Here is a 55,118-nt window from a genome sequence, read left to right on the forward strand (position 1 = left end):
TGTGTAGAGCTGCAGAAGACACTGTACAGCTGCTCCAACAGGCGCAGTAGTACTTCTCCACAGAATTCTACCAGGAGGATGCATCCATGTAACAAAATTACATAATGGGCTTTATTTTCGTGTTTATGTACTTAGTAATGTATACTGTGTGATCTCCATGGCATCATACGGGGAGGGCTGTAGGAGCAGGCAGTACTCAAACAACAGAAAATACAAAATACTGATATGCTTCACCGTATGACAGCATCCTTAGTAGTTATCATTTTCCAAAGATGCAACAGTTTCAATTGGTAGGTAGGAAAAGTACTTCAAAGAAAAAAAAAGAAAAAGAAAAGCAAACCATCTTTCGGTTGTTATAGTATTTATTCAATGCCATTATGGATGCATATGAATAGTTTTCGATGTCAGCACAATCCACAAACCCCCAAAAATATACGGCACAGCTTCGAAGTGTTATTTTTGGCACGCAACATTCAATCAACTCAAATGGCTAAAACGCTGGCGGACGCAGAAAGGAGCTGATGAGCTGGAATCTTGGAACACATTGTGCATTAAGGGCACGTCCGCATACAGTAAATGACATATTCTGAGTCCTAATTAAAGGTAGTGTGCAGTCAACCTTTTTGCTGCATCGAAAAGCTGCACACCAGATCAAAGGCTTTAGCTAATTAGCACTGACATTGCTAATATGGCCCGCCTTTCAGTTTCATTATGAACGTGTCTAAACAGCCTCCTGGATAACCACCCCGATACCACTTTTCATGCTGCTCAAAAATAGGCCTGTTAATCCTTTAAATGATCACAAGTCTGCATTCCACTCCAAACTTCTCTTTTTTTTTTTTTTTTACTGTAGAGTGAAGCTCGAGCAACAGAATATAATGACTGTTAAAATACAATGGAAAATCATTAAAGCAGCACCTGACAGCTGCCACTTCAAGGTCCGCTCAGCCGCAAAGCAGCAAAACACAGGAAATGCAGCAGCAGACAAAGTGAGCACAGAATGGAGGGTTTATTATAAAAAAAAAAAAAACCCTTGGCCAAATCCATGGCAACATTAAATACTCAAAAGCTAATATTACATCTCATGGTGTACTGTGTGACTTGCACGCGTGAGCTCGCGTTAAACCGTCCCTCCTTCTGCAACTGCTACCCCCGGGTTGTTACCCGGTTTGTATTGAACTGAAGTAATCGTTCAATTAAATGTTTCAAAAACATGGAAAAGGGTACATTAGTGTCTCGTGTACAAGTAAGTCGCGCACGAAGGCTTTAGTCTCTGTGCACGACTGCAGCCGTACACATTTTTTAGGAAGAAATTCAAAATGAAATGGCTCGCTTATCATGACGCACGTCTGCACACAGCCTTTACAGAACTCGGCTTGTATTCAGTCTGTGTTGGATGAAGTTTTCCGTGACTTTCGAAAGCCGCGATATTGTTCCAGCTGCTGCATTAATCATATTGATCTAAATGTTGCTTTGTCTCTTTTTACGCAGCTACTGTAAGCGTCAACATCATTAGGGGAGCTCTGTGTTTGACTACAGTCAACTAATCAGAAGTGAAACCCATAAGAAGCTCCACTGTACAGGTTCTCTCATTAGTCAAAAAAACACTTTGGTTTTCAGACTTTGATCTGCGGATGACGGGAACAAACTGCAAAACGTACATTGATTTCCAGGAGTCTGTCAATGTTGGTGAACTTTAATTCACCATGCATTAGTTAACGTGCTTAGTTACAAGTTTTAGTTTTTCAACAAAGAGACAATTAACTTTATGGGGCTCCCTGTAAAAATTTGCTGTAGATGTCTGAGTGGGTTTAAAGCACACAATGCATTATGTACAAAAACTATTCCTGATTAGTGAAACACCATTCATTTAAACACCAATATATACACTATAAAGGATAAAAAATAAATTAAAAAAAAATGTTTTAAATGGCATTAAAGACATTATCTTCTGTAAGCAGGTTAGACATGACCATCAGATTATTGTTGACAGTTACACTTTTTATGTGCAATTATCTTCATAATTCTAAAATGAGATGGAGGCTAAAGATTATACTTCCAATGTATGTGTAGGTACAAACCTTCATATACCATATGCTCCACGAAGGATATTCTTGCATTTCCTAAAATGACAGCCTCCCTCACTAATGGGCGGCCACAAACATATATTCAACATAAAACCAATGACTCTCCAACTGATTCAAATTTTAAACAACTCTTTTCGTGCCACGAGAGCTCATGGAATTGGCTGTAGCCATGAGAACTCTGTTGTTTCTGTGCAATCTTTCTCTTTGAACGGTTATTATTTGAGTATCTGACAACCTGCACACGTTGTACATGTGCAAACAAGCATTGCGTGACCTCCGCCTTTCTTAAATTAGGGTTAAACATCACTGCTGTCACACAGTAACTGCACAAAATAAGGTAACTTCAGCGCTTTTAAATGTCACACCTGTGCGAGTGTTCGCTTCAGGATGAATGCTCTTCAGACGGAGGTGAACGTTGATCCGGCAGATCCAGCGCCGCGCATCATGCGGGTCACCAGCGATGACGATCCCTCCCCCTCCACAGCCTCGGCTCCAATCAGGCCCTGCCGGTGTAAGTTGAGGATGGAGTCGGCGATGACGCGGGCTGTTTTCTTCTGGTATCCTCCAGATGTCACCATGATTATGGGGATGCCCCGCCGCTTGGCAGCCCTGAACACGATCTCATCTCTCTTTACAATTCCCTGGCAGAGAAGAGGAGAGAAACGCTGTCTATCAGCTCAAGCTTTCACGCAGTAACTTCTCTGAATTCTGTAAAGCCGTCGGCTCACGTTTCTATCTGCACTCCCTTTCTCCCCTGAGGACAGACGGGGGAAAACTGGATGTGGCCCGACTGTTCTCATATCTTCCCGCTGCAATTTGCGGCAAGAAACACATATCCCTATTTGTCTGGAATTAGAGTGGGAACAGCTTGTGTTATAAATGTAATTTATTATGGCACATTTGTAACACAAGGAGTGCTTTTAAACATTATGAGTCGTGGCAGAGACACATGTTCAACGAGAAATTTAAACAACAACTATTAAAGCCGCACTGTACTTTTTTTTTCCCCCAGGCCATTTACCCCCTCAAATCACAAATTGGCTGTGCAGCACAAATCAGTGTGCCAACCCTTCTAAACACATTTTGCAGATTTACCTTATTTGCTCCAATTATTTTTTTTGGAATTTGCAGGATCACTGGCAGGAAATCTTTGCACACAGGAAGCAAATAAATCAAAATTTGGCTCATTTGGATGAGTTCTCAGTTTGACTTCAAATTTTCTGACAAGCGTGAAGCGCTCACATGACCACACCCAGCTGAGCCTGCTAGTCTACAGTTAGACATGTTTTCTGCCTTTACAGAAGAAAACATAACTATTCAAAATTAGCCTGAGATAGACTTGATTTAATTGGACTAAACTCTTCAACACAAAGTAACATACAGTTTGGTAGTGATTGATTTGGAACTTCATAAACCGATTCATATCCCTGTATGCAGAACTGAGTGTGTTATTTTGTATTAATTTTGTTTTCCCTTAACTCACAATCAGAGTTGGATTTATTGCCAAGTCATTTATTAGATTTAAGAATTTGCGCAACTAACAAACTGAATAAAGAATGTCAAAGAATAAATACAAAAAAATGTGTTCTAGTGCAAATGTACATTATATTTCACTCATTCCCATACCTTCATCATGCCCCTGTTAGAGGCACGAAACATTCAGTCATTTTTTTGTATCATTTGGTGTCAATATTGTTTACCAACCGGCACACCAGTAGGAGCTGGTGAAAAAATGTCCAAGTGGGACTGTGTACCTATCCCTGTATCATTAATTGCAAGGGATCAAATGAATAAATTTAGTGCATTTATCAAAAGAGCTTTTTGTCAAATTTGATAAATGAAAAAAATAAAAAAAGCAGACTATTTCTGCACTCGCACACAATGAACCCACAATACAAACACTCCATACTGGTATGCCAGGAAAACATGTAGAACCAGATAGATGTTTGAATAAACCGGCTTGACAACAGGTTGTTTGTTTTTGTCCTTCATGGAATTAGGAGGATTTCCGCAGCATTCTAAATGTATCTTGTTAAAAACAAATTATTTACAGCTATAAATGTCTCTGTACACATATAATTTAGACGAAGATATATTCTCACGAAAGTTTTCTCGGAAATGTAATATATTGTGTAAAAACTATCAAGTAGATGAATATCAAACTTTTGCCTGGCAAAATAACATACAGTAATACGTACTATTCACTTTCTTTTATATGTTTAAGTTAAAAAGAAGGAATGGAAAGTAAAATAAGGCATTTGCATGACGTTGCATGTGTATTTGATCTTTTTACTGTCTGATCAAGAAGTCAGGTTTTTCAAAAGCTGTACTCTACTAGAGTTCTCTTCTGAAATGGATATCAGAGTAGAGAGTTTATTGAATTAGGAATTTCTGAGTTTTGTATCTCTGTTTCTTATTCTTATTTCCCAATAACAATGAGCATAACTACTGTTGATGAATTCTCTTTAAAGAAAAAATAATCAATCTTGGCAAAATTTCAGTTGGACGTTGATTGGTTTATTTTCAGTCACCAACTGGCTACACTGCTGCACTGCCTTGGGGACGTTTCTGCCGCGTTCAGATGAGCTAAAGATACTAGTGCTGCCTCCTTAGTCGTATTGAATCAACAGTGGGAGGAACCCCGACTCACCCGTATCTCAGTCGACCACCCCTCATCCCACCCACGTGAACTGTCAGCCAATAAAAGTATTTGAGAAGCTATCTATTACTCCCAAAGATCATTGTAACAAAACAACAACAACAAAAAAATCATTGAGCTAAAAATTTTGTTGCATGAGCACGAAGCAAGAAAAAAGCTGAAAGGTCTGTCCCACACTTGTGGTCTGGAGCACATTCGAGTAGTCGGCACGTTTGTTCCCACGTTGGAAAAATACAACCACAGACCCACTTTTACTTTGACTTGCTGCGATCATTCTTCCTGTTCATACTATAGTCATAAAAATATTTTTCCTTAATGCATTTATCTAAAGCCTAAAAGCAGCTGAAGATTAGCTTTTGAATACAACCAATAATGTTTCCCCATCATTTACACATTAGAATACATTTGAAGGCAATCTTTTTAATGACCAGTGGGAACTATTAAACCAAGCAATGTGTCAGTGTTCATATGGGCACCTGACAATTGTTTTAAGACAGACTTAAAGCATTTGCATCTACTCTTAGATAAGCGTACAACATGTTTTATGAATGTCCAAACAAAGTAAGCAGTACCTTCTGTTCTTCCTGAGGGAACTGATAAGAATAATATATCAGATCTGACACTGTCAAGATAAATATCAAATAATCTTTAATCAAAAATTTGTAGAGATGTGTATCATCCTTGAAAAAGGCAGAAAACAATTGGTTATGCTTTGCAGAGCAGCTCTACGTGCTCTTAAAAAAAAAAACATAATTTAATTGCCTTATTCATTTTGTCCTTTCAGATCCTGTTATTGCAGTTTTACTTTCATGCGAATGCAACTGTAACACTGTATGGTTGGGCTTACTTATTTGTTAATTATGGAGAAATTAGGTAAAACCTTAAAGAAAAAAAACATCTGAGCTGGTCCAAGACATGTATTTGTGTGAGTGAGAGCCACATGATGTGCTCATTAAATAAGTGTGTCCATGGAGACAGTTTGCAACTGTGGCAGTTTCCAAGAAAAACATCACAGAAGGCACTTGACAACTTGTAAATACAGTAAGTGTGTGTGTTGGGACAGACTCAAAGATTACACTTTGTAGAAATATTATTTTCAGATTCTTAGTGAGTAATGGATTAGGCAACTGTGGTGAGGTGTTTTCTTCCCAACTGCAACAATGATATGCTCTACATTTGCTACAGCTACACAGATTTAGTGTCTGATGGAGTTCTCCATGGCAATGGCAGCTGTGCTGTTCTAAGTAACACTTAGAATCATTCACGCTCCTCTGGTGGGGATTATTTGAGTGGATATTATTCGAATGTATAGTATAGAGGTAAACAATAACAAGTCAGAAGAGAACAAACTGTCCCGACTCCACTCAGTGGCCAGTTTATTAGGTACTCCTGTAACAGTCTATTGCAATTCAGTATAACAGCTCTATTAAAGTTCAGATGAATATTATTCAGATTTTGGCAACACTTTCATATATGTTCAATTATTTTATTGATCTCACCATACTACACTGCGTTGTGTTAGAAGTGTTGCTATGTTTTTCTGTTACAGATGTGTCCAATAGGTAAGTGGCCACTGAGTGTACGACAGTATCGACTCCGTAGTAACTCCAAAATGCCAAATGTCACTCCAGCTCACCACTGATATTTTGAAGCGGAAAAGGTAGCTGATCTGACAGAGCTGCCACAGTACCTGTGGTGATATGGAGAGTCCTCCGAGGGGGTCCCCATCCAAGATGTCTGTCCCTGCATTGTAAACGATGATATCAGGTCGGACCTCATTCAGCGCTCCCTCGGAGTGGAGCTCCACCTTCTGAAGGTACTCTGAGTCCTCAGTGCCCCAGTCCAGCTCCACCTTCCTTTTTATGGCTCCTGGAGACACAGAAAAGTGAAGACAAGACAGATGCATTCACGCAGAGCACTGTGAAGCCACATAACCTATTTGCCATCGATGAACCAACTGATATAAAGTAGCAATTATGTGGAGCTGAACCCACACACCTAAAATATATGGAACCAGCAGTATTTAATGTAACAGGTTTTTCACAGGCAGAGTAAAGAATTTCAGATAAATTTGAAGTCAAATTCTTTAATAACATTCAGGTACGTAATTGTGTTTCTCTACCTATAATATACTATGAACTTCTGCTGCAGTGCCTTAATTACTTACTATGTACGTTTATAATAATTAATGCAAATGATGAAAAAGGTTAATTAGGAGACCTTTATGTTTCAAAGTTCAAACAAAATTAAGCCGCAAAAGCACGAAAGAACTGTGCAATAGCATGCAAAACATCTTCGTAGTTTTTCAAAAGACTTTCAAGAAGAAATTGGAAGCTTTGGTCTTTGAAGGTACTCGGAAATAAATGTGTCTTGGAGGAAAAATTTGAAGCAGAATGAAACTGTTATCTTAAACAAGCCAGAATATAAATGTATTTTACTTTCTTAGGGGGAAAAACGATTGTAAAATGTCTTATATTCAATTAATTGCAGAGCAGAAGATAAGTGAGGGATGGAGAGAATTTTTTTCCGGCAGGACTGTGACATTAGGTCTGCTGAGTGTCCTCTGGGTTAAATGGTAGCATGTGGTCCTGTCAGATCAGCTTTAATGTATTGACAGACTCGTTTGTGGAAAATCCGTAATGATGTTGTTGCAGGGGCTGTTGTGGAGTACATCTCCCGCTGACTGCTAAGTGTGAGTGAGTAGTAGTCCTGGGGAAAATCACAACACAATTAAAATGGCACTGAGTGACATCTAGGGGACAGAAGTGGAGGAGAGGCAGCACCCTCTACTCCAACCTTCGATCTGGAGGAGTGTTGGACTTCAGACCACAGTTGCATCATATTTAAGTGCATGAGAACAGCATGAACATATATAACCATATGAATTATTTACAAATTACTATGGATTTAAAAGGCTAAAAAGCAAGTTTAAGAGGACAATTGATGGTGCTTTCACTTACTTTTGGCATATACATCTCCAGGATAGATGTAGCGATTATACATATCCATAATGAACACTCGACTGTCATCCAAAAAGTCACGCTCGTGTCCATTTCCCTATAAAATAGCAGAACCACAACTTTCATTTGAAGAGCAAAGAATCACTTTGATGCTGCCACTGCTTTTTAAACATCATGCAAAACTGACCAAATCGAGTAACTGGTTTTTCCACTGTTGATGATGTTTTTGACAGTCTACTACATCATTTGACTCTGCCCAAGTCCACACAGGTGTCTTCAGACCCATTTGTTTACCCAGGGCATGCTGCGCTGACTGACAGCACCAGATGAGCAATAAATGAGTGTTGTCGTCTGAAGGCATTAAATGTTAAAAATACTCATAAAAAAGTCACGACTACTCCATCACTTTTCATTTCCTTCACTCCATTTGTCACTTAAAGTGTCTGGCTGCTGTCAGGGTGAGATTAGTCTTTGTGCCAAATCTAGTATTGCTGAATGAAACGGAGGATGTATGGGACGAGCAGGGCATTTAAGTGACAGCTGAATGTTATGCCCAAGTGAGTGTGAAATCCATTGTTGAATGTTGAATTAAAAAAAATTTTTAAATAAAAGGTCGCTCGATGTTTTTTCTAATGCATGCTCTAACACAACTCAACATTACTCTCATGTAAACATTAAGTGAAGTGATGATGCTGAAACCAGATATGACAGGAAAATCAAAACCCATCTTGTATTTAACAGGGGGGGACAAGGGGTGTGTGTGTGTGGGGGGGGGGGGGGGCATATTGCACGGCTTTTTTCTGTGCAGGTATCGACACCTAAAAAGCTTCATAAGTAACACAATGGCCCTGCATCTGTAATCATCGTGTAGAGCTAACTTACTCAACACTTACTGAACAACTCAAGTTTAACATCTTTGAACAGAACTTGTTTCTCCACAGGCCACAAGTCATGTTGGGGGCTGGGACATTGGATCAGATGCATTGCAGACATAATAAAAATAATAAAACATATACCAGTACATCTGTATTTTGTATATAGACCACTGGGACTTTTGCATTTGTACTGCATGGATAAACCAACAAACTCATTCTGCACTGAGGGTTCATACAGGCTTAATATAGACAATGACTAAATAAACACGTAAGTGAACGCTCTGTCGTCCTCCAGCTTCAACAGACAGCCTGAGACTATAAATCAGCTCATATGCTGCCTGAAGCCTTATTAGTCCTATCATCTCCCCCACATCCTACACTATACAATAAAATGCTGCTGTTTAACTGTCATTTGTTAGTTTCAGCAATGAAGCCTTCAAACAAGCCTTTTTCTTTTGCTCTTTACAACAGATATCTCTCCTTACCAAGCTCAATTATCCGTATTAAATATTAGAACTATCTATCAATGCTTCACAAAACACAAAGGGAAAGATATAGACAAATTTTGTATTTTTCATCTATGAGGATGAAATAGACTTTTTACTATACGACAGGATGTTATTAGAGAATGATGATCAACAGCTACATTATATATAGTAATTTATTTCCACTGTCCGTTTTATGTCTGTGGTGATAACACATTTCTAGATAGACACAATGGGTATATTGAATAAAGAAACAGATGATGAGTAGGCTTTACTAGGTTTGGCATCATCACTTAAGTATGGCTAGATCCTCCATATTTACTAATGCTGCCTACTGAACACCGATGATTCTCATTATCGGTCAACTGCTCAATTACTCTGTACTAACCACTGCTCTAATGCGGCTTAGGCGTTAAATACAGGATAGAGCTATTCTTAAACCAGATGTTGTTATGGCCTCCTCCACTGCTGTCCAGTGTGACTGGTTCTTGGGCTGACCGGGAAGCAAATTTGTACTTTTCTTACTATAGTTTTGTCAGAATAAATATATTCTCAAGTGTTTCTAATAGGTTATGTTTCTCCAGGCACAGATGGGTGTTAAATTAAAGGAAAAAACAAGGGACTCAGTTATAATGATCGTAAGTGCACCATCTAAAGCAAGTGGCGCAGGTGCATTTACAGTGTGTCCAAATCCACATTTGATACAGCAAACAATATGAGGGCAAAGTAAGGCCCATGGTTCAAAACAGTTCTATTTAGTGCCTGAATTAATAACACAGTAAGTGTGTTTTGGGTATAACAGGACATTAGTGTGCTGTCTCCCATTTTCATTAAAATCCAGGTGGGTTGCCCCTTGGCAGAAGTAGTAGGAGAAAACACTTTTCTGCCGAGGAAATGGATCTGCTGTTTGACCAAGAAGCAGATTGATGGAGTGCTGCATCAGATGACCTAACCTTCACAATCATTGACCTGAATCCAAATGAGATAGTTAAGGATGAACTCCTATAGTCCTACATATTCAATTTGTGTTTGGTCATAGTTGTGAGTTCTTCAGTTGTGGTGTACAATGCAGAACATAACAAAAAATGAAGAAAAAACACTGTAACATGCAATGGCGGATGGTCTTTAAAACCTATTAGGACTGAAAACAAAATCACCATCAATGTTCCTTCTCACACACACATACACAGCTTTTAATGGACAGGCTCCACTGTCTCCTTCTCTCTTCCCCCTACAAGTGTCTTGTGGGGCTTTCCAAGCTGTCATTATAAATACTAATTTGATCTCAATGTCTTAAAAGGTAAAATAAAGGTGAAATGGAAGTAAATAGAAATTAAAAAAAAAAAAGAAACTTTAAACTCTTAACTCTAAAATCATTACTGTCTTGTTGTTGACTGGGTGAATAAGCATCACAGCTGCCAATTCATGTTAGGATAAGAGGACTTTATGTGTCATGTTTCAGGGTTGTAATTAGGAGTTTACTGCACATCTCCAATGTTTTCTCTCGGCCTAATTATCTGCTGAGAGGGCTTCCATGCAGATACTCGCTTTTGTTCTTCTTCATGAATTATTCACTCAGCATCTGTATTGATCCCCCGCTTGTGTCAATAGGTAAAGGTGCATCATTACCAATAAACCATGTCTCAAAATTAATAAATCTCTATTCCTGGAACACAGCTATGGACCTCGGGAATCTTCAGACAATCAATGAACATTAATGTTAACACAGTTCTCAAGGCTAATTGGTGGTGGATGCAAATCATTATGCTGAAAACACAATGTAAGACAAAAAAAATGATAATCACACCCAAAAATGTTGAGTCATTGTTTCCTACAGGGGGGTGAGCTCAGTCCACTCGTGGTGACCTAATAAATAAGACGTGGTGCGGAGTAAGCACATACTGCCCAATGGAAACACAGAGATAATGTGGTAAATGCATTAATTCCTCTTATCATTATTCCTGTTAATCAAGTTATAAACCTCGGCTGAAAGTAACCCTTCCTTCTAGGCTGCAATACAAATGAAAACAATAGCCCATATAACTTTATTCAAGTCAGAGAAAGAAGGAAAACATTTTAAAATCCTCAAATGGGGGCAACGAGACTGAAACACTGAATACTTAATCAAACATAGCACAGATTTCTTTTCACTTAAATTGACATTTTTTTGAGAAACTGTCATTCATTTTAGGTTTTTGGCACTACCAAAAAAATGTGTTGGTGCATTTATTGTTGCTATTTTACAAAACATCTTTTGGTCTTCACAGTGATAAAAGGGATATACAAAGTCAGTGGGGGAAACATATACGCATGTAATCTAAATTAACTGACAGTTTTAGTTTTTTATTGGTCAGAATAGACCGACTATAATTCACTGTACACTAAGGATGTCCCGAGCCAATCTCAAAGATCGGTATGAAATACACTGAGCTATAGTTAGCCCCAATCCTTTTTGTTACATGGACTGTCGCGCGGGTCTCATAAACAGAGAGCACAATTTGTGGCAGGATACAGAAGTGCAATCTGAAATGTGGCATATGGGTGCCTAAATGTGTGGAAATATATTAAAATCAAAAGTAAAATCAGCACAGAAGCCACTTGTAATGTCCGCAATGCAGCATTTTGCAAGATGGTAGTAGCATAGCTCCTTTTAATACCACTACCTTGATATGGCACCTAAAATATAAACACTCAACAAATACACTGAGTTAACTCAGGTAAAAAGTGACAAAGCGTAAATGTAAATTGTATTTGTTGTGACAGAAGGTTTAGCTTACCAAAGATTTAGGAAAAAACAAAACAGTTTTAGAACGTTGCAGGAAAAAGTCCTGCCGTGTGAACTGGCCCATCTCAACTCGACTCAGGCTTCCTGCCCACTTGCGACTTGACAAGCTGAATCGCAGGCAACACCATCAAGCCAGATGAGACGGTCCAGTTCACACTGCCGCAACTTTTCCCTGGAACGTTCAAAAGCAGTTTTGTCTTCTTGAGAATCTTTGGCCTGAATTGGGCCTCAGATTCATCTTACCAAATCACAAGTGGACCATTTTAAAATGTCAGGCACCAGTGTCTTTTTTTTTTTTGCTTTTTGGAGGAAACACAATATCTGAACAATGGAACTGCTCCAGGAAAAGACAAGAGAAACCGACAGAGTATAAATATGAACAAACCCCCATCGGTATTTTGTTAAAGCACCAATGGGTGGCTTCAAATTCTCAATCCTGATTCAAGTTTTAAGCCAACACAAATAATATCCAGGTATGGAAAAGCCCAAAAAGGTGTCAGTTGAAACTACTGTAGAGAGAGTTGTTAGAAAGTAGTTGCTGTCTTAACTTGGTTGTTTTGGTTAAAAAAAAACAATAAAAAAAAAAAACAATATGAAAATCAAAGACCACGTCTCCCATCATCCACAGTGTTCTGATTAGCCAGAGGTGTGTATTCAGCCGGGGACTAAGAAATTACACATCAAAGAATATCCTTCCTTCCAGCATCCAGTTATACCATTTCTCCTCTTTCTCTTGAAATTGCATAATTTCCACAATCTTGAGCAACTGTTAAAAAGCACTTTCCCTGATTCTGATTTGTGTGTTTCCCCAAATTGTTACAACAGAGGTATGTGAATGCAAAGCATGACCCATAAGGACCACAACAGCCACAATAAATAAACTGGAATAAGAAAAAGTAATGAATCTACCAGCTTTATAAAAAAAATAATATCTTCCAAAAAAGTAAAGAGAGAGTAAAAAAAACAATAGCCCAAACCCACACTTCCCTGTGTCAACAAACCCAACAATGCAAGTAGCTGATATTACTCGAGGCTAGATAGTCCAATATTACACAAAGTATGTGTGCACCCAGCTGTTTGCAAGTGTAGATGCTTTCAGATACATGGCAAGGAATATGACAGTAAGGGCCAATTTTTTTCCCACAGTGAGCCTCATTGATTGGTGTGTGTTGGTAAAAAGAGGGTTATCTTCGCATCAGTGTCAGCTGCTAAGCAGTGTTGCACATTGACACAGAGACAGGTAATGGCATTGCCTCACCTGATGAGCATCGAGATCAATGATGGTAGCCCTGGAGATGCCTTCCACTCTTTCAAACAGAAACTGAAAGACGAAGGAGAAAATATATGCGTTCTCTCTGAAGGCACATTCACCGTTTACATTCTCACAGGGATTGCAATGAAAACCTTTTTACTTCTGAGATGGATTAACATTCAAATTGAAACAACAAAATGTCCACAATAACCAAGTAAAACCCATTATTCATCTGCTGGATGCCTTATGTACTCCAAAAATAAAACAGGTAGCAGCAGCATATGAACATTTTAGTCATTTGTCTTACGACACTGTCTATTGATGGAAACTAAAACCGGCAGAGGCACCTAATAATTCGGCACCAGCTGCGGGATACTAATGATTAATTCCAAAAGCTTTCATTTAAGATTGTGTAATTTCTGAGAAATTAGTTGATTTATATTAATTAGAGAAATTCAGGCCCATCAAACGGCATCAAATACAAAATACTTTCCAAGAAGAACATGGGAATACATGTTTCTGAGTGTCACAAAGATTGTAATGATGAAACAATAATTGATGAACCTCAATTCATAATTGAATTAATTTGAAATATTGACTAATAATGCTCAGCATGCTCGTACTCTGTGCGGACGCTGTAATATCACTATACAGCGGGGAGTTTTATGACTGGATTGCAACTGTAACACTTGAAATTGGGCTTCAAAGTAAAAAAAAGAGTCACGTTTGAGAATGTCTCACCTTGATCGCCAGAGTGATGTCAGCGTATGCACAAAAGCCCCCTCCTCTGTCGCCGGAGCAGTGGTGGAAGCCTCCTCCTGGGAAACAGAAAACCCACTGGCTGAGTGTCAGGGCCATTAGACAAACAGAGCAGGTCACTGCACATTTCAGAAGTCTATTATTCAAAACGTCTGTAACAGGCGATTTAAAACAAGGCTGTTATTGAGTTTATTGCCGCTTATAAAAATGGCTGCTTCCCCCCCCCCCCCCCCCCGAGGTACAACACTGGGTGTATTGACTCCAGAATGGGACTGTTCAGTTGCTACTAAAATAAAGAGCAGCAGTGTACAGGGAGGGAGACTGAAGAGATGTTTTTGTTTAAACAATTGGAAAGATATGAACAATTTATTTAGGGTAGCAGATATCTCCTTTGCCCTGCCCTACTATTCTCATGTTCAATAAACTAAAGTGAACAGAAGAGAATTCATAAATTCCAGTCAGTCAACAGAGGAAGTATGATTAGCATTTATTATCTGGTTTCCCCACCAAAAATAAGCCTCTATATCTTCATAGTGTTGAGACATGCAATATGCTGATGTGAGACACATCTGAATTGTCTTTATATATCTTTATTAAAATCATGTTTATTGATGCAGCACAATCTTTCCCCCGATTCATCGACAGAAGGTGAGAAGTAGCTGAGTAAGCAGGAGGTTCAAAGTAAAAGTCTGATGTGGCTTTTTTTTTTTTTTTTTGCTCCCTGCTTGGCACAAAAATAAACGATGACCCTGGCTTTTCAGCCAAAAGACCTCCTACTCAATCAGCCCGGCCACTGATAGCAGAATCACAAAGGAAATGCTAGCAACACCCCCACACCCAAGCAAAGATGGTATCAACATGTATTATACATATTAGTATTCTCTTCCAAACCTTCGAAAGGAAAAGTTGAAACCACAAAAGATCTATAAGTCCAAGGACACTGTTCTGGTGGAAACTGACACTTTATCTGCTGTGTATTGAACCTGGTAAAGCTCAATGATAATCAGCTCTCTGGAAATGCACAATGGGAGATTTAGGTGGCGACAGTGACATCAGCAGGGAGGATTTTTCTAAAGATAAAGACATGTTTCTGATTGAGAGGAGCTAATAATATCAAGGCAGTTTAGTTTAAAGGAGATGCAGGCTGTATCAGCATGACCTCACAGATTACAGCCTCAGATCTTTTGAGAAAGCGCGTTTTATGGCGACACCTGACTACTGTCAAATTTCTTCGGCGACTTAAGTGTGAAACGGTGTGTCATACTTGGATCTGATTGAAAAGCCCGCCCTACATCAGACTTCAAAGTTCAAGCAAAACAGTTTTAGCATTAAAGGATTGGCACGCCATGTATTATAGCCATGTTTCCTCAACCAGCATTCATACACGCATCTGAGAAAAACATTATGATGACTCATAAATTAAGTGAACAGCATTAACTAGCTTGTAAAAATGGCACATGTCAAGGTCTGCAATATATTAAGCAGTAAATGACATTCAGGACTGACAGCATAGGTGGGGAGGGGGATGGGAGGGGGTCAAGGGCGTTTGAGCGTTGAAAAGTTGTGGGGACATAAGGGCTCAGATGAAAAAAAAAAAAAAAAAAATCTTTTAGCTGTCTTCAATCAGCTTTATTGGCCAGGTTTGTTTACACATACAAGGGATTTGACTCGTCGGTTCTCTCTCAGCGTGCAAAAGACAAAAACAGAGACATAAATAGACATAAAATATAAATAGACATATCAACAGCGAAGAAACTAATATATACATATATACATAAACAACGGTGTAATTGCACCTAGTCCAAATGGTGCTGATGCGGTTGGGTGTAGTGTAAAATGTCCAGTGAGGTTGAAGATGTTATGTGTTGAGCAGAGTAACTGTTCTTGTTTCTGGTTGTTTTGGTGCACAGTGCTCTGTAGCGCCTCCCAGAGGGGAGGAGATGAAACAGCGGGTGTCCAGGGTGGAATGGGTCTGCAGAGATGCTACCGGCCCGTTTCTGGATGTGTACAAGTCCTGAATGGAGGGCAGGTCAGCACCGGTGATGTTCTCTGCAGTCCTGACTGTCCATTGTCGTTTGTTCCTGTCCTGTTTGGTGGCCGAGCCAAACCAGACAGCGATGGAGGTGCAGAGAACAGACTGGATTATGGCCAAGTAGAACTGGATCAGCAGCTCCTAAAGTGCCGGGGGGGGGGGGGGGGGGGGGGGGGGTGCTGCTGAATGTCCAGCTGCTGGATGTGAAGTTTGCGATCCGCTGACAGGTGGACGCTGGCACGGCGAGCTGGTGGTGTTGAACGTCGAGCTGAAGTCCACAAACAGGATCCGTGCATATGTCCCGGAGGAGTTGAGGTGTTGCAGGATGTAGTGCGGTCCCATGCTGATTGCATCATCCACCAACCTGTTTGCCCGGTAGGCAAACTGCAGGGGGTCCAACCGGGGGGCTTGTAGTGTCCTTCATGTGGGCCAACACCAGTCTTTCAAAGGACTTCATGACTACAGACGTCAGGTCTGTAGTCATTTAGTCCTTTGATGGAGGGTTTTCTGGGAACCAGGATGATTGTGGAGCGTTTGAAGCAGGAGGGAACATCACACAGCTCCATTGATGTGTTGAAGATCTACGTGAAGATGGGGGCCACCAGCTGGTCAGCGCGGGCTTTCAGACAGGACGGAGCCACACCGTCTGGCCCTGGTGCTTTCCTGACCTTCTGTCTTTGAAAGAGCTGACACAGGTCATCATCACAGATCTGAAGTGCAGGTGAAGAGACAATGGGGACAGTTGGGAGGAAGGGGAGGGGGGTGCAGGGGGAGTAAGAGGTTGTTTGATGTCTGGGTGGGTGAGGGGTGGTGAAAGTGAGTGAGGGATGTGAAAGTGGGCTTAACAAACCTACAGTAAAACACCTTCAGGTCGTCGGCCAGTTGGGGATTTTCCACAGTGTAGGGGGATGGTGTCTTGTCGTCCGTCAGGGTTTTCCACACTGATGCTGGGTCATTGCCTGTAAAGCTGTTTTGAAGCCTTTCAGCGTAGCTCTTCTTTGCTGCCTTGATCTCCTCCATCAGTGTGTTCCTGGCCTTGTTGTACACGACTCTGTCCCCACTCCTGTAGGCCTCCTCCTTGGCCTGACGGAGCTGCCTTAGTTTTATTGTAAACCAGGGTTTGTTGTTGTATTTGCAGGTTTTGGTCGGCACACACATGTCCTCACAAAAACTGATGTACGATGGCACTGTGTCAGTGAGTTCATCCAGGTCTGTAGCTGCAGCCTCAAAAAACACTCCATTCCAGTGCAGACAAAGCAGGCCTGTAGTTCCAGCTTTGACTAATTGGTCCATCCCCTCACCGTCTTGACCACAGGCTCGGCCGACTTTAGTTTCAGCCTGTAAGTCGGGATGAGATGAACCAGACAGTGATCACAGAGTCCCAGGGCTGCACGGGGAACAGAGCCAAAGGTGTTATGACCGTGCAGCAGTGGTTCAGGGTGTTTGTGTCTCTGGTGGGACACGTAGCATGCTGTCTGTATTTGGGAAGTTCGTGGCTGAGGTTTGCCCTGTTAAAATCCCCCAGAACAAGGAGCAGGGAGTCCGGATGGATGTATCTCCACGTTGTTCATCTGGTCAACCAGGTGTTGCAGCGCCTCATGGACATGGGATGTAAACACCGACCAGAACAAACGAAGAGAGCTCCCCCGGCGAGTGAAACGGTTTACAGTTTAAGATCGGGGTGTCTAAGTGAGGACTGCAGGATTTCTGTAAAACTGTGACATCGGTACATTGACCTTCGTCCACAACTTCGGATCTGTAGAAGTCCGGATTCTTACTGTTAAGGATCAACCGCCAACATATCTGCCAGCTTTATTTTTTACACCAGAAATGAACATGTTTTCGTGCCTTCCGTTCATCACACATAGTAGAAACACTGATGGCCTTTGACCAACAGCAGTATGGAGGTACTCGGTGAAAAATAGACAATTTTAGGTGGTTTTCTGCAACAGCCACAGTTTGAAAATACTTGAGGTCAGTGGCCCGTCCTTTCCACAACGTGGATACATACATAATGCCGACCGTTCGTTGAGCGTGAAAAGTGTCCATTGTTTGCTTTGTTTTGAGTGCACCATCTGGGTACACATCATGCATTGCATGATACCATACATGACAGTGTGAATGCACTTATGCACTCAAATATCAAGCATGAGAACGTAAGTACGAGCTATGGAACAAAGTGTGAGAAGGAGCTGGTCGGGAGAGAAAAAGTGAGGAACCATCGGTGTGGCTCCTGTGTACTGATCAGTGCTTTTGCTATGAAAAGCACACATATTATTATTATGATTTTTGGAGAATATTTTCAAGGCATTTGTGCCTTTTTTTTGACAATGGCAGGGGAGATTGACAAGAAATGAGGGGCAAGAGAGTAAGGGAGTGACATAGAGCAAAGGTCCGGCCAGCCGGGACCTTAAGTGGGCACCCACTGCTCGAGACAAAGATTGAGCCCATGTAAAATATATTCTGCCGTTCGGCTATCAAATTAAAAATGTTGTATTTATATTATTTTTTCCAATTAATTTGGATTTGTTTTTTGTTTTTGAGCTTAGCGTGAAAGTCTACGGAGCCCAGGAGTGGCCATGGAGAGAGAAAAAAAAAAAATTAAATAGTGTGCACATAATACTAAATCGAGGCCACGAATTACTATCTTGTGCGCACATTTTAATTAATTCGTAGGCATGTTTTAATTAATTCGTACACACGAGATAAGTTTATGCATGGAGAGAGCTCAGCACAACAGGCTCCTCTAAATGTGAAGTGCCCTGCACCTGCTTCAAGTGTCAGTTGACCAACTATGAAGTTGATAGCACCCTCAAAATTGGCATATTGCCAACTATATAATCCACAAGCTCTCAATATCATCGTCATTGCCTTTTAGTAACAATAATCCTTTGCATCCCTTGTATTACAGCCGTGTTTAGCAGGGTTTATATCACCCTAGCCACCACAGCCAGTCTGATTAGTTAATGACGTATTTAGAGTCACCAAAAAGGCTAATACAGACACTATACTATGTATAAATACAGTGAGTGAGTAAACGATTGCTATTATCGTAGCTTACGACTCATCTTCTGATAGTCTGAAATTACAGTGAACGTATGCACGGAGGAAAACTAGCTGGTCGTTTTTTTTTTTCTTCTCACAATCCAGCTGCACATGCCGTTTTACACCGATCATATCCTTATCTGTCATCGATTAGTCAGACTGGCTATGGTGGCGAGGGTAACAACAAGTCCGTTAATTAACTCCGGCTCCTATATTTAGTTAGGGCACATCATATGTACTAAGGAGCAGCATCACACCAGCGATCTCTGCAGCTGCTGCTGCAGCATTAGTTTGTGTCCGTAGCCTTTTTGGTGACTCGAAATATGTCGTCAGTTAGTCAGACTGGCTGCGATGGCTACGCCAACATCAACTCCGTCAACTAAGGACAGCTGTAATACAAGGGATGCAAAGGATTATTGTTACTGAAAGACAATAACGACGATATTGAGAGCTTGTGGATTATATAGTTGGCAATATGCTGATTTTGAGGATGCCATCGACTTTATAGTTGGTCAACTTGACAGTTGAAGGAGGAGAGCGCCTGTCGTGCTGTGCTGCCTACATAACTTATCTCGTCCGCACATTATGATTAAAACGTGTGAACGAACCAATTAAAACGTGGGAACGAAATGCTATTATTTCGTAACAATCCATTGATGAAATAGAAATAATAATAGAATGTCCTTCCCTTAAAGTCCTAAAAAAAATATGTGCTTTTGTTCACAATGTCTAAATGAATGAAATAAGTGCGGAGTGTAAAAATGAAATGTGAATCACAAGAATGCACCAATCCAATGTTTTATTCCTAGCTCAGGGTTGATTTTTAAAACCATATCAAATGCCATTGCTATCTTTTGTTTAATTTAAATTCACTGCTTCAGGTACAAAAAATATTGAATGTAGATCTGGCTCTAAATGTCAGTATCAGGCTGATCTTGATTTCCTTAAAGTCCGCTACACATCAACAACTGCTCCATCAAGTGTCTTTAACATTTAATCATCCCCCCCAGCATCGACCTCATATCTTCAATTCAATTTATCAGGACACTTTTTTTTTTTTTTACAGAAAAAAAAAAAAAAAAAAAAAAATCCAGTCAACATAATCCAGGCAGTTTACATACACAGCACTATTTTGTGATGTATAAACGTATTATGATGGATATAATTGGATAATATGCTGGAGAAGTTGGACATGACAGTAGGAGGTAAACCACTTCCCTTTTTGAAGTTAAACGTATTCCAGTAAAGTGCAGATGAATTGACTATCTCTTTATGGGTTAAGGTCAGTGTCTGTGCTGGGAACTCACTTACCTACATTTATGGCCCATCCTCGGTCAATAGCCAGTTTTCCTGCCTGTGGAAGACAATATTTCTACTCAGTATTTAACATTAACCTAGAAAAATGTAGAAATGACCCTTTCACAGCAAATCACCCAGTTTACATATCGAAAATGACCTTTTACAAACAGTTCACATAATGCAACAACGATCATCAATGAACTTTTGCTGTCACAACCAATTGGTTCAAGTCTATTAAAAAACATGAATAAAAATGAGTAACATGTCTCATTTAGACAACAACAGACATTAAACTATCACCGACAGACGTCTTTGAAGATTTTTCTTGAGTTGCTATTGGGTTTGAAGGGAATTGAATCACACGTTTTAATCTGAAGGCATTTTTTCATTTCCTCATGTCCCTTTGGTGGTTTGACCTTTCCCCTTGTAAATCTCTCCGCTCCACTGAAATTTCACCACTGCTGTATAATTAAAAGGCGACACGTTTTAGGGAGAGACCTGATAGCCGAGTGATTAGGGTGCATTCCACATGACTCTTGAGCAGCTTTAGCCAGTTCCAGGCTGGACAAATCTTTACTGCATGTCATTCCCCTACTCCCCTCTCCCTCATTTCCTGGAAATCTCCATTGTCACTATCAAAATCGATCCTGTCACTGTCCAGATACAACAAAGTGGAGCACAGCTTTTGATATAGCTCACTGTGGAAGCCAAATTAATACTTCAAGAAAGAGTCTAAAGCTTTGGGAAACAACTTCCCCCCCCCCCCCCCCCTTTCTGTCAGAGAGAGAGAGAGAGATGAGAAGATCAACATCGCTCTCTTGACTGTGCAGTAAGCACTAAGCTGATGTCACAATGCCATTAGCCTGCCTTATTATAACCAGGGGGAGACAGCTAGCCTGGCTCTGTCTAAAGTGAAAAACAACACCCTCCACTACCTCCAAGCTCTGTTTTCTGGCCACAAACTGTGTTCCACTATTAATGCATTTTTATAAACATAGTCTGACTCATCGGTTGTAAAATGTTGGTAAAACCTGCCATTGGCCGACTATTTCCGTCTTCACTCTCTCTTAGCCTTCTGCCATCTGCGTGTTATTACTCTGCTCCAGGCAGTAACACACTGAAAATGACAAGTTATGATGCGGATTTGGATCGTGCAAGAAGGCACGCCTGTTCAGTTTGTTTCTGTCTTTTGCTGCGATTTAGCAATTTTTGTGCCACGGTTTGCTTCTCCAAATGTTCCACCAAAACAAGTCCGTAAAAATGCGTGAAACAGAACATGAGACCAAACCAAAATGGAAAAAGAGGTACCTGCCGTTAGCTCGGCTGGTGCATCGAGCCTTGTACATTCGGACACTTTTCAGAACTCAACCTTTACTTTTTATTTTAGATCTGGGAGGTGCAGCTGTCAACTTGACAGCTGTCTGTCTCTTTCTTTCTGTGCGCACCACTGATGCCAATTGCAGAGTTAAAACCTACTTGAAAAGTCGCTAAATGCCACGAGGTGATGTCACGCGGTGCTATGGCTCTCGGTGCTTACATGTACTGCGTCTTAATACAGTAAAGTTGTTCCTGTAATTGTTTTTAAATGTCCTTTTCTTTTGCCTGATTTGATGCTTTTAATGGTTTTATGTGAAGCACTTTGAATCGCCTTGTTGTTGAAATGTGCTATACAAATAAACTATCCTTGCCTTTTAATGTTTTTTTCTTCTTGTATTCAGACAATGATACAAGTAAGATGCAGTCCAGTAAGACTACATGTTGACCAGCAGACACTTCCAAAAAATATTTCCAGGCTGCTGCTCTGAAATGATAAAATTCTCACTTTATAACTGCGATGTCGTGTGATAAAAACATAAACATATTTTAAAGACAATGCCTTAGCTATCATTTCAGCTATATTTACATGTAGAATGATCACTCAGAGAGAAAGTTAATAGCAGCAAAATATCTTTCAGCTTCTCTGCCACACAGGGTATACAGAGAGAGAGGTGCGTCTCTCTCGGACGTTCTGGTGACACTCTATGGAAAATGACAAAGGTTTGTCCAAAATAAAAAAAAAAATTTTAAAAAAAAATCACTGGATATGTCATTAGGTGTTTAAAAAAAAAAAGTTGCTAAGAGGTCTGAAAAGTCAATAAATCTCATGACTAAGTTGCCAAGATAGGAAAACTATGCATCAGAAGTTCTAATATGCAATATGTAAGGAGACAGGATTATCATTTCTGACAATCACATCAATAGGCTATGAATATGAAAGACTGAAATGGCACGCAGACAAATTTAAGCAGCAGTTGTTTTCAAAGAAATAACGTAACGTGCAGTAAAGGGAAGCTGTCTATAGGGATGGGGGCTGCTGCAACTACCACACCCCAACTTCCAACGTCTTTGCACATCTATTTTTAGGTACCAATGCAAGTGAAAAACTTGCAGTGTAGAGCCTATGTATATATATATATATATATATATCACCATGATATGATTTCACTTGCTCCTACATCAACAGAAATTTAGGAATGCCAGTTGAAGTTAGAGACAGGACACATTGACTCTGTGCATTATTACCAAATACGTCAAAATTGTACCCTTATGCCTCAACTGATAATACAACCAAAACCTGTGCTCACCAAGCATATGTGGCGAGCCCACTGTGGCGCAGTAGAACTGGGCCACCATATAAACCACTGTTCATGAAGAAACGGTTCCATCCTGCAATTCTTCCTAAAATCACAAACTGTCCTTTAAACATTTCTGCGCTTGTAAATGTCCAATAAACAAGACATTGTGAAAACATTCATTATCGACATACTGTAAAGCATTCTCTCTTTTCACACTTAAAACAACGCCAGTGACTACATTACCCTAAATGCTAAATTACTATTGTAAATGCAAATGTAGTTAAATGCTGAAGCACACATTTACCCATAGAATAATAGTGTAATAAGCATATTTCCACTTTCCCTTAGGGAATCCGTATATAGCCCTACTGTATGTTAATCTTCTCCTTGAAAAAAAATAGAGACAAGCAGTGTTTGTCTCTCAGGCTCATCAATTTAATCTGGATGTGCATGGTTATGCATGAGGAAGGTGATATTTCGGGCTGGTCGCTCCACCGGTTCATCCTTTTAGGAAACCATTGAAGGCTTATCTATTACACTTCACAAATAAAGGACATTCTTGAGAATGAAGTCACACAACCTCTGAACCACTACATTGTTCTCACGGTTTGATGAACAAAATACAATCAGGCACATGATGAACAGGTTTTTTTTTTCTTTCTTTTTTTTAAACACGATTTGTTACACGCACAGTGGCAGCTTTTTCCTTTCAAAGGCAGGTCAGTATTTCTGTCTTGGGTGAAAAGAAGAAAGAAAAAGAAACACTGATCTGTCATGTATGTCCCTCTCTATATAACGGTCCACGAGATTTCACCACAGCCCTCTTATGTCATCTGCACAACTCCATCAACCAGCAGGCCCAGAATGCATTTCTTTGAGTGAAACGATAAGTATGATATAATTTGTAATTACAGTATATCAAACATATGCACTGAGGACCACACGCCTTGTCTGCATATTACTGATCAGCTATTGCACATCCAAGTCATCAGCCATAGTCAAGAATTTAATGTGACCTGAACCTGGATGAGCGGATCACTGAAAAATAAAATAAAAATTCATTAAAGTTCAGGATTAGTGGATGATCTTTCAAGCTGCAGTAAATCCCAGCAGTGACGGTGTTTCCGACTAATCTGATGGTGACAACTGGTAACGACGCTTGGTGTCGGTATGCTGTGGTTGCAGACACCGCTCACCGCTGGCGGAGTTTATGTTCGTAAAATGCCGACCGTACTACCTTCCGGGGGAGAAAACTAAAACACATTGTCATCAAAAGACTAAAATTGAATCAAAATCAGGTGAAAATTTTAACACTGGTCTTCTAACAGACTGCATTTCCATGGAAGTCATTTGTCCTCAGCAGGTGATGAGCTTTTCCTTCACAGGACTAAACCTTGTGTTAATTCCTTATCGCCAAACACCGAGCCTGGACATGAAGGTAATGCACAGTTTCTAAAGGTTAACTTAACGATGTGAATGTTTCTTGTGCTGTATATTAAATGTCATCTCTGAACTCAGGCAACAAAATAAATAGCGCTTGTCGAAGCACAGTTTTTCATGAAAGATGAAGCGGTCTATGGTGGGCAACAGGCCAGTAGATTAAATGAATTCTACAGACCTCAACACTATACTATCATCGCAGTGATCGATGTGCTGGACTGACGCAGATTTATAGAGGTGCTGCTGCCCCGGACTGCTCCGGGGGATGAAAGACAGTCCCACTGTCGTATTCATTGTTGTTTTTATTTTTTAAATTGGAAATCCAGACACCAAGAGCAATGTGTCCACTAATGTCAGTTACAGAAGTCCTCATTCAGGTTGTTGTGGAACTGCATTTAAAATCTGTATTCGATGCCGTATTATTTCATCTGTAATGCAGGGTTTATGCTGGGAGCTCTGATCTGTATTCACCTGCAGTGCTTGTATTGTTTCATAAATATAACAGAGATAGTAGTGGATGACATCAGTATTAGTGGCCCATCATTTCTATTTCCTCCTCTGGAAAATGAGGGTGGGTAGTAGGAAGATGTGCAGAATATGTGAATATTATCAGCTACCAACACAAACTCATGTGAAGAGGAAATGTGGCTGTCGGATACCTACCATTATTGTTCCTCCTGTCTGGGTCCGCAAAGGCCTCAACACCTTCCGCTGCACCAGGAAATTAGGCAGAAACATGAGAGGTGGGATTTCGGTGATTGTTGCCACCACCAGCGACCACTGCATAGAAACAGAATTGTGTTTTAATATGGAGATGCTTTTCTCTGTCACGACTCTATCACAAGGCAAACAAAAGCACAAGACCTCAATTGACTGAAAAGCACAGAAAGCCAATCAGGAGGTAGAAGAAAAAAAACAAACAAAAAAACAACGTGTGCCCAGCAGAGTTTGGATATAAAGGTGCAGAAAAGCTGACTAAAGACAATGCTGCCATCTGGCTCAGCCTTGAGCCTCGACTCTCACATGAAAACAGGACAGCGCAGGAGAATGGAAATCCACAGCAGAGTGCTGAGGTGCCTCTCTTGAGCCCTCCATGCTTTGGCTAAGCATGCAATGGGGGAAAGTGAGAGAATAAATGCAAAGTCTTTGAATATGACGGAACTGCTGTTGTCGGCTCTACATTCCCTGTAGCAGATACTGAGAGATTCATCCGAGTATGAGATCCACAAACGACTGCTGCTTCCCAAATCCACCACTTGAAGGTGAAACAAATGTGGAACCAATCAACTTCTCAGCCGGATCAATTAAAAGCACAAAAACTCCCGCTGACACGAAAGACTCAGAGAGGTGCCATCATCTGAATATGCATAACATCATGAAGCGGCACGGTGGCACAGTGGTTAGCGCTGTGGCCTCACAGTTCAAACGTTTCTGTGTGGATTTTGCATGTTCTCCCTGTGCCTGTGGATTTTCCCCGAGTTCTTCCCACAGACATGCGTGTTGGGTTAATTGGTGATTTTAAATTGGCCCATAAGTGTGCATGCGAGTTTGATAGTTTCTTTGTTCAGTCCTGGGATGGATTGCCGACCTGCCCGGGGCGTACCCCACCTTGGCCTAACCCAAATTCAGCTGGGGGTCAACTCCAGCTCTACCCGTGACTCTGTTCAGGATAAATTGGGTGTATGTAGTGGATGGATGGATGGATGATGAGGACTGGTTCCTTTACAGAATTCTCATTTTTCGTTGAAAACTTTCTGCGCTCTCCTGTTACCTCCTGTGTTCAAATATGTGAAAAATGTGTTAACATTAAGCAGAGAAAATCCAAGGCAACCAACTGTTTGGTTTGGCTCACAGTCATACTATCATCAAATGGGAACAGAGAGTAACATTCTTCTTTAGTGAGAATTACATTTAAATGGTGATGGATCCCTCTGCTTCTCAGTACTTCTGCATGTGATACACGGAGAAGAGACAAGAAAAACATATGAAGAGATGCGGAACTGTAGTGATGATGCCACGCTGTCATGACAGATGCTCTGCAGGTTGACAGTATGGAGGGTAAACAAAGCTACCTTTAGTCTGTTCAGGTAGCGTTTGGTGTGAACCACCAACAGATCCTCCTCAGTAGCTTCGCGGGCTTCCACGATGTCCCCATCTGTGATGAACTGCTCCTCTGCACACGGTGAAATAGGTCAAATAGGCTTGAGAATGCTACATGACACATGGACAGTAAAAACAGTTCGACAGAGAACACTAAACAGTAGCACAGGAATTGTTACAACTTTGGTGGTGCACATGTAATTGGAAACGTTGGGAAATCCAATAAGTGGTGATACAAGTTGCTCATGAACAAAAACGAATTTATTTGAACACAAGTCTCAAAAATAACTCCATGAAAAGGTTTGTGAGTGCATGATGCATGCATCATAAACTTCTGTACATTTATATATAAACTTTTTTGGTTCCCTTGCGGTCAAGTGGACTCAAGTGGAGGTATGGGATCGAGAAAATATACAATTTAGAGGTATATCATTCATATTTCGATACGTTCACTGAAAAACAGCATGCAAATTACAATTACATGAGGACAAAAAAAATGTATTTTCTTAAACGTAACGGTACAATTAATCATGGTTCTGTGATGCTTATGTGAGAAGTTATTAAGCATAAAACAGGGGTATGTAAAATCAAGCACAAGTTGTCCCAAAGCAGCTGCTGCAGAGAGGGTTAATGTGATTCTAATGCCACAAAGAGTATAGTTTGGAATTTTAGCGTCACTTCATTTATTATGCTATTTCTGAATAATGTCATCTGTTCTATTGCAAGACTGTTTGTTGCTTTCTTTGACAACTGAAACACGGGTGGTCCAAAGACAGCACATAACTTTGAATGTTACACCGAGGGCTCATTAAAATCGACGTCCTTTGTATGATTCTCTAATAATGCTGAGTAAATCTGCAATACCCTCCTCTTTTTCTCCAATTACTGCAAGGCTAAATTTAGAAAATCCAAGGTTTTCCTCTGTCAGCAGACACTGAGGTTAAGATTTGCACTCTTAACTTCTGAAAGTTTTGTGAATTCGTTAAGCTGTGCGTGACACTTTCTACAGCACAGACGAGCCACGGTGCGATCTGACGACAGCGTGGTGTGAAGTGGTGCCAGTTATCCAGCGACTGTTTTCCCCGTGGCCTCGAAACCCGCGCTGGGCCTCGTCTACCGTCCCTGCACAAGCTCCCACGGGGAGGTTTCTCTAATTATCTATGCTCTATTGCGCTGCCTTTCCCCGCTCCAGCAACAACACCTCACCCCTTCACTCTCTCATCTTTGTTCTTTACCTCATCCTTGCTTCTCTGATCCACTCCGATTCCACATACATTCGCTCGGGGTGTCCTCTCCATATGCCAGTGTTTTGCACGCCCTTACCTTTCAAGAAGTGAATGACTTTCCCCCACTTCCCCGCATCAAATGGATGGAGCTTTTCAAGGCCCATGAAGGTGATGTTGTAGTCTGGGTGGTACACGATGGGCAGACATGTTCGAGGGATGCTGGTGTACAAATCAGTTATGTGACAGCTAAAAGAGGAAAGTCGAAAATGTGATCAGCACAATAACACTGCTTTTCATTTAGCCTAAATGAGGTGATTTCCAAGTGGCTGAAGCACTATTGAAAGTGCCACGCTGTTTGTTTGCATCTCTTACCTCCCTTTCCCTTCATTATCTTCTTTGCGAGACATGTTTTCCAGGCATTGCTATTTGGGGAAAAAAAATCTTTCCCAAGGGAAACTCTGGGGGAGGGAAAAAGAAAACTACTAGCTGACAGTGAAATTCCCACACCAACTATCAGTCTCAGAACATAAATAATTCTGACTAAAAGAGGAGAAGAACTTCCACAACGTAAATGTTTCATTTTCACAACTTAGGAAATAATAGACTATCAACGTCATTACACAAAACAAAAACGGGAGAATTACAAACTGGATGAACCACATCCGTCATCTCTCGCGCATGCGCAATGACGTGTGTACATTTCCACAGACGCAACGGCATAAGGAAATGTTCCATCGGACATACAGAGCCGTCCAACGTGTGTGTGTGTGTGTGTGCGCTCTCCTCTTTCGGGGTTAAATACAGCTCCTTTTTTTTTTTTTAAGCCGCTAAGGGAGATGCCGTTAACACAGCCGCTGCACGAAACAGCCAGAAACTATTTCAGGGGACAGAAACTAGTAACCGCTGATGAGACTCACCTGCTACTCTTATGTGGAATAACGCAGGTCACCGAACAGCTGCGAGAAATAAACAGCCACCGAGTGGTGCTTTCGGTGTCCGTCCTCCCCAACCGGGTTTATCTTGGCCTGTTTGTCTCGAGTTATCTAACAGAAACAAACACAAAAAAAAAAATGTATTTTCTTCACAGCGTTTCTTGGACGCGGCTTTTCCCCTCCTGCTATGGCGCAACGATACGTACGTCAAATGCGTGCGGGGCACGTCGGTTACGCTGTTGGCGTACACGGAGATTTAAAGCAAAACAAACGTTGTAATCTCTAATGAGCTTCTGCTGTCTACATTATTCATGAAATAATTTGACTAATATGAACATTTGAGAAAAACTTGGTTGTGCATCGTCCATTGTGCATTTTATATCGATGCAGTCAAAACGGTTTCTTAATTGGCCTATTATTATGATGATTTAGTAAAACAGTGTTTTGTGACTTGGCAGTGGGTTGATATAAATTGTAGCACAAACAATGTAACCGATAAACCAGCTTTTCAATGCACCTAAATGTCTTCGCTGTACCCTTTCATACGGTCTATGAACAGGCCTGTACATCATGCCTCACCTGTTATTTGGACATTAAGCGAATGTGACATTATTTATTCTTTAATGTCTTTGACTCTTTTGCAGTATGATTTACAGTAGCCTGTTATTGTTGTATGCCGCAGTTTGAATTGTTTCCCTTAAACCAAAATTAAAGATCTTACACTCCAAGACTTATTTTATGAACACAAAAGGTTGATTTCTCTCAATTTGTTTTTCACAAATTTGTTAATATCTGTGTTAGTGACCATATTACCTTTGTCAAAATGATCCATCTACTTGACAAGTTTGTCACATCAGGATGTTGATTAAACGGCATTATTATTGCACAGGTCTGCATTTTACTGTTCAAAATAATAAATCAAATTTTATTGATGGCAATTTCACTGCGCGGAGATGAGTTTCTAAGGCCCGTTGTCGTACCATTCATCCGCCACCATCGTCTCATGTTGCAGCAAGACTCCATGTTGCAAGGATCTGTACAGAATTTAGGAAGCTTAAAATATGCCCGCTTTTGCATGGCCTGCATACTCACCAGTTATATTACCTATTGTGCATATTTAAAAAAGGCAAAACCTGTGAAATAATCATGCTGTGTAATCAGCATCTTGTGCTAAACCTGTCAGGTGAGTGGGTTTATATGGCAAAACTACACTTAGGTTACCTAATTTTAATTAAAAGACTTTTTAAGGAAGCCAAATCATGTGTGTAATTATAATACATTGTTTCATGCATGCCTTCTGACTTTTTCTATTAGCAGTACAGCGCATATTTAATATAGGCTAATGATGTGTATTGTAATCATAGTTATTTTAACACCTAATTAACTAATTGAATTATCTTGTATACTATTGTTCTCTCCCATTCACACACAAAACACTTTCACAGGCTACTGTCCTTTTCCCAATTAATTCCACAAAAAAAACCTTCCACCTAAGCACTGCACTGAGTGTTCCCCCAAGGGATGAATCGAGTTGAATCTTTTCTAATCTTAGTATGTGTGATAATGTGGAGTTCAGCAAAATAAGTCCCTGAAAGGCTGTTGATTTGTCTGTTGTGCCACACAGCAACATACATTTACACACCACAGCTTTCACCACTATGCAGTCCCTCCAGGAAATCGCAGTCTTGCACAATAATTCATGCAAATTAAAGCAATATCTGCAATATTTGCAATTTGGCCAAATTCCCGCAATTTTTCCGTGAAAAATGTCGTCAACAGAAACTCCCCTTAAAGTATTAAAGCATAAAGAGGCCTTTCAAAAAAAAAAAAAACTTGCTTTCTTAACAAAATAACTGATCATTTTTTTGTGTATACAGAATGTATTGAATTTATATTAAGTAAACATCATCTAAAGCTCTTATTTTGACAACAGCACATGCCTTTGTATTCTATGTTACAGATTGTCTGTTTTGTAAAACTACGTCACATTTATGTTTGTTTTTTTTGCAACTTTGAGCCCCAAGGTTACTAAAGCTAGTGTTAGAAAACTACATTTGTTTCTTTCTATTTCAAGTACAACTAGTGCTTGAAAATTATGGTTTTTGTTCTTCATTTGCAATAATTTCCAATTTCTACAAAAACGTACTTAAAACTCCACATATTATGTAGCAATTTTTGAGAATATCCGCCGCAGAATCAAGAATTTGCGATCGAAATTATCACAAAAAAACACCTACCTTAGTGTAGGCTACTGTAAATAATAACACGAGTCTTTAATCCAGCCTTTGGCAACTGAAGAGGCAGACATCTTGAAGTAGCATTATATGTTAATATAGGACTCTGACCTATCCATTAGACCAACAGTCTGAGAATATTCAGTTAATCTCCTGTTTATAGTATTTGACAGTGGGATTACAGTGATCCTAATTTGGCCTGTGATGTATTTTAAACTCATGTTTATTACCTACAGTGTGGTTTGAGTATACTGCTTACAGTTTACATCAAGGGTCTCCAACTTTATTTCCTGAGACCTACCTCATAAGATGTTTTTGTTTTTTTTTACATAGCTGAGCTCCACCAAACCAGCTGAATAAGTTAATTTTATTTGAACAACAACAAATTGAGACTCGGCACACACACAATCAAACGGTAGCTACTGATTGGAGACCCCAGAGAGACAATAGAGGTCAGTGTTGATTGTCTGACCCGGGGGGACAGATTCCAAAGTGCACAACCTGACAAATGTTAAAGAAAAATACATGGTTGCGCTCCTGACCTGATGGCCTTCGTCGGTTTCCGACAATGATTTTCTTCCCGTCTAAAAAGGTCAATGCCTCTTAAAATGCCTTTCCCAGATCATTGCTCTATTACCGTAGACTTTCTGAAGCATATCAAGGGTCTCCGTTCCCTATTTCCTGAATTTGACCCAAAACTTGACCTCGCTCAAGTTTCAGGTCCATTGTGAAATCGCAAATGCGCACGCACCATGGTCAGAAAAACGTGTGGAACTCGGGTACCGATGTTGATCAAGCAGTGTAGCCTGTAATACTTAGTGACATAAGTCATTGATTCCCCTTGATCCATACACTGAGTCGCTCTTAGTTCTTGTACAACAGAAGCAGTTGGAAAATGTTTGACCACACCATGTATGTTTCCAGCTACCGCCACCACGTGTGGTAAAGATGCATTTAGAGGAAATATGCAATTTATTTTTTTGTAATCTCAAGAAAACTGCTTGATGTGGCTGTTTGGTCTAGGGGTATGGTTCTCCCACGAAGAGTGAAAGGTATGTTCAAATACATTTTCAGCATGCCTTTAAAATGTTTGAATTGTTTAAAATAAGAAGCGTGAACTACGGGATGTATTCTGTCCTCAGAGTAAGTGTCAGACCACACTTTGACAGATAGCGAACATACTCTTGTATAGAGAGTCAGACGAAGAAGTAAAGTTAAATGAACCTTTACTGTTTTTTTCTTCTACTCACGTACAATAATCTTTTTTGTAAAGCTGAAATAAGAGACAAAATAAATCAATTAATAAAATATGTCAAAATAAACTTGCATATTTTTCTCTTTGTTGTATAACACAGAATTAAACACTACACTAAATCACCTTCCCTTTCAACAAACAAGGCATGGCTTAATTATTAACATTTTGCTGAGTCATCACAATGACACACCCTAACTTAGTTGCTGAAATACTAGCTCCATAAAAACATCCCTCTCTATGTTAACACTTATGTTTAAACATTCAATAAACAATACAGTTCAGCACACATGATATTTTGGTACTCACAAGCATTGCTTTTCAAGGCACTCAATGTAGGAAAGACAGATGATTAACTGCCCACATGTGATCCCTCCCTTCTGCTCCCAGCTGGAATCATTGCTCTGGCCACATCATGTGACCCTATTGACCAATAAATGAAAAGAAGACTTCTTCTACTGAAACTAACTGCAATAACACATGCAACCATCAGGGGCATAAATTAAAATAATCTAAACATCAACTCACTATACAGAACAGGATCTGTTGGGGTTATGGTGGTGTCCCTTCTATGTGCCTGATGTACTAAATTCTATCTTGTTGGCCAATCAGCCTTACCTCTAAGTACTACTTCATGCCACTGAGTCAAATCAAGTATGCTAGGAGACTTTATCATAAGGCTGCCCCATCCCAGTACTATGCCAAGTCTACATGACGTAGTGCAGACAGGAGTAATACATTTAGCCACATTGGCCATGTTACTAACCTCGTAGGCCAGTTGTTTTCAACTGGTGGGTGTATCCAAGTGTTGTGCAAACGCAACTGGAATCAAAGTTCTTAAAGACATTTTAACACTCATAAGACAGCCTTATTCAGTTTATACAGACTCGAGGGGAGATCCAGGCTCTTGCAGGGTCATTTATAACTTGAGAGAACTGGATTTCACGTGTCCCATAGCCTATATTTGACACATTGTGAGCCCACTGCACAACTGTGCTTCTGTTTGTAGGAGCCCTCACCATTTTGAAAATAGGTGGTAGTCAGGCACAGGCTGAGCAAGGGCACATTAGTGGTCTTGGCTGTAGTTGCTTCTTTTAGACAGAGTGCTGTCCTGTAGCATATGTTTCCTGACAGTCCTTACTGCTTTTGAGGTGGGAATGTAAGTGGGAAAAAAAAAAAATAGTTTTTTATTTTCAAGGGTTACCAATGACACATGATTTGGATAGTTCCATGTCTGGAAAAAAAATTCAAGATTAAATGGGTTTACTCAAAATAAGTATGACTTTTTTTTTTAAATTCAAGATAAATTTGTTTAATTTCATTGGCTTTTAAGCCTTATACTTGCACTTTTTTGTATTTTTCATGTTTTTAACACACCAGCTGAGAATCTGTGTTTTAGAGTAAAAATTTAAATACCTTATCAAACAGCAGATTTTTAAATGACTAATTTCCTGTTCTTAGCTGCAGGAGTTTGTTTTTCTACTTCAGTAGAGGTGATTGACACTGCAAAGTCCAGGTCTGACATGAATTAGGTAGTCTGCTTTAGGCAGTAAACACCTTGCCAACAATACTAAGGATCTGTTACCATGGTGACTGTCAATGTAGATATGACCGCCACACATTCTCTCTCATATGAACAAATGAAAGTGAAGCAGAGATTGTAAGTGAAATCACTAAAATAACACTGATTACAAAAATGCATGGGATGAGATTTTTGATGACTCCATACAGACAAAAGAATCACCCAAGGCTGTTTTATAGATGGGCGAGAAAGCAGCTTCTCAAAAGTCTTCTGTGAGGTCCCGGCGGCTACATTTACCTACATGCACGAGATTCGGCGGACATGTGTATCACACCTAGATGTACAAAAAGTTACATTGCACCGTTACGTATAAAGTTATGTATAGCCAGAGCGATGCAGCTAAGTTTGATGTTTCGCAGTGACACAGGAAGTTGATGTTTAAGGTCAAACGATGCTCCAAACCTCACAAAACTTTGCACAGGCGTCAGGCACCAACTTTCATGAGTTTTTGAAGATTTTAAAGCCGCCAAATAAAAAAAGCAATTTTTTTTTTTAAAGAAGAATAAGGAACGAGAACGAGAAAAAAAAATTAAAACTGCAAGTGGCAATATGTGGACCCGCGTGCTGCACGTCGGGGAGCCGGCGGCCCCGAGGGCCCGCATATCACTGCTTGCGGTTTTAATTATAATTATTATTGTTAATTCGTGGGATAATTTTACACCAAGACCAAGGTGATTGTTTAAAGCAATCAAGTACACTGGGAAGTACTTCAAACAGACATTCTACATTATTATAGGATTACAGCAAGATGTAATAGTTTAAAAGACTTCAAAATCTGCTTAAAATTAGTTCAACTGTCCAATGTCACAGTTCAGACATCGCTGCTGAATCTTGTAAAAAAAAAAGTTACCTTAAGCCTAAAACTGATAGGATGTGGTGTGTGTGATTGACGTAGGTTTTGCTTAGAGCTACGGTTCTCAACTTTGTAGGCATATATTTTTATCACTCCACAGGACCTTAACCCTACACTTTGACTTACAATAATTTCCTGGAGACTTACCTCCGTCTTAACCATGATGGTTACTTTAACCCTAACCTGCATATTCCACTAAAGACAGGTCCATCACGTCGCATGTGCACCGCAAGTTTATTCTGTTTGTTTTTTCTTCCTCATTTGGTTTCCATTATGTCTTTGCTTCTATCGTGGGTAAACGTTGTTAAACGGCTTCTTTTTTTGTCCGTTTTGTGGTTATTGTTGTCATTTCCTACTTCGTGCTGCAGCTTACAGACAGTTAATACAAGTAAAAACAAATTAACACAGCTTGCTGTGTTTTAGTGATTAAAACCATAAATCCTCATAGTTATTGTGTAACTATTTCACATACCGTGTGTGCAGCAAGAGGAGATTCCATTTCTTTCGAAAGGCCGCGGGGGTTGACGGGGATTTTTTTATTACGACTGGCCGATCTTGCTCTGTTGAGATTGCCGCGGCCTCTGTCAAAAATAGACGTGCCGCCTATCTTAGCGGAGCAGCACGGCGAACTGCTTCTGGGACGCCGGTGAGATGGACCGCTGCGCAGCCAGTGGGATATGAAGCATTGACTTTAATGACGGCAATTCACTCCAGCAGCCATGTCGGAGACGGTACCAGTGGAAAATAGCCTTAGCGCTTACCCTAACCTTTAAAGATAATTGTAGTTTATGTCTCGTTTTATTTCACATTAACGTGTCTATTGTAGCACTATGCTAACTTTGCACTCGCCACATATTTTGTGGTGTCTACACTACAAAATGTTGTCATTTATAATGTTAACAGGCTTTTGTTGCAGTAACTTCCCTCCTGTCTCCGCGAGGAAAAAAAATGCATGAAAGTCTTAATAAAGGCATATTGTTTCGCACTTTCTTTCATTGTGGGAATTGTGATTGTAGAATTGCATGTTACATGGCCTTACACGTTTCATCTGTATCTGACAACAATTTTCATGCTCACAGTCACTGCAATGGCAAACCAAAATAACAAAACATGTTGTTTGTCCCTTCCCTTTAGAAAAACACTTGTTTTCTGATCTGGCGTCAGTATTGGCAGGACATCATTTGTCTGTCTTTCAAATGGTAACAAATCACAGTGGAAAAATAAATTACTTTTTATGATGTGACAATGATTTGGTTAGGTTTAGGGAAATATCATGGTCTGGGTTAAAATAAGTACGACCCCATTTCCAAAAGTGTTGTAGCTAAGAAGAGAATGTGATGATTTGTAAATCATGTAAACCCATATTGAAATGAAAATAGAACAAAAACCACATGTTAAATGCCAAAATGTATTGTACTCTTTGTGCTCATTTTGAATTTAATGCCAGCAACGTGTTTTGAAAAAGTTGGGACAGTGGCATTGAAAGACTCGCAAAGTTGTGTAATGCTAAAATAACACTTGGTGGATCATCTCACAACTAATTAGGTCAATTGGTTAAAGGTCAGTACCATGATTGGGTATAAAAAGTTCATCTCAGAGATGGAGTCTCGGCGGTGAAGATGTGGAGGGGTTCACCACTCTGAAATTGTGGGGGTTCAGCATGCAAAACATGCACCTCAGGTTAGTTGGCGCCACGGTCGTGGCAGCCTGTTGCAGCAGCTCCCCCTCGGGATGCTGCTGTAGTGAAAAAAAATTCCCCTCGGGGATTAATAGAGTACAATAAAATAAAAAAATATCTGTATTAATAATAAAGTAGCTTCATTTATAACAGAAAACCAAACATCAATCAGCATTTTTATTCAAGCTGTTATTTTAAAGCCACTTAGAATAGTAAAAAGGTCAAATGTAAAATCTTCTAACCCCATGACACTGCAGCCGCTGCTTTAGATTTGAGTTCTATAACGTGAAAATGTCAGACAAAGCCAAAACAAAACAAACACACCTCTATTGAAACTCCATGGCTGATGCCAGCTCAAGCATCATGCACATGCAGAATCGGTGGAGGGGATGTTGTTGTGTGCAATGTTTGGATCCACACTCGGCATGAAGCATCTTGCACAATAGCAGGATCGTCCTAAAAAGGAAAAAGACAGACAACAAAACACTTTTTAGAAAAATTGAAAACAAGACTTGTCTTCCTGAAATGTTTCACAATTTATTTTTGTATTTACGTATTTAAGTTCTCAAGGTCAGTTCAATAGTGGTAAAAAATTTGAAAGAATTTAAGATAAACAGTGGACTCCCAAGTTAAAGTCTGCTATTTTGTTGACCCAGAGGTTAACACAGAGACTAATTAACTGGTTGCTGACATCATCATCATCCAGTCAAAAACCTTTCCCATAACTTATGGTTCACTTTCAGCTATCGTTTATCTCACACTATCGCATGTGAAAATTAAAAGGAGTTTTAAGGAAGAGATATTAAACGTAGCTCAGTATGCTTTTCTCATTAGACCAACACATTAGGTAGCAGCATAGAATGAGATTATTCGTCTTGAATCACAAAAAGCAGTAAGAACGTTGATTTAGTTCAATGTGAATAGTGCAGTTTCACTCATGTCAACTTGCAAAGTAGATATAGTGCTTGCTACATTTGCACTAGTTTGACTTGCAATGGAGCAGTACTCCTGTGTAAAGCAGCTTGGCATTATTTGAACTGCTTGCTGAAAGACTCTGAAGAGAGAGAGAGAGAGAGTGCAATTTTTTTTTCCTCTCAAACAAAGCCTCTCAGTTTCCCATCCGCACAGGGTATATCAGCTGATTTCCAGAGCCAGGCAGTGATCTCATGAAACACTGCCTTCATAGTAGTTTGCCTTGTTATCCTGCCAGTCCACTGTTGTGGATCCTATGCCAAAACTTGATAAAAACCAAACCTCACGCAGAACAAGAGAAACAGAGACATTTTTTTAAGAAAACAGAATCTGATCATAAAACAAGGTATAAAGCAAGAGATCATTTCGCATTGCATGTACGAGAATCTACTGTGGCTGCAAAATGCAGAAGGCCCTCTGTAGAGCCAGTGTTTGGTTTGCCCGTTCTGGGCATCTGTAGATATATGGCAGTGCAACATGTTTTTTTTTTTTTTTTTAACATGACAGTGTTGCCTGGGGAACTTTGAACAATTAATGAGAGGTCTTGTTTGAAGAGTTGCTCTATCGTAACTTTGTTTTTTGGTACTGTTGGCACATCCTTTACTTTGGGAATATCAATGTACTAGTTTGCCTTTTGCGGCTTTAATGAACAACAGATTTTTAATTTCAGTGTAATTGAAACATTATTTTTTTTTTTTTAATACTTTTTAGATAGAATCACATCATGGTGTTCTGTATGGCATACTGTCAAAACCCAAAGGTTTATATTGTGTGCCCAGCATGCTCCCGTGCCTCCTGTGGGAGCTTTGACCGCTGCCACTCACAGCACAATGATCCTGACAGAGAATATGCTGTGGAGCCAGGGGAAAGAGTGGTAGGCCCCACAGCATGGACATCAATGAGCTGTCACAGCATGCACCCAAGTTCTCTTATCGAGTCACACATCTGACAGCTGCTCCCACATCACCACAACACTCACGCACTTGACAGGAGTATGTGGAAGTGGAGTGCAATATAAAGAGACATCACTCTTCCGCTTTTTTTGAGAGGGGAGTTTGGGAAGCGTGTCTCATGATAGCTGCAGACCTGAAATGCATAATATTTTGACCCACTGTACGAATAGTGAACACAATGTTCTTCAGTTTTTGTGTTACAGAAGTTTAAAAATGTGTTCAGAAATTTGAAACAGTTCAGACAGTGGTTACCAAATAAAGGGTACTTTTACAGCTAATTAAAATAAAAGATAAATACATTATTAAATGTGATTTAAAAAAAAAAGAAAAACTCTGCCTTTAAGTCAGCTGCAACTGGAAAAGAGAGTGCAAGACCACAAGGAACCGAAAAAGCAAAGAGGTCTAAACAGATAGCTTGAAGTAAAGGAATAGTTAATACGGTAAGCTAAATGTCATAAACAGTCAGCTAAAAGTAACTGATAAATGATTTAAATGCTTAGATAAACATCATAAAATTACCTAAAAGTATCAGTTAAAAAGATCTGCTAAATGTAATAAGCAGTTTGCTGAAAGTAATGAATAATTTGTTGAAAAATGAATATAAACATAAATCGTTAGCGGGAGAGTCACGTGACTTTGGATTGAATGGTTAGTTAAAGTAGTAAATAGTTAGCTGAGCACAATGAATACACAGATGAAATAGATAGCTAAAAGTACAAAATGGTTATTTAAAAGTAATACATAGCCTACTTAGCTGAAAGTTGATCTAAAAGTAATGAATAAATGGTTGAAATAGCAAAATATTGGCTGAATGATTAGAATAAAAAGCTAAATTAACTGTGAATGGATTAAATAGTTTAAGTTGTTGTAATGTAAACATGATAATGGTAATATAACTGCACTCCCCTAGCTGTTTAAAGAGAGGCTGTTTCCAGGCAGTGGGGTCTTATTGTCACTAATAATACCTCACTGTGTGTGTTAAGTTGCTCTATTAAGGCAGATGCATAAGCCTTTGTATGTATTTGTTGTGATTGTCACTGATAAAGCTGAAAACTGCACCGAAATTTGTAAAGTGGTCCTTTTTTTTAAAAGTAGAAGTTATTGTTAAAATTTGAGCGCATATTACCAATTGAATGGAGCCCGTGTAGACGTGGACACAAGACATTCCTACATGGAGAAAAGATACAAAGCAACAGAAAAAAAAAAAAAAAAAAAATTCTATATTAGTCTTGTGTTTGAACTAGTTTTCTGTTCTTTATTTCAGTTTGATGTTTTGAATTTATAAAATGTATTTTCTTTTTTGCCTGTCCCGTCTTCTCTCACGCGTGCTCCCTTGAGTTTGTATTTGTGTCATTCCCGTATTCTCCCATCAGAGGTCCCCAGTCTGTTTCTCCTCTTGCCAGGTCTCTTGCCAGCCATGCCCACCTCAACTGCTCTCTTTTTTTCTCCTTGTTCACTCACCTGCCCGCCACGCCCACTTCACCTGCTTTCAGTTCCGTAATTGAACCCAGCTGCAGTCACTTATCAATCACCCAAGTCAGAATGACCCAATCCCAATTCCCATCCCATGGCTCTAGCCCTCGTTTAGGAGTGCCCTCTAATGGATAGTGGCCCTTCAGAACAGAGCTAGAGTGGGTAGGGCTTCAAATCTTAAACTAAGGAAAATGGAACACAAGTTGTTGTATCAACAGCAGCCGCAGTTCTCATGTTCATTTTAAAAGGTCAATCCCCGACAGTATTCAGCTTCTTGTTGTGAGCAGAACAACAGCTGCTGTGTCTACTGCGGATGAAGCTAGAGTTATATAGTTATTGTTTGGACTTTAGCTGTTGCTGTGGTTCAATCTGTAGTGTTATGGATATGTCTAAATGTTACTATTTGAATCTGAAATGCTTCTATGACAGTTCATGTTACAACCATAAAAAAAACGAATGTGTCCCAGCTGTTAATCCTAACAACCAAGAAATTAAGTCAGCTTCTGATTTGTAGCTTTCGATTCGGCTCTTAAGGGGCAGATTAAGGGAAATGACGTTGAGCTCTGAGCTACACATTTATGATAATCTAATCTAGGTTTGACCTGTGCAAGTATATTTGTTTTAGATAAGGACCAGCACCAACGTGGTGAATGTGAACATGTTTTAATTTTTGTGAAAAAAGCTGTGTAATGTCCCTTTGCTGCATTCTGACAAATAGAATAGAGGTTTAGAAAATTAAAAATGATTTAGAAAATCTATAGCCTCTATAATAATCTAGTCCAGATTTATGTTCTTCATGTTTATTTAGGAATGCTGAAATCTAAATTTGGATAAGTTTTGTAATGTCAGCATTGTAATAGCATAGTCATACTACCGCAAGAAGAAGCTGTTTGTAAAAAAGAGAGGTTGTTTACAGGTGGTGGAGTGTTAGGGTGCAGCTGAATAGTCCAAAAAAAAAAAATGACCTCCTTAGTTTAAATAAATAAATATTGCTGCTGCAAAGAATGCTCATGTGTGAGCATGTATTTAAGTAGGCCTGTTGAAAAGCACACAGTTTGACTTGTCATATTAGGGAAATAATAGGTTTCACTTACAATTTTACCAATTGCTGTGTTCAGTTCAAATGTATCAGTAAGCCTTGACAGTTTGACAGTCAGACATGCGCTACAGCTGAACCTAAAGCAATTATATAAAATTAGCCATCATTAATTTTATTATTGGGAAATTGTGATTTTTGTTTCCATGGTGACATTTCAAAATGTCCTCTGGGACAAAAAAAAAAGCATATTAATTCATGATATTATTGTTACTATTATTGTTACAGTTTCACTGCAATTTGGCGAATGAAAAGTGTCTTCATTTTTAAAAATTTTTTTTTTTTAAAGAAAACCCTCTAATGGCGAGGTAATGAAAGAGGATCAGCTACGCAGGTGGCAGTTCATAGTCAGGTGACCTCAGAGGAGGGAGACTCAACAAAACACGTGTGTTCAGGCAACTAGGAATTGGGAAATTTCCCAATTAGGAACATTCCACTTCCCAGAAGAGTTCACAGGCAACATGACAATCCCCAGAAAATGTGCTTTGTTTCTAGAGTCAGAATAGAGAACAATTACAAAGTCATCATTCACATACTGTGCACCAACACAGGTACGAAATAGAGCTCAGAAGGTCAAAATTCTTTCTACTCTACATTTCTACACATTTTGATGTACTGATGTTTAACACAACTACCAACCTAGGTAGGCTAGGGTAACAAAGTCTTGCTATTTCATTGTGTTTTCACGGCAAATGCATCTCTTCTTTTCACCACAAATGCTGCTATGGTAAGTGACGTCAAACCTACTTCTCGGAGCTCTCAAAAAAACCCTAGCTTTCCTATTGGCATTCAGTTTGACAGGCGTTCAGGTGTTGTTGTTTTTTTTTTTCACTTGGGGGTCAGAACTTTTCCACTTCGCAGTTGATGAAGAATACACAATCTGTCGAACCTTAAGTTTCAAGTTTCAACTTTGTGTCAGTTATTTAGTAACTTGTCGCCTGTATTTAGAAGGTTGCTGCCATTGCACATTTCACGAGGTGGTCTTGTAAAACTAGGACTAAAATGGTGCACCATTGTTGTGTTTTATTCCATCAAATTTTCTAGAGTTACAGTTGAGAAGTTTTAGAACAGTTTGGGAATTTGTTTCCAGGTGTCTCCTAAAGACCCCAAGGTTGTTTATTCTGGCTTTACAGTTCTAAAGATGTTACTGACTGAATTTGGGGATTTTTTTTTTTGGGTGGAAATAAAATTATAAAAAAATAATTGCTCAAATTTGATATGTCATTGCAAATTGTGCTTAGCAGCACAGTCTCTTTTAATGGTCTTACAATATTAGTGATAGCCCAGGGTTTGAAACAAATCATACAACAGTACTTTTTAATTCAGAATTCTGCATAGTTGCAAAGAATAGTATTATGTTACTTAAAATATGGGGAATGAAAAGCTCAAGTAGATATGTGCATGTGAAATAGTTCCTTTTGAGGCCACAATAAATAGAAGAAAAAAAAAATCAAACAAGAATGAGTATACGAATGGGATTTGAAATTCGACGTTTCTAATGAAATACACAATAACAGCATAACAGAGAGGGATTCTGCAGATGCAGAGAAAGAGATTTTCTTTAATTAAATGTTTCCTAATTCAGATGCACATTACTGTATACATTAAAAAAAATAACACTAGCCTGAAGAAGACATTATTACATCTAGAAAAGTCAAGCAAATTAATTTCCGTACCTTGTAGCACTCTCCAGAACTTCATGCTGTTTACAATTTATGTTTGTGCTCTTTTTCCCCCAAAAAATATGCCTGTCGCAATGACAACAGAAATGCCTTGGTCATTCAATTATACACTAATTATAGAGGCCCTAGAAAATTCAAATATCAATTTTATTTTCTCTGTTTATGCAAAACAACATTCCTGCAAATTATTTCTTATTTCACACTTGTGATATACATTTTCTGTTTGGTAGTGTTTCTTTTTGTCTGTTTTATAGTTTGTGCTATCTTTTGAAATACACACGTCCGGTCATTTCTGAAACTTCATTTTATCTTTTGTATTTCCCACAAGTATGTATTGTTGCAGGCAGTATGTACACAATTGGGACATACTACTATGTCATAAAAATTCACCTTGAACTTTGACCCTCTTGGTCATATCCGTTGCGATCCATTGCGCAACAATTGAAGTAAAAGGATGAAATTGGGTGTGAGTTTTAAACCTAACTTTACACTTCTTCTTCTTATTGTGAAATGCAACAAGGTGGAGCATTAGCATCACCAGCTCTCCGGTTGGCTCAGACGATGTGACAGATCTGTCTTCCGCTGAGCAGAGCATTGTGGATCAGAACAGTCAGAGAAGCATGCTGGCCTGCATACTGTAAAATACAACTTGATGCAAAAGGACAGCCTGGTATTTTTGGCGTGCTGCTTTTATGTAATGGGACATACTAAATCTTTTCCTTACATACCAAATAGTATGGTAGAATTGGTATTGAAACGCTAGCCAGTTAGCCCTAGCCACTGCGTTTGTGCAACAATGCTCCTTTTCATTTTTAGTAAAGCTTTTTGGCTGCTTAAACCTCATGCCTTCTGTGTTGTGGAAGTGTTTTAATTCTTAACTAAGAATAAAAGTTATTTATCTTGCAGCGTTACTTCAGGCAAATTGATATGAAAGGATTGATAATTAAACTAAATACAATACAGCTGAATCCTCTTAAATTTTTTTCAAGGCACATTTGAGATGAAAACTGTGCCAAGTGGTTGGTCTTTGATCCATGAATCATGCTGCCAGAACTGATGTCAGCACAGCAGGAAGTGGTAATGAAAAAGTACATTGCGTGTTTGATTTTGTGTGTGTGTGTGACCTGAGCAGGATCAGAAAGGATTTGTGTTGAGGTCTATGTGTTAAGAATTCACCGAGCCAGGGGGCTTCAGTATGACATAAACCGGAGGGACGTTTTACAATGAAAATCAATCACTCGAACAATAATCAACAGGACCGGAGCTTCCAACTGCTGCAAGGTGTTCGTGTTGTTCAAAATAATCCATAATGTGTCTCAGCTCCCTGCTAACGGCCCCCTCCGTCATTCATCATTCACTGACCATTTTGCGCTGGGACTGTGCCGTGATTGATTGTGTTTATGTTTTGTACTCGCTATGTCAGTGATGAAGTGAAATGTGTGAGCACCTTTCTGTGGATGAATGTCACATTCAGTCTATACATGCTGCACACACAGAATGAGCTGTGCAGCTGAAGCTGCACCAAGTCAGTTTTAGAGGAATTAAAACTGTTACTGCTAAATCCCAAAAAGACCAAAGCAACCCTGCTCTTTTTTATTTAAACACGTAGCCTTCAGCTGATTCGTAGAACTGAATCTGGTTTCCAGTCACTTCCGCACCCACACGGAGGAACAGGTCACAATCGCATCCACAGGATTTTTAGTAGACGCTGCTTCCCTAAATACATGCATACACGTCTATATCAATGTAGTCATATATATAGATTTCATACAGATCCCCTCCAGACATCTTGTAAGATGTATATAAAACACAAGATTATCCAAAAAATGCTGTCTCCTTGATCTGATTGATTCAATTTTTGGGGGATTTACGAGTTGGGCGAAGTTTCAGTCCTGGACCCAAGATGTCTCGAACTTTACTGTAAAGTCAATTCTCATTGTATGTGGAGCAGAGGGTGTCAAGTTACATCAAACCTCTGTAGTTTCTATTGGACCTGGATTGACTGTCAAACTACCTATGTCACAAATCATCACCCACCCATTACAATCAGATTTTCAAGAAGCATAATATTTTTTCCCCCCTCTATTTTCAACAGTTTGGAATAGAACCGAAGAAACCAGAAATATGAAATGACATTATGTGTTGGATAAAACGTGTAAACAGCAAAATATGTTTAATTCATCAGAGGCCATGACGACAGCTTTGCACACAATTGGAAATATGTCAACCAGTCTTAACAAAAGCCCCATTTATCATCCATAATATGGTGATAACTAATAAAGGGAAACAATAGTCCATCATTGCTGGACTCTTTGCTGGTGACAGTTGGCAATTTACTCAGAATTCAAGGCAACAACAGCATTGCTAACATGACATTCTGCAGTGACAAGCCATCCCATCTGGTTTGAATGCATTTGTTTTTCAGTGCGCATTCAAATGAGCCAAAACTCACCTCCAGGCTCTGTAAGGGCTGTTTGGCCAAGAAGCAGAGTGATGGAGGGCTGCATCATATGACCTGACATCCACAAACACATGATCTCAACCCAGGGTTTTAAAATGTAATTCCTTCCAGACTGTTGGCAAACAGATGATGACCACATGAAGTTAGTTAAAAGAGTGAAGCGTGTGCACAGCTATTATCAAAACAAAAGGTGGCGACTTTGAAGAAAAAATGTAAAACATATTTTGCTTTGTTGAAATAATTTTTGCTTATTACTCATTCCATCTGTTATTTCATGGTTTTGATCTCACAGTTTTGTTCTGCAATGTCAAAGTGACCTTCCTAGCAACCTCCATCCCTCCGTAATGTAGAAGTAATCTATCTCTCGAACCATCTATATACCAATCGATTCATTGATAGCTCATCCCTTTGCTATAAAACCAGCATGGAAAACATTAATTCACCTGACATGTTCCATATTTTGAAATGCTCAGCTATTTAGAACAGTTAAGTATTCTAAGGCAACTTTGTTGTGGTTGAATTTAGCAGAGCAGCCTTGCAGCTTGTGATGTAATGTTGCAACGTGCAGCAGCCTGTGGTGATCTTCAAGTTGTGCAATAGAGCTTTTGACTGAAACAGGCAGTAAATAATTTAACTCAGACTGTGCACTGGAAGGTGACGGAGGGGACTTTGAGGAATTGAAACGAACAGAGGTTAGAATACCAGTCACTCTAGTGATGAGAATGCACACAAGTACTGTATGAAATCATTTCCATCCTTAAGCTTTAACACAAACCTGCTATTGGTACAAGCTCAACTTGTCAGGGTCTCCGCCTGTCCCTGTTTGTCGTTCCCTCCATTTCCCCCCGATCACCCTTTTCCTCATGTTTCCCGTCTTCTCCCCCGTTTGTTTTAGTCTGTCATGAGTTCTATGTTTTGGTCTGTGTCTGGAGGGTGTGGAGTCATTCCGCTGCCCGCCTCCAGTCGCCTCCCACTAACCACACCTCATTCAGCTGGCACAGCTGTGTCCCATTCCAGTAATCACCACCTGGCAGTGTATGAACCGCGGTCCTGCACCACCTGCGTCAGTCCGTCCGATCACCTCACCTGTTACCTCGGTGCAGTTCAGTAAGTCCGTGTGCTTGTTCTGCAATTCCGGTTCTGACCCGTGTCTGTCTCCTGTCTGTCTCCTGCCTGCCGCAGTCTTACCCGTGTGTCTGCCTGCTACCGTGTGGTACGTACCTGCCGTCCAGTGTCGATCCACAGAGTTCTGCCCAAACCCACGCTACCCCGGTGTGGAGAGCGGGGATGCGCCGTCAAGCCAGCTTGGGACTCGTCTGTCTTGGCCCCGGTGAGAATTACGGGGGCACCCTCACATCTCGCTGACTCTCTCCCTTTCCGGACTAGTTAGAGTACCTGACAACCTGAGAGAGACAATTATTGGCTTCCAGCCATCCTGGACAATTTCTGTGTTTATGCACGCTCAGTTTTGTTTCCCCCCTGCTGTTTTGGAAAATATAACTTCCTGTTGTCAAGTTACCTGCTGTGTGTTTGCGTTCGGGTCCGTTTACCAACACCACCACATAACACAACTAAGGTCACAGTAGCACACAGGAGAAGGAGCCTAAATAGAGAACAGGCCAGCAAATCAACCTGCATTTAGTTAAACATTTGTTTTAATAAAAGGAAGAAGGCTCTTCTAGTATGTTTTTTTTTGTTTTTTGCATGAACCTTGGGAGTAATGCTTTCCTCTGTGTGCTTTCCATGCCCATTTCCTTCCCTGAGTTGAGTAATTAGACCAGTTAAACCATACAATACACATGCAGTAGTAACCTAATCACATTTTATACAGTATTGACCAATAATCCTGTCCCCAAAAACTTACAAACTGAACAACATGTGGCATGCTTGGAAATGTGCTTTGCCTTTGAGGGTTTAGGTTTAGGTTTCCTTGAGTGGCTGCCCCAGTTTTGTTAGAGTGCTGTTACTGCCTATTGGTGCCTTGTCATTGCTCCGCATATTAGTCTGGTGCACGTTCACTGGAATAGTCCTGATTCATTAGGAAAGTATGGATTCAGTGGTGCCCTCCTCTGTGACTCGATAAAGCACCAAGTCCAGTCCCATATGGTCAACTGCTACTAGACCAGACAGTGAAAAGTATAAGCAGTGGGGCTACTTTGCAAGCTTTTAACTTGTCAAAAGTATTTCCATTCACTGCCATCATTTAGAAGGACAGCAACTTTTTATTTACCTTCATAATTTCCTACATTGTAAAACAAAACTCAAACTGTATTTCATATTTTAGATTCTTCAAAGTAGCCGCTGTTTGCCGTGATGGCAGCTCATCGCACTATTGGCAATTTCTTAACCAGCTTCATGAGGTCTTCACCAGGTATGATTTTGACAAAACCAGTCATGTTGCGCCAATTACTACTGCAAATAGTACTATTTATTAGTGTAATAACCCATAATATGGTAAGAACTACTTAACTTAGTTGAACAATTTAAATAATTTTACACTCCTGTCATCAGTAAGTTCAGTCTCAAAAATCATCAAACTCTGTGATGAAACAGTTTTTTTGGTTCCAGCAATGGAAGACCAAGGTTTCCGTTTTCATCAATCTGGGTGCAGCACTAATGCAGGTCTAAGTAGTGCAGCATATTGCCGGTTCCTAAAGGCTGAAGAAGGAGCAGACTCGCACCGCCAGTCAAACTTTACACAGGAGAAAACTGACATACCTGTGTGAGAGGTTCAAGGGGGAGACTCGTAATCAATTTATGGAACAACAAGTAGGCATCCACAGGCTGATTATATTAAATCGGCTTGGGAAGAGGTAACTAATGTTATAAAGCTATGAAAACAGCCCTTAGTCATCTGGGTTAGACCAGGTTTGAGCGAGTGGAAACAATTTGCCTCAAAACTGATACCAAACTTGCACTGTACAAGCATATTTTTGCACAGCAAGATCACGTTGAACCATAAAGATAGCAAAAAGCAAAAGCTCCTTGTACATTACCAAATTGTAAATATGCTTAGATCTGCTCTTAAACCAGCTTTATGCCAGAACAAAAACAGGGCCACAAGTGTTCTTTGCTGCAGAGCATAGATACGTTTGTGTTATCCGCCTCAGAAATTGCAGAATAATGGCCCATCAGGTTAAACCCCACATCAATGTTTCCCAGAGTTGCGGCACAGAAAACCACTGCTGAGAGACACTAACAAGATGAAGAAGTCTGGTTGAGCATCTGGTTGAGCCAATATACCCCTCCAGGCTCTGTAAGGGCTCTTTAATGAACAAGTAGAGTCATGGGTATGATGACCTGATGGTTCAGATGTTTGACTGTATAACCAACAAGCAAAGTGATCGGTCGGATGACCTGACATCTACAATCACATGACCTAAACAAAACTGAAGTGGATTTGGATTAGTTGAAGTGCAGCATGGAGAAAAAAACATTTATCAATTGCTCAGCATATGTATAAACTCCAGCTGTTCGCAACTATTAGAAAACTGTTTAAAGGGAAGACCTTATTAACCAGGTTGAGAGATTGAAAAGTGTGCCAAGCAAAAGGTGGCAATCTTGAAAAAAAAGACAGCATTGCAATACTTATTTTTGTTTACTTCATAATTCTTATTTCATATGTTTGATGTACTGCATCAGGACAAAGGGGAAAGCTTGATATGTCAAGCATGATGATATCTGATGTGAAATTGGTGTGAGTAGATGCCACTGTGAAAAATAAATTAGGAGATCGAAACCAACAGTATTGTTCAAAATCAAGAACATAACATCTGTCCTTGATAGATCTTTTGATGATAGTCTTTAATGCAAAGATAAAGAGTCACTGTCTGACAGGAATTCATGAAAGTGTGAAATACAAAAGGATCTGTTGTGTATAGAATGTGAGTTTGTTTGATGTCAGACACATTTCAATGCTTCACAGTAAGTAACATCCACTGGGGTCTTTGACTCTTTGTCTCTGCTAACAACCCCACAATGCATCGCATCAAATTTTATAGATTCAAATATTACAGCTGTGGAATCAGTGTGGTGATTGAATTTCTCATGGCACTTCCTCTACCTCCCCCATTGTCTGTGTGTGTGCAGGTCTTTTTGGTGGCTGTCCTATTTTCTTTTTACTTATAAAGTTCCCATTGAGTTCCGACTGACTAGCGGTCTCCGTGGACCGACACCGGACTTCAAGGAATCATCGACTGGTGATCTTCGAGGATCTATGCAGGACTGATACTTTTCACAGGTGATCTCTGTGGATCGACAGTGGATGGCAGGTGAGAAACCACGAGGTAATCAGACAAGACTGGGCAGGCTGGCACACTGGTAGTAACTGCAGAAGACAGACAGAGGTCAGAACCGAATGAAGCACAAAAAGGTCGGACTTACGACTAGGAGCTGCAGCGAGGTACCAGGTGATCTGACGGACTGATGAAGGTGGAGTGCTGGACCGGATTGATAGACTGCTAGGCAGTGATTAGTGGAATTGGACGCAGCTGTGCCAGCTGATCAGAGGAGTGGTAGTAGATGGTGTCTGGAGGCGGGCGGTGGAGAATTCCACACCCTCCAGACACAGACCAAAACATGAAGCACATGACAAACAAAAATTATAACATCTGTTCCCTGGAGGAGAGGAAACAATTATAATTCATTTTGTATGGGATATCACGCCCCCTGCGTGACCGGACTGAAGACACCTCTATTCACGCCTTTACAGCAGATGACGTGGTGACGTACGGGAGGCCCTGCCTCCACATATTTACCCACTGTCACCACAGTCATCCTTCATTTCCGAGACAAAGTCTGGGAACATGGACAGGAAAAATCCAGCGAACTGGGACGGCTTCAGAGCCAGCAGAGGAGAGGGCCATTCAACCTCCAGTTTCCCCTCTGCCCGTTGGTACAGTAAGAAGAAAGATGTGTCGTCCTGGCTAACTGGCAACGAAGCCCCCTGTTTGTCCTCCGAAGAGCCGTGTAACTCCAGACCCAGGTCCAGCACGTCATCATCACGACACGTGGCCAGCTGAAGCTGCGGCTGGCTGATGCTCTCGGCGGACTCCGACTCTAACTCGGCTAAAGTTTCCACAGATTCCGTGTGGCGGGCCCAGTTTGCAGTGGAAGCTTTGGTTAAAACCTCCTCACCGTAGCACATCGTAGCTAACCTGACACGAGGGGAAGAGTGTAAGAACTGAAGGATGACTGTGGTGACAACGGCATATTATCCGGAGGCACGGCCTAATACGTCGCCACGCGTCATCTGCCGTAAAGGCGTGAATAGAGGTGTCTTCACTAGGGTCACACGTGGGCGTGATATTCCATACAATGTGTCTTGTACTGAGTGAATCGACTGAAAGGGAACAAACACAGGGAATGACAGAAAACATGAGGAAAGGCAATCGGGGGAAACAGAGAGAAAAACACACAAGGACAGGAAGGGATCCTGACACCTAAACTAGCTAGCTTTCAAATCCAAATAAAAAGCAATTCAAATAACATATATTTAAGTTCGCTTTTTAAAAAAAATAAAAAAACAACATCTGTATTTTACATTAGGTGTAAATATGCTATTTTATTCAGATTCTCAAAAATAACAATTGAGCGCAAAATTGAAAAATCATTTTCCCTGACCTTATTTGATTTTGCAGAGGGTTGATGAATAATGTCTTTTTGAGTGTATTCTGGTGACATTACTATAGCATTTTAAAAATCAGCAAAATCTGCTTTGTAATGGAAGGTGACTTTGTCCTGCTGACTGCTTCAAATGCAGCAAAGCTGTCTAATCTTGTGCCTAGACATGCAGAGAATGAACAAATCCCACATTCCCAGCCTTTAGAAATGTTCCAACATTAATAAATGAGTATAAGTGAGCATTAGAAGCAGGTGCATTAAAGGGTTTAAATTCCACTCATAGGGGGTTTTAGAAAGCGATTCATGATGGATTGTCCTCTGCACTGACTCTGTATTTGACCAAGTTGAGAAGAACGCACTGTGCTACTGTTACATAACCCACAGTGAAAAATAGTGCAGCTCAAGGTCTCGGTGAGGTTTGTGGCCTCGTGAATACATGCACAGTAATGGAGCAGTACAATGGAATGGTAATGAGCAGCCAGAAACTGGATCTTAATTAATTTGTGCTGCTCTCAGCTTGATGAGAATATCGAATGTTTCCCCTCCTTCTCTCTGAATTTAATTGCTGCATGTCGAGATATACTAAAGGCTACAGTGTACATTTATTACAGTTCTCCTATGAGCGGTCAGTCTCCTTGTAGCTCATTATCATTAAGTCCAAAAGACAAGTAATAGTTCTTTGTATTCAGTAGAGGGTTACACAGAGTATCAAGTGACATGTTTCCTCCACTTAGGTATTTGGCCTCTGACTTTTATACTTGGAGTTTTGGTAAATCTAAAAAGGTTATTTCACAACTAACTTGTTTGGTTTCTTACAGACAAACTCTACAATTGTTCTGGGCCAAATAAATGTTTTTGCTTTCCTGTTGGTTTGGTTCCTCTAATCTTAACCCTTTAACTTTTTTTCAAAAATGTAACCTAATCACAACTACAAAAAGCCAAGTGAGGTGTGTCTGGGGTGAAAAAGTAAGGAAACACAAGACGAAGCAGAGTTTATACAGCAGCCCAGTATCACGCCAAAGCGTGTAATACACCCATCAGTCCACTAGAGGATACCGTGTCAGTGCCATGTTTTGCCTCCCCTATTCATGAAAAGTACACTTATGTATGAGTAGCGCCGTCACGTGACCAGAAGGAGGTCGTGACCAAGTACAATGAGTGATAAAGTCCTCATAGGGAGTATGTTGGGGATAGTTGAATGGAACAAACACAGGACTTTCACCTAGTAAACCGGTGTTTGAGTCTGTGTGAGTGTGGTGCCATTAAGTGGGAGTGAAAAGCCTCTTGTCCCAGTTAAATGACAACTGAATGACTTCTTGATGTCATCATATGCCATAGTCATCCTGTGGGATGAGGAATGCCTGCGTTTTTATCCACAAGAGGGCTTTGTCTTTATCTGAGTATTATACTGTGCACTATATTTACAGAGCATCTTTGGATTTAGCTTTTATGCCAGCAAGTGGAGTATGTTTAGTTAATCCCTGAGGTAGGTCATATGGATGTTAAATGACGGAGCATGCCACAAACATTCTGTACTGTAATGGATTGGGTTTTATTCTTTGCCACACTATGCAGTTTACCACCCAGATATTAGGGTTTGCTGATTTTGGACACCATGTCCACACATTAATTCCATCTTTTTCTTGATGTCACTGTAATGGAGATTGCTTTTGCACTTTAGCACCAAATTTTGCCCCAGATAGTGCAGGGTTTGATGTGACAGCTTTTGAGCTACCCAAGCCTGAGCTAAAGGTGTGGGGTCAATGTAATGGGCAAAACACATTTCCTGGCATACAGTATACATTGTCACAAGTCTCAAATTCCTAAAGCAAGGGCAGCCTTAAGCTAAGCGTAGTAATTCTGATCCTCACAGATTTAGTGAGACTTAATGCATTGTAGTCACTTCAGAAAGTATTCAGACCCTTCACATTTCACGCATTTTATGATTAATTTATGATGCTGTATTTCATTTGCACAGTTAGAATTGTATCTTAAATTGTCAGTCCATCCATCCATTAGCTATGGGATGGTACACCCTGGACTGTTCACCAGTCCATCACAGGGCCAACACAGAAAGCACACAACACATCTATGCATTTCATTCTATCGAAATGGATACATTTACCATTTTGACAAAGTGAAAAAATGTTCTTTCAAATTTTTGCAAACTTCTAAAAAAAATTAACAGTATTGTCTCATTTCCAAAAGCACTCAGACTCTTTGTTGTGGCGCTCCAAATTATGAAGCATCCTGTTTTCTTCAGTTATGCTTCAGATGTGTCCTGAACTTGATTGGAGTCAACCTGTGGCATATGAGATAAACTTGAGAAGTCTTTTTGTCCTGACATGCAGTGTGAATTTCTAAATCATAGAAATTCACACTGCATGTCAGGACAAAAAAGACTTCTCAAGACTTGTTAAGTGACTTGGTGCATCTGTAGTCGAATGCAATTCAGTGCAACATCTATCCTCGCAGAGCTCATAGAAATGTTCAGTTGTTGGCGACATTGTTGGAAACGTGTGAACTCAATCATTTGTTTTATTGAGGTCATAGTTTAAGGTGTTGTTGTGCTGGACTGCATTATATTGAGAGGAGTTTCTATTTTTTTGTCCTCCCTATTTGCATACATTAGGGAGGCAGGATATCAGACACACCTATAATGCAGTCCATCACAACAGCATCACAATCACCTAAATGTCTGTGTCAAAAAACAACAACAACAAGAACAACAACAACAAAAACAACACTTGCTAATAAAATGTCCCCTGAGTGTAGTATAGTGTTTAGAAAGTGAGGCACCAAGTTTCTCTGTTCTGTTAGGAGAAATGGTGACACATGTAGTGGTAATTACAATCCTTTACTAAAGACTAAAACATTATTATTAATAATAATAATAATAATAATAATAATAATAATAATAAATAACATTATATAAAGTGCTGCTTTAAACCTATGCGTTCATAAGTTTTACATGTCCCACTGAGAAAATATTATGGATCAGCACTGAATTTCTTGGTAAATTTACTTGACTGCATTTATTCTAAGAGCTGTTTAAAGTAATTAAATTTTGAATATGGTGCATGCATTTATCTGATGTGTACATGTACACGATAATCACTCGTTGTCATCAGAGACTTCCCCTTCATCATGTCTGACAGGCCTTTAACCTCAGGCTGACTGGCCATCTGGAGAACAGAGCCAACAAACAAACAACAGGGGGAAATATGGCAGTTAAAGTCAGAATGTATAAATACTGAGAACTGAAATTATGTTAATCACTGCGCCACAAGTGGCACATTATCGTTTGTTGGGGGGATGTGTGTGTGTGTGTGTGTGTGTGTGTGTGTGTGTGTGTGTGTGTGTGTGTGTGTGTGTGTGTGTGTGTGTGTGTGTGTGTGTGTGTGTGTGGTAGCTTGTCACAATAAACCATTGGGGAAAGAATGAAACACACCAAGTATAGTTACATTTTCAAACACAGGATGCTACCTCCTGCTTTTAAGGTAAGTAATGGGAATGAGTTGTGGAAATAGGTTGGCAAACCAGGACCTATAGATGGCTTTCTTTCTCTTGTCGTGAGTAGTCTGCCATCGCCGGCTCCATGTCATTCGATAATGGCTTCTTTAAAGCAGTGTGTGGCTCTGCTCTCCCCAGGTTTTTGGAGCTTTATAGCGCATTTGACCTCATTGTTTTGTCATTATGTCTGTCACTTCTGAAAAAGTTTTGGTTCAATTTTACAACACTCTTGGGAATCACGAAAAAAATATTAAAAAGCAATTGTACGTAGCATGCAGTGGGTTTTTACTTTTTCTGTTTTTTGTCTCTGCTCGGCACCAAACAGCAGACAGACACGGAACAGGTAAGTTGTGCTACACCAGGGGTCCAACCCGGAGCACAGTTTGAGACTCTCACATATGATTCAGGCAACAAAACAAAACCAGTTTGTTTAATTAAGGTAAGAGAAAAATAGTGGTGTTGGTTAAATGTAAATAAGCATGTGTCTGAAGTCACTGTGGACCTTTTTTTAATTAAACCAGACCACCATCTTTACCAAACCTTAATCAATAGGGACCAGTGTCTGTAAACCCATAAAAAAGTTTAATAATGCTGTGTAGGTAAGTGAATGTTGTACTTCCAGACTGGATATGAACTGCATGCAAACTCCTCACAGAGAGACCCCTGTACAACAACATCTTCTCATTAATTCATTAAATGAAAACATACTCTGGATGACAAGATTTACTTCGCAACAAATTTGTTGTTACAGTTTGAATGTTAATGTCATTTCTAGGACACAATGTTGGATGAAGCAGGTGAAGCAGCAGATAAATCCTGAAAACTTGGCCCTATATCTTTAGTTAAGAGGGGGAGTTAACATCGGAGCTGTCATTACCTGGGACTGAAGGTTTTCTCTGTTTCCCAGACTTGATATATCTCCATGTAGTTGTGCAAGCCAGCTGTGTAAAGGTTCTGCTGTTACACAGAGGGCAGGTGGTTTTTGTCTTCATCTCTGCCACTGATCCTAATAAAGTGTCAAAGATTTTTAAGATGGACAATAGCATAGGCTCCTCCATGACCCAGGCAGGTTGAATTATATTAAATGTACGAGTTTTCCTAATATGCAAATAGACTAATCTGATGGTGTAATATTTATTGCAGTGTAATGGTCCCCTGTAGTTGTGCTTTGTAATAGGAAAACAAATTCCAGGTTT

The 55,118-nt window shown here is 40.0% G+C and overlaps 1 protein-coding gene across 2 annotated transcripts; it reads right to left on the reverse strand.

Moving 5' to 3' along the window:
- Window positions 1-344: 344 nt before the first annotated feature.
- On the reverse strand, window positions 345-32,404 carry hdac11 (histone deacetylase 11). 2 transcript variants are annotated; one of them, XM_069177658.1, is made up of 12 exons: window positions 32,347-32,404; window positions 28,537-28,662; window positions 27,992-28,077; window positions 27,717-27,865; window positions 26,366-26,466; window positions 24,957-25,073; window positions 20,251-20,293; window positions 13,845-13,921; window positions 13,110-13,172; window positions 7,707-7,803; window positions 6,437-6,615; window positions 345-2,728 (listed from the first exon to the last, which is right to left on the reverse strand). In XM_069177658.1, the coding sequence occupies exons 3-12, from the start codon at window positions 28,024-28,026 to the stop codon at window positions 2,486-2,488; spliced, it is 1,104 nt and encodes a 367-aa protein (XP_069033759.1). In that variant the 5' UTR covers window positions 28,027-28,077; window positions 28,537-28,662; window positions 32,347-32,404; the 3' UTR covers window positions 345-2,485. The 2 variants fall into 2 exon arrangements, with proteins under 2 accessions (XP_069033759.1, XP_069033671.1); XM_069177570.1 differs by lacking the exon at window positions 32,347-32,404 and having other exon boundaries at window positions 28,537-28,746.
- Between the last annotated feature and the right edge of the window lie 22,714 nt (window positions 32,405-55,118).

This window comes from Embiotoca jacksoni, unplaced genomic scaffold (assembly GCF_022577435.1).
Source record: "Embiotoca jacksoni isolate LCO1_2020_lvr unplaced genomic scaffold, fEmbJac1.0.p SCAF_1, whole genome shotgun sequence".
NCBI classification, from domain to species: Eukaryota; Metazoa; Chordata; class Actinopteri; family Embiotocidae; genus Embiotoca; species Embiotoca jacksoni.

Excerpts from the sequence above, each read along its gene's own strand:
- hdac11 (XM_069177658.1), bottom strand. The coding sequence starts at position 28,026 with ATGTCTCGCAAAGAAGATAATGAAGGGAAAGGGAG. Across the intron at positions 20,294-24,956 it reads AGACAGGAGGAACAATAATG|GCAGGAAAACTGGCTATTGA; the intron begins GTAGGTATCCGA and ends TGTCTTCCACAG. Across the intron at positions 13,922-20,250 it reads AGGATGGGCCATAAATGTAG|GAGGAGGCTTCCACCACTGC; the intron begins GTAAGTGAGTTC and ends TCTGTTTCCCAG.